General features: G+C 38.5%; 2 protein-coding genes across 2 annotated transcripts; one reads left to right on the forward strand and one right to left on the reverse strand.

The window, feature by feature from the left end:
* Positions 1-10325: 10325 nt before the first annotated feature.
* Positions 10326-33677, reverse strand: cnot6a (CCR4-NOT transcription complex, subunit 6a). Its single transcript, XM_067375756.1, has 12 exons — positions 33593-33677; positions 32053-32174; positions 28342-28528; positions 27612-27697; positions 26415-26516; positions 26066-26134; positions 24117-24274; positions 23721-23875; positions 23361-23515; positions 19532-19765; positions 19247-19449; positions 10326-14269 (listed from the first exon to the last, which is right to left on the reverse strand). The coding sequence occupies exons 2-12, from the start codon at positions 32162-32164 to the stop codon at positions 14057-14059; spliced, it is 1674 nt and encodes a 557-aa protein (XP_067231857.1). The 5' UTR covers positions 32165-32174; positions 33593-33677; the 3' UTR covers positions 10326-14056.
* Positions 33678-56796: 23119 nt separating this feature from the next.
* adra2db (adrenergic, alpha-2D-, receptor b) lies at positions 56797-58044 on the forward strand. The gene has a single exon (XM_067376614.1). The coding sequence runs from the start codon at positions 56797-56799 to the stop codon at positions 58042-58044; it is 1248 nt and encodes a 415-aa protein (XP_067232715.1).
* Positions 58045-72089: the final 14045 nt, after the last annotated feature.

Consider the following 72089-nt stretch of genomic DNA (forward strand, 5'->3'; position numbering starts at 1 on the left):
ATATAAGACTTTCTTTGATCTGTTGAGGTGGAAGAACACCATTTTATGAAGGTTAGGCACCTCTTCTCACTGACCATTACTTAAGTAATTTATAGTATAACATTTCTAAGAGTTTCAGGCCCTATTTTGCACGCTATTCACGGAAAGTACTGATTGCATGGCTCTAATACGTGGCGAGAGTGACTAACAATGTGAATATGAACTGAATAACAGACTGTGCACCAAACAAGATTGTGAGGTTTAATCCCTCTGTTTAACCAGAAGCAGCTTCCATTGCTGGCTCTCTCGACAATGTGCTCCACATCTTCTGCTTCCAATTCCATGATCAAAGGCATTGAAACGTTGGACAGGAAAGAAATGGAATGGAATGGGAGGGAAATCTTCCAAAAAGTGACTTAAAGAATTGAAATCCCCTGGTGTTTCAGGAACAGTTTGTTTTTGACTGCTTGTCTTGTCTGTAAATCTGGTGAGTGTCTCGACAATGCTCAGCGCCACAACATAACTTACTGTCTCATTTTTTGTCCTGTAAAAGAAATCAAAAGACGCATTAAATCACAGGACAACTTACTGAGAGGCCCTTCGAATGCACACAAAGTATACAGAGATCTTCATTTTAATATTTTATTTGATCATTTGTGGTTCACAGCTTTCATCCACACACATTCATACTATTCTCGGCTTCATCAAACTGTCTAAGTGCTTATTCTTAAATTGGAGTTTCCCTCATGGACAACAGCATGTTGCCTGTAAACTCCCTGTAAACTTAAAACGCCCACTCAAAACACGTTTTCTTTCTTCATTACCTTAATTACCACCAAGAGAGGCTCTTTTTATGGTGGAATCGTGACCTATTTCAATGCACCCTGACGCGTGGACAATCTAGGGCCAAACTTTGCGAGACAAAAATGGGAAGTTAAGCAAAACTCCTCACCTTTTATTTCTCCAGATGGTCAAAAGCATTTAAGTTGCTTGAGGATGCGTGCATGGACATCAAAGCTTGTATAAAGACTCTGGACAAACATTTAGCTAGATTTAGAATATTACAATGGTCATCAACATGCAAGTAGTACAAACATAGCTGCTATGCTTTTGCGTTCAAGAGAGTGTAATAAATTGAGGTTATGCACTGATTTTTCCATATTTCAAATTTTGAGCTCAAGCAAAAAGAAAGCTCTTTCAAAACCAAAGCACGTTCCATTTTGAGCAGCTTCTGGTAAACAATAAGAAATTCCCATCTGCTCAGTCATGTTTGCTGTGCCTTCTCACCTCACACTCCTCCCTGCACTTTTGCAAGCTGCCTGTTCTGTTAACTTCACTTCAGACTGCTGAGCTCAGCATTTCCCCACGGATTCAGCCGCGGCAGCTACCTGGAACTGCTGTCACCCTGCATCTTCTCATCCTACCTGTACCTGCACCTCCAGCTGAGCCTCGCTCCCCCGCTAACAAACATCAGTGTCCTTGATGTCCCGCCGACACCGTGGCAGAGACAAACGCTTCTCCCCGGCTCTAGAAGCTGCAGTTTAGCTTCGGTCCTCTAAATCTCTCCACTCAGAGCATGGCTTCATCAACAACTCAATTTGAGGGGGTTCACTTAAATAACTCTTCGACGTAACGTGGGTCCTTGTGAGCCTCAGATGGATGATGGCGAGAATTTGAAGTGACAAAAGTAAGGAAGCAACTCACTGGGTGACAAGTAATCAATCGGGTTTGTTAGGTAAAGAGCGAGGAGGGTTCTCTGTGAAATTAACTTTTCTGCTTTAGCAAAAGGGAAAAAAACAGGTGACATTGTGAGTGGAGCACAACTCAGGGAAGTGTAGAGGATGCATTTGGGAGCTGTCTGCAGAGATTTATGTCAAATCAAACTCACTGAGGTGACTGCAGTCAGGACCCATCTGTAAGTGTTTGCGGGTGTGTGTGGCAGCACTTCTCTCAGAGCACTGATATTTGCACTAACATGGAAAATAACAATGTAATCCGCATCTGGGATGTGAAATGTCGACTTTCTCTGTGTTAGATACACAGAAATTTTGTGGCTTTTAATCCATCTTTGTGAGCTTTAAAGGGTTAGTTCACAAAAATGAAAATTCTGTCATTAATTATTCACCCTCATGTTGTTCCACACCTGTAAGACCTTTGTTCATCTTCGGAAAAAAAAAAAATTACGATATTTTTTATGCAATCCGAAAGGTTTCTGAACCACCCATAGGCAGCAACGTCATTGTAACCTTCAAGGCCCAGAAAGGTAGTAAAGACGTTAAAATAGTCCATGTGACTACAGTAGTTCAATCATAATATTATGAAGTGACAAGAATACTTTTTGTGCACAAAAACAAAATAAATATAACGACTTTATTCAACAATTTCTTCTCTTCTCTGTCAATCTCCTACACTGTCCTACACTGGGTTCTACGTCAGATGCCTGCAGTATCAAGTGAGCAGCACGATGCATGCGTGTGATGCTGACGCAGGAGCTGACCAATAATGAGCCAGCGTTCTGACATAGAAGCCGGAAGCACTGCACTTTGTGTACAATGTCAATAGCGTAGGAGAATGACAGGGAAGAGAAGAAATGTTAAATAAAGTCGTCATTAGGGCCTGAGCACCAGTGGTGCAAGGACTCTATTGTAATTTCTCAGTCAATTATTCTTCTTCTCCAAAATGAATTGCATTTTTGAGGGTCTAAACATACTTGAAAACTCACAAAACTTTGCACACACGTCAGAAGTCTGATATGGGTTTCAGAGTTAGGTGTGGCAAAATGGCTTGGTAGCACCACCTACGAAATTTCAATTAAGCGCCTTTCGCGCTACGTTTCACGTACAAGTAAGAAATTCGGTAGACTTATGTAACAGCCCACTACCTACAAAAAAGCCCTGGGTGTAAAATCTGAAAACCCAACAGGACGTGAGATATTTTGAATTTTCTCTGCAAAAGTTTTGCAGTTTTTGCCATTTCTAGATCATACTCCTCCTAGAGCTTTAATCAGATCAACATCATATTTGGTCAGTTTAATCTAAAGGCCTTTGCAACGCTAAATTGCGAAGATCTAAAGTTTTCCCTGAAGGGCATGTCCGTGGTGGCCTGACAAAATTTGATGTTTCGCCAATTAACAAGAAGTTGTTGTATCTCGTGCATACAATGACCGATCTGCCTCAAACTTCATGTTTTATTAGAGTCCTGAAGACATCTACATGCCAATATTCAGTTACAGTCACAGGAAATTACATGTGTTACACTGTGATTAACTCCTCGTAGAGATTTAATGAGATCAACATCATATTTGGTCAGTCTAATCTTAAGGCCTTTGTGATGTTAAAGATCTAGAGTTTTCGCTGAAAGGCGTGTCCGTGGCAACCTGACACAAGTCTGATGTTTCGCCATGAAACAGCAAGCTGTTGTAACTCAGGCATACAGTGTCCGATCTGCCCCAAATTTCACGTGTAATAAGAGTCCTGGCCTAAAGACATCTATATGCCAGTTTTCAGTTAGTAATAGCGCCACCTGCTGAAATTGCATGCTTTGCACTGTAATTCACTCCTAGAAACACATTTAAATATGCCATGAAGTAGCAAACATGCTAGAAACATGTTAAATCATGAAACACTTGGCTAAGTGCTAATGTGTTCAGTTAATGCCACGAAACAGGAAGTTACATACAATGCCCGATTTGCTCCAAACTTCTCGTTTGATAATAGTCCTGGCCTTAACGCATCTACATGGCAATATTCAGTTCCAGTCAAAGCGCCACCTGTTGGTAGCCGGACGTGTGGCACTTTGAAATGACTTTGCCATATTTTCCCTGTATTTACTCGCTTACATGCATGTCGCCCCCTGTTCACTGTTTTCCTAAGGCCACCGGGTGGCGGTGTGCCCCGGGAGTGAGGGCCCTTTGCAGCTTTCATTTTTGGTTTGTTTTTGCGCACAAAAAGTATTGTCATTGCTTCATAACATTAAGGTTGAAACACTATAGTCACTTGGACTGTTTTAATGATGTATTTACTACCTTTATGGGCCTTGAAAGTTGCAATGACTGCCCATGGGTGGTTCAGAAACCTCTCGGATTTAATCAAAAATACCTTAATTTGTGTTCCGAAGATGAACAAATGTCTTACGGGTTTGGAACGACATGAGAGTGAGTAATTAATAAAAGAAATTAAATCATTGGGTGAACTAACCCTTTATGGTCATCTACTGTATATGTGCTAAAAGTTGACAAAACTAAAAGAAAAAAAATTGATTACTCATTCCACATTTCCTCATTTTGTCCAAGTAATGCTGTCTAGAATGAGAATATCCCTGCCTCAATGATAGTGCCTTCAAGCGCACCTGGAAACTTGTTATTACAAAATGTCAAACATTCAAATCAGAAACATAATATGCCTAAACAAACAAAAGATTTCTATTGTGAACAATGAACCCACATAATCCGAATTCAAAATGATGAAAAATATTCACTTATTTATAAAACTGTTTTATACAAGTGTTTCTGTTGCATTAAGCAAACCGTGAAAGTTGAGTGATTCACTTTACACCACAGATTTGCTTTCAGCTCAATGATCTCTATAGATTATGGATACATTATATGATATTATCTATATTTTAGATCAGTGTTTCCACCCCTGATCACACTGACACAACCCTTTCAATGACACAACTAGTGTGTCATCTAGAAGTTTCCCACTTGTAAATATGACTTCATTTTTTCATTCATGTGCTCAGAACTCGTAATTACGATATTTCCGACCTCACTTAAAGGGCACATAACAGTTGCCTCCGACTAGCATAGGCACATAACAAATCATGTTTATTTCTGTAATGCAACAAAAGCCTAATGGCTATTAAAAAAGTCCCAACCTTCATGTTTTAACATGAAATATGTCAACACATATAAAATAATACACAAGTCAAGCCATTTTTAGGGTGTTTTAGCTTTTTATCCTCTTGCATTCCCCTCAAAGGAACAAAAAGCTTAAAAGAATTATGGATATGGCAAAAATCATTACATAAATGGTACCACATGTATTTGATAAACAGCATGTCTTTGAACGTCAAAGAGCAACATCTGAAATCTCTTGTTTTTTGAATATGAAATCCTAAAATACAAAGATGCACATGTATTACCGGCAACTCAGAAAACAGAACCTCAGGATACTCGATTTATTCATTTTACGAAACCCACTGAACAATTTATGAGCCTAAGAGGACGAAAAGCAGAGGACCATGAGCTTCCATTTTCCATGGAACACAATCTATTTTTGTCTATAAACTTGCTTCAAACTACATTTATAATATTATACAAGTGTTCAACTGTTTTAATTACTTAACCAAGCCCAGGCATCAAATGTCTTTTCGAGAAAACAAAATTGTTAACCTAATGATAAAAATGTAATAGCAAAAAAATTGTGTGACAAAATCCTAATTAAGTGATTTTCCACCCCAAATCCAACTCGGAGAAGTGTTTTTACAGCAAGGACATTTTTCCATCTTCACTCAGGACTTGAGGAGTCCGCGTGCTTCTCATTAGGACTGACATCATGGCTGTTGAGCAGCCTGCAAACTTGACACCAGATGGTACCCTTAGATCAGGATAATGGTCTACAACCTTCCCATGGTCAGATGGTCAAAATATTAACTGTTTGTGTCTCAATGTACAGTTCTGCCAAATACTATTTGCAGAATCTGTTGTTTAGCATTGTTTTTAATTAACAGCAAACAAAGAGTTTTTGTGTACAGTAGTTACTTATTTAACATAACTGACATTTACATCAATTCCACAAGACAATATATTATCTGAATTTACACAAATTACAGTACAAAATACCTTTATCAGTATTTTGCCTTGTTTTCCAGTAATAAAAAACACAATAAAATAGGCATACATGAGATTCTGACAGTTGTTTTGAAAATATATATCTTGAAATATGTGTATTTTCCCTTTAATTGAATATAACTACAAACATATTTGATTTTTGCTACCATTACCAAATCTCTATGAATGTCACACAAGCGAAGTTAACCGTTTTAGAACTTCCCCCAGTACTAAAAACGACCTTTCTACCCTTTGGTGTTTTTACCTGTCAAGCAGAAGCAAAGCGAGCTTGGCATTTGTTTTCATACACTTTGAAACTCTCAGCCCCTTCAATGATGAAATACTTTGCCAGGGTTTACTCTCATTTTGACTCATTTTTTTGTTCCGTCGCATTTTGGTCTCCTTATTTTACCCTTCCTTTTTCTTTTAGGATGTTTGTCTGCGTACGCTGTTGATAGATGTAAAATCGCAAATGCAAACATTCGCAAACATAAGCTCCAAATTCATGTATCACGCTCCGGCTTCCCATATATGAACTTCATATAGGATGAAAACCTCTTCTGATTGGATAATATATCTGACTGCAGCCCGTGTAGACATTTATATCGATTTATACAGTTTACAGAGTCAAGGGCGGTTTCTTTCAGAGAGTAGCCTGCAATTTTTAAACTTAAAGGCCCACTGAAGTGCCTTGGAACTGCAGCATTATTCAATGTGTTAACATATTTTCAACTGAAACAGGAAGAAAGGGCAGGACATATCGAACTGCTCCTCCCCTTTTTTTAAAATAGCCAATAGCGTTTTGTTTATTTCACAGCTCGGCCAGAGCTGTTGAGCTTGGTAAAACCTCAGTTTCCTTCTAATCTCTAACTGTTTTTCCTCCTACCCTCCATATCGCTTTAAAATATAGCATTCTGTGCAGAATTTAAATGGGCCCGATATACGTTTTGTGGTCTGCGCCGACTTGCGAATATGATCCGCTCTGTGGTCTCGTGTCTCTGGCCTGAAGCAGACTGGGTGTGCTGCGGTTCACATAACCAGACTTCATTCGCCTGAATGAAAAGCATATTTACACTGTCTTTATCGTTCCCTATCCCCTATATAGTGCCATTCATCATGTAGAAAATAGTAAATGTGTGTACAAGTGACTGATTTCAGCCGTAGTTTCAGCATCTATTAATAATGTAGATTCTAGAGAGCTTTTGGTTGGACAGAAGATCTGATGAGAAGCTGAAGTGCTCCTAAATGCAAATTTTGTCATTGTTTTGGAACACACCAGCTTATTCATAACCTTAATGCTAACATATTCATACTAAAATCTAAAAAAAAATTAAATTTTGATTTCAGGGGGACTTTAATGAAAAATCAACAGTATGTTGAAAGGGCCAGTCTGTGGCACTGCTCAGGTGTTCTGAGAGCCCAGGTTGCTCTGATAGTGGCCTTCAGCTCTTCTGCATTATCGGGTCTGGCATATCGCATCTTTCTCTTCACAATAGCCCATAGATTTTCTATGGGGTTATGGTCAGGCGAGTTTGCTGGCCAATTAAGAACAGGGATACCATGGTCCTTAAACCAGGTACTGGTAGCTTTGGCACTGTGTGCAGGTGCCAAGTCCTGTTGGAAAATGAAATCTGCATCTCCATAAATTTGGTCAGCAGCAGGAACCATGAAGTGCTCTAAAACTTCCTGGTATACGGCTGCATTGACCTTGGACCTCAGAAAACACAGTGGTACAACACCAGCAGATGACATGGCACCCCAAACCATCACTGACTGTGGAAACTTTACACTGGACCTCAAGCAACGTCGATTGTGTGCCTCTCCGCTCTTCCTCCAGACTCTGGGACCCTGATTTCCAAAAGGAAATGTAAAATTTACTTTTTATCAGAGAACATAACTTTGGACCACTCAGCAGCAGTCCAATCCTTTTTGTCTTTAGCCTAGGTGAGATGCTTCTGACGCTGTCTGTTGTTCAAGAGTGGCTTGACACAAGGAATGCGACAGCTGAAACCCATGTCTTGCATACGTCTGTGTGTAGTGGTTCTTGAAGCACTGACTCCAGCTGCAGTCCACTCTTTGTGAATCTCCCCCACATTTTTGAATGGGTTTTGTTTCACAATGCTCTCCAGGGTGCGGTTATCCCCATCGCTTGTACACTTTTTTTCTACCACATCTTTTCCTTCCCTTCGCCTTTCTATTAATGTGCTTGGACACAGAGCTCTCTGAACAGCCAGCCTCTTTTGCAATGACCTTTTGTGTCTTGCCCTCTTTGTGCAAGGTGTCAATGGTCGTCTTTTGGACAACTGTCAAGTCAGCAGTCTTCCTCATGATTGTGTAGAATACTAGAAATAGACCGAGAGACAATTTAAAGGCCTTTGCAGGTGTTTTGAGTTAATTAGCTGATTAGAGTGTGGCACCAGGTGTCTTCAATATTGAACCTTTTCACAATATTCTAATTTTCTGAGATACTGAATTTGGGATTTCCCTTAGTTGTCAGTTATAATCATCAAAATGAAAAGAAATAAACATTTGAAATATATCAGTCTGTGTGTAATGAATTAATATAATATACAAGTTTCACTTTTTGAATGGAATTAGTGAAATAAATCAACTTTTTGATGATATTCTAATTATATGACCAGCACCTGTATACACTTATACATTGAGCCTTACAGACTGATAGGCCCAATATCAGAATGAATCTTTTTTTATTATTATTATTGCTATAGCTATAGCATAAGGACCAAAGAAGCAGATGGTGCTCACTGTCATTAGAGTCACAAAACCTGAAGAATTATAGTATTATAGACCTCCTTGGGATAGACAGGCCCAGGGACAGGCATGCATTTGGTAAAAATGACTCTGCTGGCAGAGGACCAAATGATTTAAAATGTGGTTTTAGGATCAGCATTAAGGCCCTCAGTGTAAAGCCAAGCGAATTCTAAAGTGATATAACTCAAAAAGTGGCCGTCCCAAGAGATTGTGTCTGAAAACGTTTTTAGCACGGATCATTGCTTTGGGTCTTTATAACCAAACTACAGACTTACAGAGAGAATTTAGAAAGATTCCCTATGGCCCAAACCTTGAAATGAAACTTCAAAACTAATGAAGTCTATCCAAGGATAAACCCAACCTGCAAACAACTTGAGCTTTAAGGCAGCAAAATTACATAGTGATGTTTTAACAGCCTATTGTGGATTTTCTGTGCATAGAAACACAAACACAAAACCATCCATCCATCCATCCATCCATCCATCCATCCATCCATCCATCCATCCATCCATCCACCCATCCATCCATCCATCCATCCATCCATCCATCCACCCATCCATCCACCCATCCATCCATCCACCCATCCATCTCTGTTTGAACGTCTATCTCTTTGTCTCACTGTCTACCTATCAATTTTTTAGGTCTATCTAATGTGTAACATTTTCACCCAAGTAATTGTCTGGTGTTTCTTTTTCTTACTGTCTCAGAGATAGGTCAAGAGTTGATATTGTTTTGATGCTTTGATATTTTCCACATTGTGCATATGGTCCTGATTATGTATCTCAGGTTCTCAGCGATACATAATTTGTAGCACTTGGCTGTCTTATTGACAAAGTTTAAACAAATTATGACTGACATGACTTATTCATCTCGGTGCTGCAGATGTTTGCCGCATTGCTACCCAAGACTGACTGTTTATGCTCCCTGTGATGATCGTTTTGCAGGAGGGTTTGTCTCCATGGTAATTGCATTAAATCACAATGGAACTGCAGGGAAATGTCTGTTTACACATTCATACAGACTGTCAATTTGAGGGTTTTGTAGACAATATAATACATATTCATCTGTGTCTGGTAAAACACACTGTAATCTTACAAAACTTTGTATAGATTCTTTCTACAGGATCCTCTGTAATCTTGTAGGGTCATTTTTGCCTTTTCTTTATAGTGTTATGTGGTTTTATAAGACACCATAGATATATAGGCCTATATATTTATATATACAGAATTATTCCCAATTACAGATGGAAAAAAGGAGATGAGTTCATAACCACTGAAGAAAAAAAAAAAAAAAAAAATGATCAGCCATGTGAAACGTACTCCATCTGCTGGGTGAAGCACATCAGGGCAGACTGGGAGAAAAAACTTGAAGTAGGTTAAACAATTAAAGCTGAAGTGTGTCATTTTACAAAATTAAAGTCTCCTGTGCCAGTTTAATATGTAGAGACAACTGTAAATTGTAGGTTGGTTTCCTTTCAAACTGTATACATTGACTGTGTGTACTATCAAAACATTTCTGTTGGTTTGAGCATCCTGACATAGCAACATACTTCAACCAATGACACGAGTTTGGGGGTGTGACTACTGGTTTATTCAACCAATGGAAGATGTGCTAACCTGTTAAAAAAAAAAAAGTGTTTGCAACTTTTTGTAGCACCTAATGCTACATTTTGTAGCAAACGTTGTAGCATAAATGACATGCTCTATTTACGTCGAATCCAAGAATAAACACAAAACACCAAGACTGAAACAGATATAGAATTTATTTAACCATGAGTAGGAAAAAAATACATAGGTGTAAAGGAAACAAGCTGACCCTGTTATAAACACATCACTACTCAGAGAACCAAGAGAACTGGAGAAACAGTGAAATCCAAAACGCCTTGTTTACCATTAGGTTTTTATCCCCAACACTTAATATTGAATTAAAAACAGCTGCCATTATTTGATTTTTTTTTTCATTAAATATCTATATTCTTTTACCATATATATTTTTATTTATTTATATATATGCAACATTCTTATTTGAAACATTGTGCAAGTGTTATGCTGGTATTCCATAAATGGTAAACAAGAGTTGGTCCAGTGCATTATATAGTGACATTACCTAAATACTTATTGACTCTCAGCTGATTCAACCACAATCCTGACCATTGAACTACTACCCCTACTGACAGAGAAAAGTTGATTATGAAACAGGAAAAGAAAATGAAAAGGATTTCTATGGTAAAGCCAGAAACATCTGCTCAAGTGGATCTGAAAAAAGGGGGTAGAAATGGATGCAAGTAATTATTGCCAAGTTGAGAATGTTGACATGATTAGCATTGTGTAGTTTTTGCTTGCTGTGCACAAGACACCACCTGAAACTATCGTCTTTGACCCAAAGGAGAAAAAAAAAAAAAAAATTATATCTGAACAATATGGTAATTGCAACAATATTTAAACATGCTCAATTTATTAGAAGTGACTTTTTCAGAGGTCAATGACACAGAGTTGTGCACAGAACAAGACTTATTTAAAAAAAAAAAAAAAAAAAAAAAAAAATCAAATTCATCCTACCCTTAAACTTACTTTCTTCTGGAGAGCAATAGCAAGAAAACACCTAAAAAGTAGGGAGGGGAAAAAAACAAAAAACAAAAAACAAAAAAAAAAAAAAAAGAAAGAGAAGTGTCTGCTATGCTTACCACAACCCAAACACACGCAACGCTTTAAACTAACTGGCCCTCAAACCAGGTGAAATACCACATAAAGCTCAGGGTCAAAGTTGAAATTGTTTGGTGACAAAATGACAGTTCTTTATTTCTCTGTGACGATTTAATTAACGTATTTTTTTCTCAAAAGTTTCTTGACGTGAAGGTTAGCAACAATATAAATCTATAATTCAGTGTGCCAACATTTTTACAAAAAATTTGGTTTTGAGTATTACAAAACAAAAGCAAAATGAAAATGACAAAACTATTAGATATAATACACACATCAACACAATTCATGTCAAAGAAAGGAAACGTGATACATTATTTATTCACACTTTACAAAAATCTTTTTACTACAACACCATCAGCAATCCAATATAACCAGACAAGTTGCTTTCAATTAAAAAAAAACAACCAGAAAAAAAAAACAAAAAAACAAAAACTGACAGATAATGCGAGGAATAAAAAGGGACACCAAAAAGGGGAACTATAAGATGGTCCTCCCCAGTTCATCCATTTACTCTTGCTTGATAAAAGTCATTAAAATTGACCTCTGCCCTCATGGCAAAAGTATGTTTTCATTTTTTTTTTTTATTTAAAAAAAGCAATGAGTAGCTGCACCAGTGATCTACAATAAGTGCTTGTCAATCAATTTGATTTTTAAAACATGACAAACTTGAGAGGGAGGGGAAAACGAAAAACAAATTGGCTTTGAGAGCAATAAATGCCACCGTAGACGAAGTTAAAAATCAGACCACGCTACAGGAATAGTACTCTGGCCTTGTGTTTAGAGCAGAAAACAGACAAAAATCACCATGTATGTTTTCATCAGGTCAGAGAACAGGCTTTACAGTAGTAAATCGAGCTTTACACTTGGCCTTGTGGCAGAATGCATTGGATGGCACGACACGAGGAGATAACCGTGGTCTAGCAGGAAGTGAAATACAGAACGAGATCCGAACAAATAGAGAAACGCACAAGCAAAATATACGGTGAAAGTGAATTGCCTGAGTTGAGAGGGAGGAAGTGGCAGTAAATAGAGAATGCAAATGGAAGGAGGAAAAACAAAATTGAGGAATGGTGGAACTACGTGATCATGAGCGCAGATCGGCACAGCAGAAACACTCACTGTACTTGACATTGTAGACACCCAAAAAAGATTAGAGGAATAAGATGTTCGCTTGCGAATACAAAAAAACCCAACAGAAATGAGGATATTGTATAAGTAGATTGAGGCTGTTCAGGTGTTCACTGATAGCACTGGCAGTGCGCTTAGAGAAACGAATCAGTGAGGCACAATGTCATGTGTTCTTGAATAACAAAGCGGGTAAATAGGACCACATCACCAGATATCTGCCTCAGTGGAATTATATATCCAAAATAATAATAATAATAATAAAAAAAAAACTGGTACACTGGGTAAAAACGGGAACCTGGACAAGTGCAACTTTACACAGCAGATACCTGAAAAAAATTATTTTACACACGCTGGTCTTTTGAATGTTCATCAGGATGAACATCTAAAACTGATAGAAATTTCGCTTTCATTTACAATACAATCATTTTTCATCCAAATCTAAGTGTACGTACAAAAAAAAAAAAAAAAAAAGGAAATCAAGAAAAAATAGATGCAGTAGATCAGGACTTTTGTTGCTTGTATACAATCATGTAGAGAAAAGAAAAGAAAAAAAAAACCTTAAAAAGAAGAAAAATTAGGAGTGAACTGGAGTCTTGGCTGGGCGAAGCGTCTACTGGTGAAATTGAGCGTTTAATTTATCCGTCTATGAGTGGGACGTGCTTGTCTTTGCCCATTCTAGCATACTCTCCGCATCTTAACGTGATCTCCTGCCAAACTTCCTCAGGTGCAAAGGCTACGGTCACTGGCATTCGCTAAAACACAGCTGGCCGTTTCCAGATGATTTCCCTTTATTGAAACTCTTGCTCGGCTGTACGCACCAGATCTGCGGGCACCTCTATGGCACATGAAGCTTGAAAACTTCATAATTAGGCCATTTTGGCTCTTGAAATGTTGCTTTCTTAAAGCATGAAGAATAATAAAAAAAAGGTACATCAATTGCACTGGCATCCAATGGACTTAATTATGAGACGGGCGAAGGCCCAGTAGGTGATGGTGGGCCGCGCAAACCCGTCACTGGTGTACAGCTAGAGCGCGAGGCAGAGTGTCCGTGGAGAGGCCTCAGCACCATCGAGTGCAAATATGAGTTCGGCCAGCTCTCTTTACACATTAAAAGCCCTTTTTTTAAAGGGTTGCTCCTGGAGATCGGACTCTCTGACCTAAGCTGGTGAAAGGTTTTTCTGTCATCAAATTCAGCTGCTCGCTCTAAACTGGCCTTATAATAGCATGATCCAAATTATGCATTTCATGATATTTCGCTTGAGCTGGACTCCCTGCACGTGTTTCAAAGATATTGCCATTTAGTTATTTATATAAAAAAGCTTTTTTTCCTGTCTTAAGGTAAAACTTACATGATCACTCGGGGCCCTTGGGGTTTCGAAAAACGTACAGAATATTAACTTGTGCCCAGAAACGGAGGGAGAAAATGAAAAACTAAACAAAATAAGAAAAAGTGGGAGGGAGGTGGTATAGATAAGACTGACAAAAGCGTCTGATTCAGTTAAAATCCGTGGGAATAAAAGTTTGCCATACCCCATCTCCTCATAAGAGATTCAGATTTATACACAACAGCCCTTGCCTCATTCCCTCTCCTCCATGAGAGCAAAAGGAGGTAGGGGCCCGGAGCTCCCCCTGCTGGCTCGGAGAACTACCTGCGACCAGGCAGATGAATGCCGTTGACAGCAGGCGGGTAGGGCAGGAGCAGCTCCAGTTGTGCAAACAGGGAGAAGTGATCAGAGGGGATGTGGGGATGGGGGCAGCCAGTGATATTGTTCTCGTGGAGCCAGTGGGGGTCCAGGGGACCCAGTACACCCAGCACGTTGAGCAAAGGTTGAGAGTAGAAGATGTAGTCAATGATGCCCTGAAGAAAAAGAAAAAGAACATTACAAATGTAGCATTGATGGATTTTATTATTCTTCAAGATAAAAGTTAAACATGGATTAATCCTTATTAAAGCTACAAAAGTTATTCAGTCAAGAGCAGTGAGTAGTATGTGGCTGAAGCCGAATACCTTATTCGAAAAGGCATGGATCATGAACAACGCATTCTACGGAGCCCCATACGGACATTGTGACGGGAAAAATATGAGATGGGAGGAAGCATATATTTTTCATAGCTTTTACATTCTGTTGCAATTATATAGTAGGTTAATTATATTGTACGCAATTAGCGGACTTCAGGGAGTCACTATCAATATGTGGGGTTTTGAAATTGCTTCTAAATGCGTTCTCACATTTCACTTTCCCTTTCGAATTCGCAATAAGGTGTTCTCTCTGTATAGGGATCGGTGGTATTGACCACACATTTACAAGTTAAGACATTAGTCAATGATCCTCAGGATCTGTTGCGCACCAAATCCTCCGACATCATCCTGTCAGTCATCCGTCCTTACTCAGGCATGCGATCAGCTAAAGACGTGGCTTTTATCCCTATAAAAAGTAAAACGACAGTGGCGGCAGTGCCGTGGTGGGTGAATAATGTAATTGGTGTATGGCCGAACACATTAAGACAAACTTTTGCAGCAAAAGGCTAACCATGTCCCTTTAGGGGCTCCGTAGAATGAGTTATTCATTTTCCGTGCCTTTCCGAACAAGGCATTTGGGCTACACGACGCATTACCAAAAAAAATATTCAAATCAAAGAAATTCTGAAAAAATCATTTTATTTCAACGAATTCAGTCATTGAAAAAGCATTAATTTAATTTACAGATAAAGCAATCACATTAGTAACCTTCCACTCACAACAACATGCCAAATGGGCAGCCGCCCACCCTTTTTCCCCACCCCCTAGGGGTCAGCCAGCTGTTTTTTCGTTGTTTTTGTTTTCCATATATATATATATATATATATTATATGAAGAGTTTCAGTATTGTATCTGGTTGGTATTGAAAAGTCATTTATCAATTTTGCGCAAAATGTGATATCCGTCATGTTATTCTGTCGTGTTTTCTCCCTTTCTTTCCAAAACGCAACAAACGCCAGTCTTCTTTTTTTGCAGAACGTGATATATCCGCTCAACCAATCACAGCGCACCATTCCACCCACTGTAAACATTGGTATTAAAACGGCTTTTTAAAAAAGCCTTCAATGTACTCGGCAAATGTGTTTATTTAACTGTGCGGTGGCGCCAGATACTCGTTAATCGGTGATGACAAATAATTTATAACATTAACAAGATGATCCGTTGAATTCATTTTGGGAGCAACGGCTGAATGCATTTTTAGTAAAATGCCTGTATATAAAATAAATATTGGCAAAGTTTAGACTCAGTCATATATGTGAACTAACTTGCTTTGTTGTGTATTTTCAATTTGAAAAATAACTTATATTGATGGATTTATTGCATTTTGGGGAAAAAAAATAATAAGTTTTTATAATAAACTTTTTAAAATCAAAATGTAGATTTGAATTTTTAATGTTTTTATAACCAAAAGATGCTATGTGAAAGTTTGAAACAGAAAATAGTGGTTTTCATCTTGCCACTTTCTTGGTAAAGAAAACATTTTTTACTCAAATTAATCAAAATGGAGTTACTGCGTTTTGGAACCAAACTCTTCATATATATTATATATTATATATATATATATATATTATATATATATTATATATATATTATATATATATATATATATATTATATATATATTATATATTATATATATATATATATATATATATTATATATATATATATATTATATATATATATATATATATATATATATATAGAATCTGAATTAAAATGTGTTTGATTTAAGCCTACATTTCAAAATTGTGTGTCATAAAATTATATCGCGCATACAGCTCAACTAACGTGATCGTTATAAAGGTGTTTAAACAACAATACACTTCCACTTGCATGTATTTGACAATCGGAATATCAGATATTTCATGCCATAGCTAACACGTTTGTGAATATTCTGAATAAAAAAGGAAAAATGACATAAAAGCAGTTCATCATTCATTCAGCGCTGTTGCTGCTGCGGTGAGTCACGTGACAAGCAATAATGGTTGCCTATAGGCCTACACTACACACCGCTTGTAACCAACAGCAGAAATCGCTGTGATCTAGCCATGTCTCGTTGAAAGTACACTTTCCCATTTTCCACACGTAGCCGAACTTTAACAAGCTCTGAGACGACGCAGACGTATCTCGCGGGCAGGTAAGTTATTGCATTTATCACGGGATTTGTAGTTTTATCAACGCGTATACCAACACCAATATACCCCAGAAAGAACTACGACTCGCTACTTTTTTGCTACTTTGTAATAACTTTCAGCAGGTAGCGTTTCTGGAAATAGGTTGAAAAATTTAGACCTGACAAAATGAAATTTAAGACCTCGGATGAAAATCTGGCCGTTTCTAAGACTTTTTAAGGCCTTAAATTTAAAGTTCAGAATTTTAGACTTTTTAAGACCCCGCGGGAACCCTGCATTTAAGAGTCAACTTATTTAAGACTGTGCTTACGAGGATAATTGGCAAAAATGGGCATTTTGATGCAAAAGAGAACTTAAATCAGTACTGGTGTGCTGTCTGAAGCGGCTTTCTGTGTGTGCGTTTCAGGTATGTGAACACAGAGCCACTTATTGTGCTTGAATGGTTTACAAAGTTCCTACATATTTTCCATTTCAAAATTCCACACATTTTCTGGCTCAATTCTACAAAACCTCTGTAGAGTTTGACAAAATTTAACAAATGGTTCATACAGCATTGTTCTCAGCATTATATTTGATATTTAATAGTCATCTCTAAATATTTTTTATTTTCAGTTTTTTTCATGGGTTTTCTCAAAGTAGTAACATGCACTTAAATGAGAAGAAACCTTAAATGCTTTAAAACCTGTGCATATTCACCTCTGACACAATGGTTTGATGCTGCATGATCACCAAACAGCAAAGTACAGTCTGATTTAGAGGATCACTTGCTCCTTTATCTGTTGCGTGTTTGAGTGGCACACACATATTTCAAAAGAGACTTACTTATGGAAAAGACAGTTTTACGTAATGAAATTATGCACCTTGAATTCATTCAGTTGTGTTTGACAATCACTAAACTTTTGTCATGAAAACACACTGCTTGTAGAAACTCTAATGCCCCTATTCAGTTTTCTTAAATATAAAATTTAGACTGGAAGCATTTTTTCCCCATTGTCTTCCATTTTTTCCATAATTATCTGTGTAGGAAGCCTGATGGTTTAAAAGCATTTGAATAAATTAGATCATATACTAAAGTCAAAGGATGTCAGGGTAAAAAAAAAAACAAACAAAACAGATGCAGCATTAATTATTTTACACGTTAAACAAAAAAAAATGGCAAAAATCAACATTCATTTTGACAGCCCTTGCATAATTTATGCATACTCACATACGTTTGTGATTTTGCAGATGTATAAAGAAAAGGAATACGGTGAACGATTTGCATTATTTTTAGTGTTAATTTTTAAGGGTTAGTTCACCCAAAAGAGAAAATTCTGTCAGTAATTTCTCACCCTCATGTTGTTCTACACCAATAAGCTTTTAGTTCATCTTCGGAACACAAATTAAGATATGCCTAATAAAATCTGACGGCTCAGTGAGGCCTCTATTGACAGCAAGTTAATTTACAATTTCAAATGCCCAGAAAGCTACTAAAGACATATTTAAAACAGTTCATGTGACTACAGTGGTTCAACCTTAATGTAATGAAGTGACGAGAATACTTTGTGTGTGCCAAAAAAACAAAATAACTTCACCCATCACTAGATATTGTTTTAGTTTTATTGATTTCAAAACACTGCTTCATGAAGCTTCTAAGCTTTATGAATCTTTTGTTTCGAATCAGTGGTTCAGAGTGTGTATATGCCAAAGTCACATGAACCATTGAAATTTTGAAACTTATAACATAACAAAGTCTTGTTTACTGAAATCACGTGACTTTTTCAGTTTGATACACTCAGAACCACTGATTCGAAACAAAAGATTTGTAAAGCTTCGAAGCTTCATGAAGCACTGGATAGTGTTGAATAAAGTCATTATTTTGGCGCACAAAAAGTATTCTCATCACTTCATACCATTAAGGTTGAACTACTGTAGTCACCTGAACGGTTTTAAATATGTCTTTAGTACCTTTCTGGGCATTTGAAAGTGTAAATTAACTTGCTGTCAATGGAGGCCTCACTATGCCAACGAAATTTATCAAAAATATCTTAATTTGTGTTTCGAAGATGAGCAATGGTCTTAAGGTGCGGTCACACTGCACTTTTCGTTCCATTGACTTCCATTCAAACGCATGCGAATGTGTCAGACCGGAAACATAAGCTTGTGCGGAAATTTTTTTTTGCATTTCTCTGCGTTTCAAAGTTCAAGTTTGGTGAACTCTGACCTGCGAATTTGCATCATGTGAAGACGTGCGACCAGTAGAAGATCGATTCGTCAAGGCATGACCTCTTGGCTGAATTAAAAGATATTTTTGCAGTAAAGTCGAGTAGGTTCTATATTTTTACATTTTGAATGTGTTACTTTAAGTTATATGTTTATAAAAAAAAAAAAAAAAAAAAATACTGTAGACTGTGACATATCCCGGCTGTTACAATTTTGCATGTTTAAAGTCTAGTGTGACCGCAGCTTTACAGGTTTGGAACGACATGATGGTGAGAAATTAATGACACAAATTTCATATTCGGGTGAACTATCCTTTTAATTTATCGTAGATATCTGATATTATTGTGAACTCTTTTGGCCACAATAATTGTGCAAGAAAAATCTGATATAGTGAAAGCCCTACATTAGCCTTTTGATGTTTTAGAAAACAAATGAAAAACAGATAAAACAAAAGAGAAGCATTTTATGAAAATTTCAAACCTTAAAGTCAAAGGTGTAGTTGGTGAAAGGCATCAGGCCATTCTCATAGGCACTCTTTAGCTTGAAGCCGTGCGTGATCCTGGTGCTGGAGGTGCCGTTCTTGCCATTGCAGTTGAAGTTGGTCAAACTGTCAATGTATCGCAGCTCTTTAAAGTCCTTGTGGGTGCTGTCCACACCACCTGTGCTCAGGTACTCCACCACACCTGTGAGTGCATGAAAATCACCATCAGAAATCAAGCAAGAAGGTAAATAAGTCTCTAAACACTTTGGTACTGGCACACATACCCGAGTCAGGCAGAGAGTTGAGGTCAGCGCACAGGACGAGAGGGATGGCATTGGTTTCCCCAGAAACTGAGGAGAGCTTCAGACTGCGAGTGGCCTTATCCACAATATTCTTCACTTCAGACAGGAACATCATGGTCTGGACAAGCTTCACATCCGAGTACTCGGGGTCCCAGTGCATATGAGCATTGGCCACCAGAAGGAGCTGTTTCTCCATGCCATGCAGAGGCTTTCCAGCTATGGAGCAAAAACAGAGCCACTGCTTTAGATATTGTTCAGGGACGTAAGAGTCTCTGCACTGCAAGTGTTATGTTAGCATCATTGAGACAATTATAGCTCTTAATATTTTGAATTAGTTTGTAATTTCTTATTTTCTTTTTTTAAATGCTAGTTTTTGTTTTATTGTTCTTTAAAAACATCCGTCTATAAAGTTATGAATTTTTATATCAGTCTTAATATTAGTATATCAAAAAAACGAGCAACTAGGCAAAATAAAATATTTTATTTCAATCAATTTATTTTAAGTAACAAATGTTATGGTTTTAGCCAACAATGCCCACAAACAATATTAAAATTCTATAGAATTTAATAGATTTAAATGAAAAAATAAAATCTACAAGAAATTCAATTTGAGATTTGCTACAGAAAGTCTTATTAAATTAGCATTTTTAAAGATGAACTAAATGAGCATTAGATGACAGCAAAGATAAATGTAAAAACGTAAATTTAAGACGCGAGAATGTACAATTAATTAGAGCTGCACGATTCTGGATAACTTGAGAATCACAATTATGTTTTTTGTTTCAAATAGAGATCACGACTCTCCCACATTTCTGAACAGACAGCTAAACGATAAATAATTTACTAGAGGTTCTGACAAAATGTCAACTGCTGCAGTCCATTTAAAAATGTTTAATTTGAATGAATTATTTAAGATAAAAATCAGGTTGAAAGAATTATTCAATAACAACTCGTTTCATTACTGGATGAACGATGGTCTTGAATGAATGATTCAATTACAAACATTTTTTAACAGCAACTTGTCTCCACCTGGAGGCGTAAAGACATAATCAATACTTTCGTTATTTGAAGCGCCAAATTACTTTCAAAAGGTGATTTACTCGATTTTGATCTCTACCGTAGACATCAGTGTTTATATTCAAACTACAGACTTTTATCCCAGCACTTCTGGGATCATTTGAATATTTGTAACAGAAATAACGATACTGTGTGGTTGTTTGTGAAGCTGTTTCATACCTAAATAATGACAACTGCTCTTTCTTGTTCAGTGGCAGCACCAACACAGTAAGGCTGCTCCGATCAGGATTTTTCGGGCCGATCACAGGAAGCAGTAACGGCTGATACCAATCATCGATACAGATCATGAGGTCTATTTGAAGCCTTCTTTTTTTATCATGTAGCATTATTTACAGGGAAGATCTAATCAGGATTTTACAGACATTCATTCAGGGCTTGAATTTCATTTTGGAAAATGGGGGGGGGGACTTCTCCCCTTAAGTTTTTTTTTTTTTTTTTTGAGAGGGAAGTTGGGGGAAGGAGGCTTTTTTTTTTAAATTACAATTCTCACCTACATTTTTGATCAAACATTTGGTCAAAAGTTTGATTTAACAAAGGGGCAATTTTGTTGTACAACAGCTTACATTATAGCATATTAACATTTACAAAAGACAACAGTCAGTAATAAAAGAAGAACAATAAACAAATTACAAGCAGTAGCACAAATGCAATAAAGATACAAACGAAATAAACAGTGCTTTAAGTTTAAGCAATAATTAAATAAGGAATCAAAATGTAAAACAATATAGTACAGATTAATTCTTACATTTAAAGTTACAAAAGTTATTCAGTCAAAGCAGCGAGTGTTTTTCTGTATCTTTTGTTGTTTGAGTAACATTAATGACAGACAGCAAGAGGTATTTATAGGCTGCTGCCACTTTAAGATCTGATGCATGGATCCAATATACTTTTACACATGCATTTCTCTCAACTGTTTATGTTCACTTAAGGCATAACCAAATATGTTTACATGAAGACTCAAGGCGGTAATTTTGTACAAGTGTGTATATTTGAACATTTAAATGCAATTAACCACAAAAAGAACCGCGAGCCATTTAAGAGACAGCTTTATGTGTGCCTTTTAATTGCGCAGAGAGAGCGCGTGTGTGGTTTAAAATCGTTTGAATGTTTACACTGGCAAGACAAATGATAAACTTTAGTGATGATGCAACACTGCCCAACAGGTGACAATTCCATCAACTGTGCGGCACGCATCTTTCTTATAGTGTAGACGCGATGGTGATGTAAAGCCATTTGTGCATTTTGAGAGAGAGTGAGTGCTGATTCACTCATGCCGTTTGTGAAATCACTTCTTAAAGCTTTCAAATTACTGATGTCAAAAGTTATTTAATAAAGATGAAATGAATTTTTTTTTTTACCCGTGCCAGACAAAAATTTGGGGCGGCAATGCTGCAAGTATGTCACACCCAGAGGTCACGTTAACCGAAAATTTTCCGTCATTGACAGAATTTTTTTTTTGCAATGACGGAAAAATCTGACCGTCATTTTGACAGACTACACTGAGGCTGATGTAACTTGTAACTGTAATTCCCACTCCTGTCCAGTTGGTGGTGAGTGCGCTCCAATGTGGCAGCATAGCGATGCGTTTGATTATACACAGACAAGCACCCAATTTAAATCCATTTTATAATAATAAAGTTGTAATACTTATACTTACATAATTAAGTTTCTAATCCAGTTTGTTTTGTTTTAAATGGTTTGTTTTGTGGCAGACTATCAAGTTTATGGTCAACGAATGGCTTTTCTGGGGTACAATGTTATGTGACATTGTTTCCAACACTGATTGAACTGAATAGGACGTGATACAGATTTCAGTAAGCTACTGTATCTTGCAACATTTTCTGATGTTCATATTTATTTCATTCTGTAATGTAGTAAAGCGGAAGAGATGATTGCTTTCACTCATGATCCACGACAATTGTTCAAGATGAAAACTGAGAAGTGACGCAGTCTTTGTTCAACTTTCTTTTCATAATATAAATAAATGTATAGCCTATAGGCCCATTTGCTTATCCTGTAAGCTCTTGAATAAAAGTGAAAATGTGGATGAAAAAATTAAACGTCTTATTAAAACCTAAAAATTAAAATGACAGGGAATAATTGTTTGTGACAGACTTTCGCACTGTCCATCATTTTGATGGACAGGATAGTAAAAATTTTGTGAAAGGTTTAATAGACATAGCTGAACCGTTGTCATTAAGGAATTAGATTGCGTGGGCATCTGAATCGAGATGGCGATCTTAACGATTAATCATGCAGCTCTACAATTAATTGTAATAAAACAGATTGTTTCTGTCCTTGATTATGATTGGCTAAGCCATAAAGCTGTTGTAAAATACTCTATAAACCCACACCTGTGACTTCATCACATTATTCCTCTTGTGGTAACCATTCTGCTAAATTTAGCTGAAAACGGCATGCTTGGAAGAATTATTATTTATCAAAATAAATGTTGTTGCTGTGCTAAAATTATTATTAGACCTGACATGTTTCAAACCACAATGTATGATTGTGGTTCAGACTATAAAGTACATGGATCACGGAAACCGAAATATCACACTGCAATGATTTGTATTTGAACACAAAGTGGCAATTATGTACTGGTGTGAAAAGTTTAAGTTAAAAACTATTTTTATATATTCTGTGAACATTTTATATTTTCGTGTCAGAAAACCATACAAATTTAGAGTGCAACTATAATGTAGAGAAAAGAACAGGGGAAAAGAAAACAGACCAGATTGCTCCATCATCTCTTTCCGCAGCTCTAGTAGTACAGCCACTCCGATGTTGTCCTTGGTCATCACCCTGTTCAACATGGCCTCTGAGCCCTCTGAGTTTGCCATAGCCAGCTGGTTGAACTCCACTGTATGTTTCTGTACCAGACTGAACCTGCTCAACACAGAAACAGCAAGGTCAGGATGACACATGCATACATAATATGCTAGAACAACAACTGTTGTTCCAAGTCACCTTGCAGGTTTTCTGCACCATAAAGCAGTGGTTCTTAATACTGGGGTACCTACAGAACTCCAGGACCAGGACTGAGAACCAATAAACTAAAGTCTTGCAGTCTGAATACTTATGTCAGACTCACTTGTCTGTTTTGTAGAAAACGGCACAGCCGTCCACATGTTTGCGGTCAGATTCAGACATAGTCCTTGCTCGGGACTTAGGGCTGAAGAATCCTTCGTAACCATGTTCCTTGAGCTCTACCAAGAAATAGTTGTAGTACTGCTCTGTCTCCACTTCCTAATAAGCACAAATGAAAAATATTTAAGAAAATATGTGATTTTGGACACAGCCAATGTTTTTCCACACAATCTCAACTGCATCCACAATCAAACACAAACTTGTGCCAGATAACTTGTGACTGGGACCAATTAAACAATTTGTGTCAATGGAACAAAGTGCTTTTAAGCAAAGATAGCTACAAAATTAGCCAAACTTAAAAAAAATAAATAAATAAAAAAAGCAGACTTGGCTCACAAACCTGTAGGCTGATGATGTCTGCACTGCAGCTGAGGATCTCCTGCATGATGGACTTCTTCCTGTAGTCCCAGTTGAGGGCCCAGGACGGACAGTAGCCATAGAGCTGACGTGTGGCGTACTTATCACAAAGCACGTTGTAGCACATCACAGAGAAAAGTGCTAAAGAGGAAGCAAGAATTCAGTGAGGTCGTCAAAAAAGTCAAAGTGCCTGTATTGGCAAGTATCCTTGTAAACATAGGATATGTAATGGAAGGATAATCACTGAAGCAAATGGTTTGTCAGATCCAGATCTGCGTGCTAGTGCAGGTTAAAATCTCACAATTTAATAGTATTTATAGTACCTTAATACAGGCTGTGTGACCATGAGGAATGATTACCTCAAAATGTATGTCCATATACAAGTTTGAGGGAATTTATTTAAATTAAATACATACTTTTACATGCAAATGAACATCCCTTTTAATGTCACAGGTTGCCGACCCCTGATTTATGCAGCAAAGACTATGCAGTGTTATTTTACCTTTAATTACTTTAGCTTCTGTATCAGAAAACTACTGTTAGAACTTCCTGAAAACCCTCAAAAGTGCTGTTCATTTGTATGTTTGTTCTATTGAATTTATTTGTGCTATTGCTTGTAATTTGATTATTTGTTCTTATTGTATTATTTTATACTGACCGTCTACTTATCAGTAACAATATTTGAAATTTATACAAGTTAGTCTAGTAACTTTTGGTGTTATAACATTATTTTATTATTTTATGTCTTACTTTTTTGAGGTGGGGCAAGTAAACATTTGAACTACTGGCCAAACCAGGTTCGTAGAAAAATCCTTAGTGTTGAGCCCTGATATTCAAAGTGATTTCTTCACTTTCACATGACATTAAGGCATTGTTGAACTTGTCACCAAATTTGGCAAATTCTGAATTCATAAAAAGCAGGTCTGTACAATTAAATTCAAAATCACAATATGGACTAATTTCCTTGATAATTGAACCACAAAGAGATGACCATTTAAATATTAAGTCTGCATGTTCTGCCTTTATTCAGAGTGAATAAGCGGCAGAGTTTGATCTATTGCACACTCAAGCATGTGTGCTGCTGGTGTTTTCTGCATTTGCCCTATCACTATGGGAGGGCACTCTAGAATTTACTTTACAAGCATTTCACCATTTCATTTTGGTCCCCCAAATAGGGTGAAAAAGGACTTAATTTCAAGTTTAACCAAACTTTTAATTTGGTGGATTGAAGTAGACTTGTATTAAAATTCTCAATGTAATAATAATGATACAATTTATTATAAAACAATTTTTATAAAACTCAATAAATGTTCTTTATTTTCATTTATATGGCAAATCTCTGCTGTGAAACACTTTATATCACAAAACTAACTAAGACTTTAGTTACATTGTATGAAATTATTTGATTACATTGATAAATTTGTATCAATTGAAAAAAAAAAAATAATAATTTCAGAGGGCCTTATTCATTTTAATAAATGAAGTTATTAATTTATTGATTCAATTATGCTTATGCTAGATATTATTTTGATTATTAAAAATGTAAATCAAACCATTAAAACAGAGAACACCGAATTTTGTGGAAAAAAATAAAAGCAAACCAAATGGCTGATGGCTAAAACAGCATATCGAGAACTTCATGTGCTTGAAAAGTATATTACAGAAACAGTGCCTGCAGACTATGTCTAATCAAATCTCATTATTTCATGACCTAATAATCGCAAAACACCTTATTACAAATTCAGAATTATTTTATAAATAGTGCAGCCCTAGGTCTCATGAAGTAAACCGGTCTCCAGGCTGTCCTCAGAGAATCTTTCTAGTCTTTTTATTATTAGAAAATAATTTGTCTAAATTGATGCACCCGGTGACAACAAATGGTGCACTTCAAGTCTGTGCAGAACAATCTGAACTGAAGTGAAAGTGTCTCACCTGCTGGCCGTGTTCTGTCTGGCTCCTGCAGTGGTATCCATGAGCGAGGTGGTGGCTGTTCTATAGATACTATGGCCAAAAAAAGAAAAAAAGTCAGTGAGTGAACCTCTCAATAAAAACTGAGCAATGACTCAGTGGAAATAGTCCGACCGCTGAAATAACATGCAAGAACATAGTAATTACCCCCTCAGTAATTCAGAGCAAATCAAAAGAAAGTGTTCAATAAGACAACAATGCCATGACTCATTTCATTGCATGAAATTAATCTGCTCTAAAAGAGCATGTACAAGAATAGAAGCTTTTCAATGCTGGCTTCACAAGCGGTGCAGTGGTACAAAAATTGACTCACCACGTTTGGTGCCTGCGAGATTGTCCAGCAGGTAGTTGAGGAGCCGACGTGTCCCATCAGGCTCTTGGTAGAGGTTCAAGATTTCTTGTGCAAGAGGGTTTCCTACAGAACACGAGCAAACATGAAACATGACAGGAACATGTATAATTACAGAACCAGTACATGGGTCAAACCAGAATTGCATTTCCATCTGAATTTCACTTAAATGCCATCATTATTGTCAATCTAAGAGGCCGTACTCATGGAGACACGTTTAGCTGTATACGTAAAAAATGTGTATCATGTCGGCGTTTCATCCAGACGGATCCGGCGTTTTGGGAGCCTGAAACCGTTATTTTTTTAAACCAGGTCCCAGAGTGGATAAATCTGAAAAGCGACACCCTTGCATTTTTGTGTGTAAAGCCAATCTGTATATTTTGTGAAACGACCCCACGTTTCGACCCTAGTCAGACACAGCTACGTCATGTAACAGCAACAGTTGTACACAGCACGCAAGGTTTATATGCATGCTCCAAGTCTTTGGTTTTTAGTGTATCTCTGTGGCAGAATTACAGTACCACATACTGGTCTGGCATGTATACTACATCGTTTTGAGTCGGTTTCTGTGATTTCGTGTCAAGCAGATATTTCTTGAGACGACTGGCTTTGTGTGGATGTGGCCTAAGTTAAAAGAACATATCTATAATAAATCGCATAACTGGGAAACTATTTAAAATGGTGTTAACATTTTGTCAGACCAAAAAACAAAAACACACTTTTATAATTAAATGCTGAATATTTTAAGAAATGAAATAATTGTATAAATTACATCACTTTATAGAATAGTGTGTTTTTAAAAAGCATGCTTTACAGATCCTATTGAAAAGTAACAGTTTATCACTGCAATTGTAGAATGACATGGATAAGTGTAAAATAACAGATTGGTGTTAAAAGCATTTAAAAAAATAGTTACTGTAGAGCAACAAAACATCAACAATTAACTAGGCCTACATGGAATCACATTCTCACATTGGCCCTTAAGTGTTTATTACGCATTTTGTCTATTTGATTATGCATTTCAGCAACCAATAAGCTCAGTACACTCAGGTTAGTCTACATCCATTCTGTAGATTTCCCTAGAACTAGCACAGAAAATGCAAAAACGACCATCTGGTCCTGCACAACTTAAGTTTTATGGGTTATAAAAGGAAGTAGTACCTTTCAAACCCAGCGTTTGTAACTGAAAGAGTTTTCCAAGCTCAAAAGGCAGAACTCGTAACTGGTTGTTATTTAAAAGCAGTTCCCTGCGAAACAAACAAAAAAAAAAGACAGATTTGCATGCCATAAAAACAGTGATAATCATACAGCAATAAGCATCTGAAGCATACAGGGGTTTTTAAGGGATTAAATATTGCATGAAAAGCCAAATGCTACATAAAATCAAACGTCAACAGGTCTTTTTGGCATATGAATCCCCATACTGCACAAAACCTATTGCAGCCCAGTGCATTTCAGCTGTTGGATGAAATCCCAACCACTTAATAGGTACCTAATACAGTAGCATTTCAGCTCCTCTCAGAACATGATTTATAACCATCCACAGTAGCAGTAATCACACTAGCAGAGAGGTGGCAACATATTTCAACCTGTGACAAATGAAATTGATTTAGAGCAAACCACTGTGTCACCCACATATGAGAACAGTGGGGTTATCAGAGCTCAGGTCCTTGATGCAAACTAACATCACCTCTGAAGATAAAGGACCCAATTAACAATTCCCAAAGGCTAAACGACTCGCAAGAGTAAGTATGGAGTTAAAAGGTCTCTGCACACTCCCACAATAGCCTTATCCATCTGCCTAACATCAAACCACAATCTTTATAGCGGTTCCATTGTATTAAGCCATGCAATCTACAGTGTGCAAATAAACAGTCAATTAGCCACCCACCTGAGAGATACCATGTTGCCTAGCTCGGCAGGCAGGCTCCTGATCTTATTGGACGAGAGGTCCAGGTACACCAAGTTGTGTAGTTTGGCAATGTCGGGCGGGATTCGCGAAAGTGAGTTATCACTGATATGAAGAGCAGTGAGGTGTGTAAGGGACCATAATGATGAACTCAAACTCCTCACTTTTCCTGCAAAGACAACAGAACAAACATTAAATTGTGTGCTTAAGCAACACAAAAACTTAAAAAAAAAACAAAAAAAAAACACAAAAAGCTTTTGCAAACCATTTAACTTCTGTAAAGGTTACTACAAATTCTCTAATTTGACGTATTTATTTCCTAGTAAAACAAAATAAAAGGGCAGGACTTGATTGGATCGTGTCAAGCTCAGACTCATGTATGTATGCATGCACTAAAAAATAAGTTTTATACATTTCTATAGCCTTCCTGCCTAGTATTGTCCTTAGTATTTTACAAAGGCTATGAAAAAAATTGAATTTATCTATGAGGGACTATGTTATAGGCCTACATTATATGCAAAAAAGGAAACGTTACATACTAAAACAAAAACCAACTGAAGTTGAAAAATGAAAGTTTAAAAATAAAACGCAGACCAAATGTTAACTTGTAAGAGCCACATTCACTCATCTGAACAATGATTATATTTATACCCATTAATGTAGTACAGTTAGTGCTCTCATAAAAATATAATTGCTTGTTACTCATCTCCAAATACATTTAAAAGCATAATATAAAAGGAATGTGATGTTTCTGATTAGGTGGTTTGGGCACTTTTCCCACAGCAGATCAGTCTGTGTGCTGTATTTTAGATGTGTTTTGTACATAGAAATTTGTTATCCACTACTGTAAAGTGACAGGACTGGTACACGTTTTCATGCCCTTTCACACTGTAAACGACATGAAAAAGCAATGTGAATCGCGGAAGAACGGACCTTTCACACCAAACGCGAAACGACTAAATGCTAATTCACTCCTGCACGCTAAGTGGCACCGACCAACAATGCATTTGTCCTCATGTATGTCTCGTATATGGCTTTAACATCATCTGCTGCATAATATAAAGCGTTAAATTAAGATAAATAAAGTTTGGTACTACATTAGAGAAAAAAAAACTCTTAAAATATAATTAGGAGGTACAATTAGCATCAAGCTACATTTAAAAATGTATATGATTATTAATGTTTTTGCTCAAATCGCACTTCAAACCATCATCGAGTAATTTCTGATAATGATCTAAAGTGGGTTTTGATTCGATAATGGGCAGACATCTCCTTGTATGTTTTATAATGGATTGAACGCTAAATTGTTATTTAAATAACATCAGCTGCATAAAAAACAGAAAACATCACAATAATCATATTTGCCTTCATATTTCATCTGTAGAAAAATGTTTCTCAATTTTTATATAGGCTACAGAAGAACAGGAGATATGAGTACATGACTGACAGATCTAAGACACACTCTCATAATCATAACACTCGCACACATGGAAGAAATCAAACAGTGATCAGATAATTCCGTGGAAAATGAACAGATGATATTCTGTATAAAGAACAAATGAGAATAAATCTGTTCTCAGATACTAATAATCATCTCCTCCTGGTTACTCTTCTTCCCTGTTTGTTTAAACTAGATTTTGAAACAGTGCCATCACTTTCGCCCTTCTGTGCAACAGCAGCTGTTCCGGGCACGTGATCTAAAGCTCAAATCTAACCGAACGGCTCATTTCATCGTGGAACGATGAGGGGAAAAAATTGACAGGTCGAAAAAAAAAAAAAAAAACTCACTTTTTTGTGCAGCACATGTTCACGCCCAGGGTGAAAGGCTCCACAGAGAACAATTGTTTTGATTTAAGAGCGTCATCACGTGAACATTCGCACCAATTTTTGGCGTGTGAGAAAGGGCCTTAAAATGCACGTTTCAGCGGTTTGAACTGAAAGCAACTTGCACTGATATATTTTAAAATAGTCTCAAGATGCATACCAGCAAAGTTTTTTCTAAGGCATGTTTATAAAAGCTATATAAATGTCCTATAACGATAAAGACACAGAAAATATATCATTGGAATCACTTTGAGCGATTTTTTTTCAGCTGATGAATAATAAAACATCAACAGCCAGTCAGAATGCATTCTGCTTTAAAAAGCTCGAGCATTTGAAGCAGCAGACAACAAAACTGCAACGCACACTAAGAATAAACAGCGGCCTGTCGTACAAAGCCGGTTTCAGTTTCTACCCAGGTAAATTCAAGATTAGTTTGAGCAAACTCTGGTTTTTCGGGCTCATGAAGGTGGACTGGTATGGTAACTGAGTTTTATTCTGAGTTACAGATCACAAACCCATCAGCTGTGAGTAAAGTGACATGTATCTGATGCAATAAAGCCACTCCCCCTGTATCTCTCGCTCCAAATTAAATCAGTTTATAGTGAAGCCATTTTAGAGACAAAATTGCTCATCTTTTTTGCTAATTATTCATTATATTTATATTAAATAAATTAAAACTATGTATAATTCATATGACATTCGTATAATTAGGCCTATTACATTAATTGACAATATTAAACTTTGCTTTTTAATTAAAATAAGTATAATACATGCATAATATATAAAGCTTTTAAACAGATTAAGCTTACATGTATTCTTTTGAGCTCCTTGTGAAACTATATTAATTATTCGGACTATTTATTTGATTCACATGCATTGATAGTCATTTTCTTTCAGCTGCCTTCTCAAAATTTCACTGCAGAATTGTTTATTCCTGCTTTGTAAATGTTTAATTTCATATTTTTCATAACGAACTCTTAATCTTCGGAAGAGACATGAATTGCGAGGCTCTCTTGCGAGAAGTGAATAAAACTGATGTTCTCCTTGTTCCGTGTGATTGGCCGTTTGCCGTACGCATCATACTTTCAGGTGCACGCGCTTTGCAAACTCTGGATTAAACCGGAGTTGACAGAAAGTTTATACCAAGTGTTGTGAAACAGTTGATCCTGATCTAAACCAGGTTGGATTTATTTGGATTTGTCAACTCCAAATCTACTCTGAATCTCAGAGTTTTTTCAACTAGCTTCATGCAACAGGCCACAGAACAATATCATCCGCTGGTGTGAACGCAAATATAGTTATCGTTCTTGACGGGCTATAAACAAGTGTAAATAGCTTTTTGGCCAAAGCTTAAAGTCCTCATGAAATGGATGTTGCGATAGCCTTTTCTACCCTACTGTGACATATTTGAGTGAAAAAAATAAATAAATAAAAAAGCAGGGCAGGACTTTGTAGAGATTTTGTCATTGTTCTGTGATCTCATGTGAGTGACAGGTTGTCCCGTCCTCACAAAAGAGGAAGGAAGTCATTTTGATTAAAGATTATGAGTGCACTCGAATTAAAAAAATAAATGATTGCCACAGAAATCATTTGTAGTACATACTGCAATATTCCATAAATAATAAGAACAGTTCGTTTTGATTTCATGCCGACTTTTACATTAATTCCAGCCTGTGACACCTCAGAGCAAATTATTACATTGAGGAATTAGTACAAACATTTTCCTTTGGAATAACGAGCACAAAGACCATGAATGCATAAAATAACAATGAACCAGAAGTAGCATTTAGTAAAGTCATACTAAGTAAACTGGGTCTATTTTGAATTTGTCTTTAACATGTTGGCCCCCACTGAGAACCCCAACATTACCAACAATCTCCAGCTCTGCCCAATATGACTTCTTCCCATTGGCCGCCTCCTCACTGGACATAATTGTGTACATCCGCCTTGGGTCAGGCGGATCATATTTTTCCTTGGGCATCCCTGTAACACTGAAACACAAACACAGTCACTTTACACAAATGAAGATGCTTGTATCCTGACAGGAAACAGAGTGGGTGCAACTATGCAAAGAACAGGTGAGATGCCTAGTAAAAATGACACTGAAAACCCTCTCAGAGTGAGGAGTGAGAACACAAAAGCAATTCCAAAAATCAAACGCTGAGGGGATTTTCCATTACGCGTATGACAAATAGAGATACTCGCGCGCCGTACGACGTCACCACGTTTCTCACATGTACATAAAGCAGCTTTCAAAAGGTGGTGATTAAGACGAACCATGTGTACGACTTTTAATACGGTCTATGACACAAATTAGCTCTCAAATAAAAACTTTGTACAAAGTTTTATGAACTTAACGCTTAGTAAATTCGCGTTCTTGCGCGTGCAGCTGGCACTGTAGGCAAATGGCTATTGTATCGAAACAAATTTCATATAGAACCCCGTCAAGAGTACAATTTTAGTCTGACATGTCACAGAAAGAAAAAAAGGCGGCTCATATTACAAATCCCATGAAACAACGGTGCAACTGAAGTCCCTGCAACCCTCAACAACTTCTCTCCATTTAAACACGGTGCCGGTATATTTCCATTATATAACTGCAGCGTTAATCGCCAACTAATCACTTAACCAACAGGCCAGATGCGCGTCATTTTAGGTCTTTCATCATCGCTGTGCAACGCAACCCAAACAAAAACACCACCACCTCGTGCTTACTTCCCAGAGCCACGTTACAGAGCTAGGACTGCTAGCTGAGCGAGCCTGAATTATGGGGAGAACTGCAACCTGCAGGGCGTCTCAATGAGTCGATTAAAAGCAAGCAATTAGAAAATGAACTGGCTTTAGATGATAACGTGTGCTTGAGACAGATTTGCTGTCTAACTGCTGAAGTGAATTAGTTTAATCGGACCCCCTACTAAAGCGATACCCGTTTACAGTAGGGGGCCTCTCTAAACAAACATCGACTTAACTTCGCAAATGCATTTGTGCGATATTAATCGCCTGGAAGCCACAGAAGTAAACTATGAAGAGGTTGTATGGTGTTAATTAATGTAGGGGAATAATGTGTTAGCTTATGTAGCTTCCCTACGGACACAGCAGGTTGCTTACATAACCAACAACATAGATCAACACTTAGAATCGCTTCATTGATAATTTCATCAATCAGTCATAGTTTTTAAAGCGCCCACACACGCAAAGTGGAGATTAGAGGATCACAATCTTATCGATTCATCATTTCCTCTCTGTTCAGATTGAGCAAATTAGCTCATACGCTAACTGGCTAACAAGCGATTATACATTTACAAAACTGGGCCGACACTAATCGCAAAGCAATAAAAAAAGAAACAAAATCCCTTGCTTATATATCACTAGAAACAACTGGAACGCCTCAAACTGGTATTCGTTTTACCTGTAAGCTCATACCAGTTCACAAAGACGAGTGCGCGTTTCCTTTGTTTCTGATCCGCTGCTCTTTCTCACTGAAGGCAAACAAGCATCATGGCGGCCGTGAGAGTTTCAGGGCGCGATAAGAAGCGCCCCGCTCATTGGCTGCTCCTGAAACGAGCGATATGATTGGTCCGCTTGTCCGCTCGACGCCTCCACACTGTTTACGCCAGCGAGGCAGGCCAAACATGGGAGTCACAAAAATAGGTCAATTTTGCGGATGTTGACAAGTAGAGTACAACAAAGATGCAGTTTGTTATGAACGCGCTATAGATCATTATGTAATGGTAATAGTAAAGCTAATTGACATTTAAGAAACATATTTAAGAGATTGGCTTGCACTTATTTTAATTTCACCGACGTATCTGTTAACTTGAATATCAGACCACTGGTGCAAAATATGCGAATCATTTACTCTCCAAATTTGATGTGAGGTACATCACTTCCCATGAGAGTATGACATCCTCATAGAATAATATGTGAAGAAAAAGAAAATATAATCCGCTATAATTAAAAATCCATTTATGGCTGCAGTGCATTTGATAAACACTGGATGGCATCATTGAGCTTTACACTCACACATCAGGGCTTTGAATAGGCCTAGTTTACTATACACTATAATACCTGTTTTGTATATATATAGTAGCTGAAACAATAGGCATTATACGACTAGAATACTGTATTGTTGTTATATTGATTCATGTTGTGTTGAAACCTTAATTCAATGAGTGCACCCCATCTTGTAAATAGAAAAAAAAGGTTTATTTAGCATTTTTAATTCAGTTATTTTACAGTGCCGTAGTTACATTGTAATTACTTAAATAAGTACTGAGTTCTGTTAATTAACTACATGTACTTACTATAGAGTTACAGTTAGGGTAAGGGTTTAAGGTTAGTTACTTGTAATTAAGTACATATAGTAACGTGCAACTACGCCACTGTAAAATAAAGTGTTACCCAATTTTGTGTACAGATCTTTTAACATTTTGCATTAGCCATGTTTCCATTCAAAGTTGAGAATTTTATGTGCAAAACTGCAATGTTGCATAAAACATTTGCGAATAAGGCAGCGTTTCCATCCCATGTGTTCAGGAAAACAAAATCGACATTTCCAGGGAAACTGGTGCAAAATATCTATTATAAAAAATTGAAGTTGCTGCAATCTGGGAAGCCGCTGTGGCTTTTTCCTTTGGGGACAGTTGTGGCCTAATGGTTAGAGAGTCAGACTTGTAATCCGAAGGTTACAGAGTTAGAGTCTCAATACCGGCAGGAATGAACAGCGCTCTCTTCCACTCTCATTATCCAAAATTGAGGTGCTTTTGAGAAAGGACTTAACCCCTAGTTGCTCTCTGGGTGCCGCAGCAAAAATGGCTGCCCACTGCTCTGGGGGTGTGTGTTCAATACTCACTGCTGTGTGCACTTGGATGGGTGAAATGCAGAGACACTATACTTGGCTACACTTCAGTTTCACTCTTTTCCCCTACATAAATGACTTGCGTCTAAGAACAAGCAGACAAAACACTTCTGTGAGGTAATTATACCAAATAATTCTGATGACAGACTTTGGCTCAGGCATTTCAGAATGCTTAAAACCAACATTTGAAATGCTGTGCGATAAAGCCCAGTTATCCAGTCACATCCACTGTTGAGGCAAAGTCACAGTTTTTGTTGCACATCGACGGATTTAGTAGTTTATGTGAATGTCTGTCACGATCACGTCTGTTCCTGTCACATCCCGGACTACATTTCCCATGATCCTCCATTGCTCATCACCTGCACTCACTTCACAATCACTCCACACTAATCACCACACCCAGCTGCCACTCATTACCAGGACTATAAAGGACTGTCACACACACCACCTCACCGCGAAGTCTTGATTACCTTGTGTGTCATTTCCGAGCGTTTATATCCTGTTCCTGTTCCTGTTCCTGTTCCTGTTCCTGTTCCTGTTCCTGTTCCTGTTGCTCCCTGTTGCTGTTGCTCCCTGTTGCTGTTGCTCCCTGTTGCTGTTGCTCCCTGTTGCTGTTGCTCGGTGTTGCTGTTGCTCCCTGTTGCTGTTGCTGTTGCTCCCTGTTGCTGTTGCTCCCTGTTGCTGTTGCTGTTGCTCCCTGTTGCTGTTGCTCCCTGTTGCTGTTGCTCCCTGTTGCTGTTGCTCGCTGTTGCTGTTGCTCCCTGTTGCTGTTGCTGTTGCTCCCTGTTGCTGTTGCTGTTGCTCCCTGTTGCTGTTGCTGTTGCTCCCTGTTGCTGTTGCTGTTGCTCCCTGTTGCTGTTGCTGTTGCTCCCTGTTGCTGTTGCTGTTCCTGTTGCTCCCTGTTGCTCCCTGTTGCTCCCTGTTGCTCCCTGTTACCCGTTCTTGACCCGTTGCTGCCTGTCCTGACCCTTGTCTGTTATACTGTTCTGTGAATGATATCCGCCTGTGCCCTGACTACGATTCTGCCTGTTCCTTACTGTTCCTGTTTGTTCCTGTTTTGACCCTGCCTGTACGACTCTACTTTAATAAAATGCTGCATTTGGATCTCTGCCTCAGTCCCGCTTCGTTACAGAAGACTTCGCCACACCGAAATCCAGCAGCTTTCGTGAGTGTTCCTGTCTCAGCTAATATGAGTCATTCTGTCCAGTTAATGTGTCTCCGTCAAGGAGACAGAACGATTGAGGATTATCTAGAGGATTTTATTGGACTGGCACATTTAACAACCTTTGACACAGTATGTCTCATGATATTCTTTCGTGGGGGACTTTCTGATCCGCTCAGTTCCCTCATGCCACTGCATGATCCTGATGGGACTCTAGAACAATATATAGATCTGGCATTACAACTGAGTGGCTCTAGCTTTACTGTGGGTGTCGCGGAGGAACGCGACACCTCGTCTCTTCATGTAATGGCTGCCACGCCAGACAACACCCACAAGATGGCTGTTACCACAACAACACCAAGTCAAGTCTCCGCTGATCTTCCAGAGCCAAGTCACCTCTCCGTTGATCTTCCAGAGCCACGTCACGCCTCCGCTGATCGCCCAGAGCAACGTCACGCCTCCGCTGATCGCCCAGAGCAACGTCCAGTGTGGCTGATCCTCCACTGTCTACGGTCCGAGCAGCTGGCATCCCCAAGTCCTCGCCGGCCGCTTCGCTCTCAAGCCCGGTGCCCGCTTCGCTCTCAAGCCCGGTGGCCGCTTCGCTCTCAAGCCCACTGGCCGCTTCGCTCTCAAGCCCGGCGGTCGCTTCGCACTCAAGCCAACCGGTTGCAACGCTCTCAAGTACTCCGGTTGCAATGCTCTCAAGTTCGCCTGTGTCTACGGACAAGAGGGCCGCATCGCCTGTGTCTACGGACAAGAGGGCCGCATCGCCTGTGTCTACGGACAAGATGGCCGCATCGCCTGTGTCTACGGACAAGATGGCCGCATCGCCTGTGTCTACGGACAAGATGGCCGCATCGCCTGTGTCTACGGACAAGATGGCCGCATCGTCTGTGTCTACGGACAAGATGGCCGCATCGCCTGTGTCTACGGACAAGATGGCCGCATCGCCTCATCCTCGGAAGAGAAGGAGGAGGAAGGCTTCTTCCGTTCTTCCCCCTCTTACGCCCAAGCTGCTTGCTCGGCCGGCGCCACCTGCGCTTCTTGCCCTGCCGGCGCCACCTGCGCTCCTTGCCCTGTTGGCGCCGCCTGCGCTCCTTGCCCTGTTGGCGCCGCCTGCGCTCCTTGCCCTGTTGGCGCCGCCTGCGCTCCTTGCCCTGTTGGCGCCGCCTGCGCTCCTTGCCCTGTTGGCGCCGCCTGCGCTCCTTGCCCTGCCGGCGCCGCCCGAGCTCCTTGCCCTGCCGGCGCCGCCCGAGCTCCTTGCCCATGAACCCGCCAGGGCCTCTGTGGATTTCCCCAAGAACTTTTTGGGGGGGGGGCAGTATACCTAGGGGTGGGAAGCTTGTGGGTGGGGACCCTGCTCGGCCACTGCCGTCATTGGCCTTTGAACTATTTTGGCCGTTAATGCACTCTGACCCACCGTGGTCAATCACGGACTCTGTCTCGCTGTGGCTGCCTGAACCCCCTGACCTGCCGTGGCTGCCTGAACCACCTGACCTGCCGTGGCTACCCAAACCACCTGACCTACCGTGGTTCCCCAGACCACCTGACCTGCCGAGGTTACCCAAGCCACCTGATCCCCCATGGCCTTCTGACACTCCGGACTCACCATGGCTGCCCGTGGCACCTGACCCGCCATGGCGGCCCGGGAACCTGCATTGGAGACTCCGTTCCTGTCCGCCACTAGAGCTCCAATGCACCCCCCCCCCTCCCTATTGGTGTCATCTACGCCGCGAGGACGCGCCTTCCGGGAGGGGGGCGTTATGTCACGATCACGTCTGTTCCTGTCACATCCCGGACTACATTTCCCATGATCCTCCATTGCTCATCACCTGCACTCACTTCACAATCACTCCACACTAATCACCACACCGCGAAGTCTTGATTACCTTGTGTGTCATTTCCGAGCGTTTATATCCTGTTTACCTGTTGTTGCTGTTCCTGTCTGTTACCCGTTCTTGACCCGTTGCTGCCTGTCCTGACCCTTGCCTGTTATACTGTTCTGTGAATGATATCCGCCTGCCTCGATCTACTGCCTGTGCCCTAACTACGATTCTGCCTGTTCCTTACTGTTCCTGTTTTGACCCTGCCTGTACGACCACTCTACTTTAATAAAATGCTGCATTTGGATCTCTGCCTCAGTCCCGCTTCGTTACAATGTCTTCTTATAGGATAAAAATGTAACTGCCTCATTTGAGCGCAAACGTTTGTTTTTTTTGTTTGTTTGTTTTTTTGCACATTTTTGGAATTTATGCGCATCTTGGTGTTTCCATCTAGCGTTTTTCATGCAATATCCCAAAATTTGCATAAAAATAGGTGGTTGAAAACTATCTATTATGGGATTCAATATTCCACACATTAAAACTGGCATGAAATGGAAATGTGATAGTCTTTTCTTCCCTCTTGTGATGTATATCCGAGTGAAATGACTACTCAAGCATGAAAAAAATGTAAGTTGGGACCACTGATCTATATAAATGATCAGTGGTCAGAACATGATTTTGTCTGCCAGGAAGTGATTGAATGGTTGTGGTTTGCTGTGATCTCATGTGAGTGACAGGTTGTCCCGCCCTCACACCAGTAAACACGTCATCAAAGAAAGAAGAGATGCCACTGCAAGTGCAAGTTGTTCCAGCAAGTCTGCTTAATCAATTACTAAAGAAGCATGTCAAAATTATTCAGGAAAATAAAATTTTCTTATCAAGGTGATAAAATGTTGTGTAGCAAAAATGAGTACACCCTCCTAAAGGTTACTTACACCAGAAATTTTTAATTTAATTTTATTAAGTTTAAGACAATAACTGATCAACAGTTAAGTATGTTGAACCAAAACATTTAAAGAGAAGTAATTTCTTGACAATTAAAAGTGTTATATAGTCCACTGAATCATTCTAAGAATTAATGCTGACAACAATGAAAGCACTCGGGAGAGAACTGTCAGGAGACTTATTTCTTAGCACAAAAGAGGACAGTGGAACAAGAGAATTACCAAATCATTGCTTTAAGTGTAAAAATTTTGCAAAAGTAACACAGAAATTCAAAAACAATGGACGTGTGACAAGGCCCCAGAAATAATCAGGCCTTCATTTTAAGCTTTCATTTAGTGATGAGGGATTTTTTTTCTAGACAAAGAGCAGGAGAAATACCAAGCGAGTGTCTCAGAGCCAGCAAAAGCTATGAAAAGAGTAACTGATTATCTCACAGAGTAAGATGCAGCCTGCAGAAATTACATGCATGGTTGTTGTTCTCACTGGAACTACCTACTATAGCCAAAGCACAATAAAGTCAGACATTTCCAAAGCCCATATTTACAAAATATAGATTCTGGGAATCAATAATCTGGTCTCATGAGACCAAATCAATCATTTTGGATCTAACAGCATCCAAAACGTTATGGTGTTGCTAGAGGAAAAGTACAGTGAGAAGTGCCTGGTTCCCACAGTAAAGTTCAGTGGTAGTAAAGCTCTTATATAGGGATGAATGAGTGCTGAAGGTGTGAGGGAGTTGTGCTTTATCAATGCTGTCATGAATTCCCACACCACTGTGTAAATTAATGCACAAACTTGAAACAGAAGATGTTACCCTTTTCTCATTTCCTACATTGTTGGGCATTTTTCAACATGACAATGAAGATATGCATTCTCCCAAGGTGAAAAACCTTGTGTGGACATGTATTGCACTCAATCTTCACACTCTTGAGCGCCTGTGGGGGATTCTGTAGAGACGAGTTGAGCAACACTCCCCATTAAAGCGCAGGGCATTTAAGGAGCTCATCATCCAGGAGTTAAACAGGACAGATGTGACAATTTGTCATGAACTTGTGCACTCCGTGCCAAGAAGGGTCCGAGCAGTATATTCAAAATTATCAAGGGCATACTAAGTGTTAGAATATAATACATTTGTTGAATTAAATCTAGGGTGTACTCATTTCTCCAATCCTTAATTTAAACAAAATTGGCTAATTTACTAATTTAATTATTTTATGGCTATTAATGATCTGCTATTGTGCGAGGTTAAAGCGCGCAAGCAGACCATCTACGGGACAAGCTGGATTCCACCAAAGCACACAATAATAATCTTTTACATTGTAATTTTTTTTTTTTACATTTTTAATATTTGGCATGTTTGTGTGCTGCTACATGTTCCTGTGTCTGTCATAAGCAGAATGTATGCGTGTTGTGAACCCGCCTAGAGGCGCATATTAATAACGCGCTCTTTAAATAACAAAATAAATACTGCGCCGTTGACTTAAGACCAGGTTTCAGTTGGTCAATGCCGCAGTCTATTTCAGTTGCCTCAAAATAGCAACATGCCAACAAAGCACCTGAACACACCTCGTTTTCAGACCAGCATGCCATTGGGCGCACAAACGGGCGCAAATGCATTTGTTATTTAAACAACGTGGCACTGGACGTGAAAATTATAACTGCGTTGGGCTGAAACTAGCAAAATACATTGCGCCGCATTGCGCCAGTGTATGATAGGGCCCGAGGAATTATTCCAAAGTCTTTTTGAGCATTAATGACTATCAAACACAGGCCTAACTAACAGAAATCTTGTGATGGATATGTGCTGATGAATTCACATCATATCAGACCTAATTCACCACTGACATATTAAAAGAGTGCAGGCTTTTCAATAAACTGTGCTTGAAATGTGGGATGTAAAGATTCGGTGACAACACTGAAACTGTCAAGAGATAATCCTGCCATAAGCACAAACACACTCCCACCCGCTGAGGGCTAAATATAGTTTCATCCCTGACATATTCCACTTCATGATACATGCAACCAGGTTAAATCTTTCATGATAGAACATCAATAGGCCTGAGATCTCGAGGTCAGACTGAGGCCTTGATGATACCTTGATGTTAAATGTGCCTTTTGTTTAATAAAATGAGATTCAGGATGTTAAAGATAACAAAGCACATCTGAAACAAAATGAATATGCAAGGTAAAACCAAAGCATATGTAAACCAAACGTTTAAGTTATATTCTGAGATCAAAGTCTTTTCTGAGTCATTCATATACATAACAAAAAAATTCTGTCATTGTTGTCTGAAAGTTTCATTTCCATCGCATTTCAAATGTATTCTGCTTAATAGCATTCTGTGAAGGAAATTAAATTAAATAAATACTTGAGAAGGGACAAAAGTGATCAGTGTGATGGAAATTATAAAATTATGAAACAATAAAAACGTACTCTTAATACTTAGGGGTTCTGACACATTACTTCCCTTCTGACTACCTTTCGCAACTGCCTTGATAACGTTGGGTATGTAAAATCTTTGAATAGACTGATGTTGATGTTGATCTCGAGTGACGTATAAATCAAATTCCGATTTGACTGTTCACACTGCGGTCGCATTACAAAACATCTGACCTGTATCAGATTTAGTACCACATATGAAAGAGGCACAAATCAGAAGTGAATAGATCAGATTCCATGTGGTTTGTACTGTTCACACTGTCAGATATGAGTCACATGTGGGCAAAAAAAATCAGATTTGGGCCACATTTACCTTCTAGATCCACTTCCACTCTGCATGCACTTCCAAAGGATGTGAATAATTAGCGCTTAGACCAATCACAACAGACTGGGCCATCTGGCTAGTGTTTTTGACTGTGGATGCATGTAAACCTATTCAGTCCCTCCAGGATTTTGCGATTCTGCGATTGCTGAATTTAACGCAAAATCAAGCAAACTCTGCAATATTTGGAGAAGCTTGCATTTTTTCTTAACTGCCGCAGATTTTCCACAGATTTTTTGGGCTTATGCTGCCTTCACGCACTCTCGAAATTTTTGTAAATAGTTTCCTAGGTAAAAATTGCACATGAACGCCCTCCCATTTTTTAAACTTGAATGCGATGAACTCATACTCATGACTTTGGAAGTGGGAATTATCAAATTTCCTATAGCATGTGAAGGCAGCATTAGACACGTCCCGTGACGTCATCACAACATGCATTTATGCTGCCTTCACTCTCGGAATTATTGTAAAAACGAGTTTCCTAGGTAAAAATTACACATGAATGCCCTCCTATTTCAAAATTTGAACACAATGAGCTCGTAATTATGACTTCAGAAGTGTGAATTATCAAATTTCCAATAGCAAGTGAAGGCAGCATAATAGGCCCTGTCCCAAATGGCACTCTAAACCCTCACGGTCTCAGTCTGCACTTTCACGACATAATGTCGCTTTGACTGCTGGGTAAAGTCCTCTGCGTTTCACACAGTCTTGCGGGCTCAGCAGAAGTGCGCATCGAGGGCGTGTAGCAGCTGCAAAGGGGGGGCTCGAGCACCCTTCTTTAAGCTTAAATGACGAATGGGACACCATGCGGTCTTGTGGACTTAACGGACACGCACACACAGCGGCCATTGTAAGTCCACAAGACCAAAAGTGCACATGAAGTGTGCCATTTGGGACAGGGCCATAGACCCTTTTCACATTTCCGGGTTTCTCAGAAGCGGAAGTTGTCATAGTTGGGTAAAATTTTATTGCGGTGAATGAGAGAATACATTAAATATATATTTTTTTGTGTTTCCATTTTCTCAAATAGCAAAAGAAAAACTCTGCAATAGTTTTTTCACAACTTTCATAGGAGAAAAATAGAGAGTGATTGATAACGGCAGTCAGAAAAGAGAAAGATGTAATTTTTACTGCCACTCCCATAGCTGCTGTATAAGAAACACCCTCACAGCAGCGTTAACTTGATTTTTGTAAAAATCAAGTTAACGCGTAATTTAAAGTTAATATAGTTAACGCGTAATATAAAGGTAATATAATACTAAGTACATAAATGTACATACATTTAAAAAAAAAAATGAAAATATAAAAAACGTTGCAGGGTTTAAGATATTGATGACCGATAAAAAACGTCATCACAGTCTGTGAAAAGGGTCTCTATAGTCAACTCTGCAAACCTCTGACCAATAATCACACAGCACTGGGAAGAAAGCACTTGAAATGATGTTTTATTAACAAAATTCGGGAGGAGCAGGTGCAGATTATTAGACTAATTATCACAGGTGGAAAGCATTCAGCTAATCAACCAATGGAGGTATATATACGGCACACTTACCTCCGTTCGTTTGACAGTTTATCAGCATCCCTCCACCACCCCATCTCCTCACTTCTAAATTCCATCTCTCATAACCACATCCGGGGGGAGTACTCTGGGTTCGGGCCAAAATTCCGAGCTCGGAGCCCTCCCCCTGGACAGCACGCCAAATACGCATTACTATCTCTATCTAATCATATGTATATGTGAACTCGTGAATTCACAGCAGAATTCAATGGTTTTCAAGGTCAGAAAAGTAATAACGATGTTAAAAGAATGTTGTCTGTTGTATATTTTTACTGCAAAACAACAAAAAATGCTGCAAATATTGACGCAAATCAGAAAAGTCCTGCAAAATCCTGGAAGAACTGCCTATTGTGGGAGATCTTCAAAACAAAATTAGGAACCTTTAAAATACAATAATAAGAACATTTTAAAATTAAAATTCTGGGACTGGGACAATAAAAATCTACAAAAAAGAAAAAAATCCATTGCTAATATAAATGTTAAATACATTTAAAAAAAAGTTTTAGTGTGATCTTAATATAGCAAAAAGTGTTCAAGTTCAATAAACACCCTGTTACAAGAGATAGGCTAATGATGTGATTTAAAAGAATATACTGAAAGTCCAAGCAATATCTGATCTAATATTATATCTAGATATATTTTATATATTTAACCAAGCCCTAACTGTTACAGCTCTATAATTCAAAACAAACCAGAGATGGAAACATTTTATTATCTACATGTGCCCAACTGAATCCACATCATCCAATTAGCACCTACAGACATCCAAAAGTAGCAGTTTAAATGGCATCCTCATTTAGCAGTCGCCCATTGAAATCTGACAGATGCTTTTTCCGCATTCACTTATCTGAGCATTGCAAGGGTTGCGCTTGTCAAATGTTCTATCATCTTGTGTTTCTCTATCATCTAGCACCCACTTCCGCTTACTGTGCAGATGTGAGCCAGAAATCTCTCAAATGCAGTGACTTAACACTTTGAACTGTAGGATTCATTTAAATGACTATGATTGAGACATCCCTGCCAAAAGCTATTGAAATTGCTTTCAATAGCATGTAAGTGTCAGCGTTATTAGCTCTTTCAAAAAATCGAACGCCTCGGGTTATATAAATCAAAGACTTGATAATTATCTCAGTGCGGTAGGAAAGGAGTCTGGTAATGTCATAATTTCCCATCTCTAATGAATAAGGACTGAAGGTCAAGAGAAAAAGTAAAGGTTGTAATAGAAAGAAGAAGGAAATCTTTCATCATATGCATGCAGTACTGCGCATGGTTTGAGACACTGTGCATAGCTGCCATCTCACTTTACTTACCAATTCTTTCAGTCACATCATATTTCGTATTCACTTTGGATTCATATTCATTGGTGGATGGAGTTGTACAGTGTAACTGAGTGATATAGAGGGCTTGAATAGATAAGCAAACTTACCAAGCCTATTGGATATGCCAAGATCAACAAACTGTGTCATACAAAGAGTACAATAAACAGACTAAAGCAAATAAACTGATTAATTATTGTTTATTGCAACTCTCCGTGTTTGAATTAAAGAGGATTAAGCATCTTTTGTTTGTAATTGGCTTATTGGAGTCTGAAGACACATTCTCTCATATAGAAATCTCTAATACCCTTGTTTTGATAGAATTATACATGTGTTGAATATCACTAGTCAATAAGTCAATAAATAAGTCAATAAAACTATGTCAGTTTTTATTCATTAGTGACTCTCTGGAATACTTAAAAGGGTTGGACAATGAAACTGAAACACTTGGTTTTAGACCACAATAATGTATTGGTATGGTGTAGGGCCTCATTTTGTGGCAAAAACAGCATCAATCCATCTTGAAATTGACAGATACAAGTCCTGTACAGCAGCCAGAGGGATTTTTAGACATTCCTCTTTCAGAACAGTGGCCAGATCGTGATGTGATGCAGGTGGAGAAAAAATGTTTTCTGACTTGCTCCTCCAAAATACCCCAAAGTGGCTCAAAAAAGTTTAGATCTGGTGACTGTGCAGGCCATGAACAACTTCACTTTCATGTTCATCAAACCATTCTGTCACAAGTCTTGCTGTGTGTACTGGTGCATTATCATGCTGATACACGGCAACCCCTTCAGGGTACAGTGTTTGAACCATTAGGCGCACATTGTCCTTCAGAACGGTTCGGTAGTTCTTGGCAGTGGCGCCTATTAAGCACAGTAGGAAATGCCATGATATTGCAGCCCAAACCATCATAACATTTGTTCCACATTGGCCACAATGAAACTGAGACACTGGCCAATGTAGTGTTGGATGCTTCATGCCTATATATGCGCGGCATATATGAAACCTCCAACAATACATTGGCCAATGGACAAAGGTATTGGGTCACACCTCTTAATTATGAAATTCAGTTGCACCAAGCCATGCAGTCTGCATTTACAAACAGTTGTTGGAGAAAAATTGGTCATTCTGAAGAGCTCAGTGAATTCAAGCATACTGTGATGGGATGCCATCTTTGCAATAAGTTGGTTTGTGAAATTTCATCCCTGCTAGATATTCCACAGTCAACTGGGTTAGTTCACCCAAAAATGAAATTTCTGTCATTAATTACCCACTCTCATGTCGTTTCACACTCATAAGTTAATTTACAATTTGAAAGTGTAAATTAACTTGCATTGAAAGCAAGTTAATTTACACTTTCAAACACCCAGAAAGCTACTAAAGACATATTTAAAACAGTTCATGTGACTACAGTGGTTCAACCTTAATGTTATGAAGCAGCGAGAATACTTTTTGTGCACCAAAAAAAAAAATTAAATAATGACTTTATTCAACAATATCTGGCGAATTCAAAACACTGCTTCATGAAGCTTTGAAGCTTCACAAATCTTTTGTTTCGAATCAGTTGTTCGGAGCGCCAAAGTCATGTGATTTCAGTAAATTAGGCTTCATTGCATCGTAAGTGTTTCGAAATTTCAATGTTTCATGTGACTTTGGCAGTTTGATACGTGCTCCGAACTACTGATTCGAAACAAAATATTCATAAAGCTTCAGAGCTTCATGAAGCAGTGTTTTGAAATCGCCAGATATTGTTGAATAAAGTCATTATTTTGTTTTTTTTTTGGCACACAAAAAGGATTCTTGCCACTTCATAAAATTAAGGTTGAACCACTGTAGTCACATGAACTGTTTTAAATATGTCTTTAGTAGCTTTCTGGGTGTTTGAAAGTGTAAATTAACTTGCTTTCAATGCAGGCCTCACTGAGCCATCGGATTTTATCAAAAACATCTTAATTTGAGTTCTGAAGATGAACGAAGGTCTTACGGATGTGGAATGACATGGGTGAGTAATTAACGAGTTTGTTTGCCCATATAATCTTTAGGGTATTAGGTTAGCTAATTTCTCTTGCTGTCCACTGAGGAGGGGCTTGATGAAGCATCTTCAGCTCGAGCTCTGATACACCCCCCAGTTAATAAATATAGGATATGATTACATAGGGCAAGGTACCTGAGATAAAGGTGGAGTTTGAGGAGGTGGAGGGATGCTGGAACAGCTGAGACTGAAGAGAGGTAAGCAGCTGCTTATACTCTGGCTGTTGATTGGAAGATTAGATGGGCTCGCTCCTCCCTAAATTACATTTAAGAACTTCACTTAATGACAGAATTTTAATTTTAATTGAACTAACACTTAAAGTGGAATTATTGGAAAGTTTAAACATTTAGGAACAGTAGAAACTCAGCCACAGAGCAGAAGACCACGTAAAGTCACAGAGCAGGGTCACCGAGAGCTAAAAGTGACCAAAGTTCTGCTGAATGCATAGCTGAAGAGTTCCAAACTTTCACTTGCATTATTATCAGCACACAAACTATGCAGTTGGAGCTTTATGGATTGGGTTTCCATGGTCGAGCAGCTGCATGCAAATCTCACATCACAAAGTACAATGCCAAGCAAGCAGCCACTGGACTCTAGAGCAGTGGAAACATGTTCAGTGGAACGATGAATCATCACGCTTCTCTGTTTGGCAGCCTGATGGACAAGTCTGGGTTTGGCAAATGCCAGGAGAATGTTACCTGCCTGATTGCATTGTGCCATTTGTAAAGTTTGGTGGAGGAGGGGTGTTTTTCAGGGGTTGGGTTAGGCCACTTACTTCTAGTGAAGGGAAATCTTAATGCTTCAGCATACCGAGACATTTTGGACAATGCTATGCTTCCAACTTTGTGGGAACAGTTTAAGGAAGGTCCTTTTCTATTGCAGCATAACCATGCCCAAGTGCACAGATCAAGGTCCATAAAGACATGGTTGGATGAGAACTTGACTGGCTTGCACAGAGCCCTGACCTCAACCCCAGTAAACACCTTTGGGATGAACTAGAATGGAAATTGTGAGCCGCAATAGAGCCCGACCTCACAAATGCTCTACTGGATGAATGGGCAAAAATTCTGACTGAATCACACCAAAATCTTGTGGAAAGCTGTCCCAGAAGAGTGGAAGCTGTTATAGCTGCAAAGGGGGGACCAACTCCATATTAATATCTATGTATTTAGAATGCAATGGCATTACTATTCCTGTTGGTGTAATGGTCAGGTGTCCCAATACTTTTAGTGAATTTCAATGCTTTTGCAAAAAGCATTTTCGTTCCCCTGAGAGACTTTGCGTTCCACCGATAAACTTTGCATTCTCTTGCAAAACTTTTGAATGAAAGAATGAAAATGTTTTGCAAGAAAATGCTATGTTTCTCGGGGGAACACAATACTTTTGCAAACAAACATAAATGTTTTGCAAGAAAATGCTAAGTTTCTCAGGGGAACGCAAAGGTGAAATTAAAAGCAATTAAATATCATTTTCCTTCCCATCTAAATTTTAAGTGCTGTATATGATTGAAAAATTAGAATCACATATTCTGCTAATGAAGAGTCTCAAATGAATAAAAATTGACATGGGGATTTATTGGAAGATAATATTACAACAATGAAACTGAGAATGTTGTTTGCTCAAGCATAGGTGAGAGATTAGCTTTTGGTTTTCTTTCCCCCCATCTCAGTTTCTCTTTTAAAACAAAGAAGCTGGGTGTGCAAGTCAAACGCGAACAAAGAAACTGCCTGTGGATCTGAATCACGAACAGAGAGGGCCCTGGGGTTTTTCCTTCAAGCTGCTGCAGCCTGGGAATTTGTCACAGGGGCCACATTTTGACCTTTGACACAGAGCTGTGACAGTCCTGGACTCCTACAGATTTTCTTTCTGCATTTCATTTAATAATTCAAGGTAAACAAGCTTGTTTTTTCCTTTGTTGTATCTCCCTGTTTAATTCTCACACTCACACCCCCATTTTTCTCACCTCCAGTGAGTTCATCTCTAGCAATAAGAGCAATGTTTCTCTTTGCATAACAACCTGAATGGCCAAGTACATCTACAAGCTATATTGACGAACGCAGGCGCCATTGCAGAGGGATGTTAAACACAAAAAATAATGACTGCTGCATTTAGCCTTTTGCAGCTTTTTCTTGACTGTATGGTCTCTCATGTTACCAACATTGTCCAGCCAAGTTGCAGTTAATTTACTGTCTGCCAATGTGTCCAGTTTCCACATCATGAGAAGACACATATACCATGACACTTCAGCCCAGCTACCTATGATAGATGTTCCCCTAAAGCTCCACACCTTGAAAAATCACAACCAACATGCCCCATTAATCATCTTCTGGACCTTGTGGGCCAAAACTGAGTGACGGACTGTCACAAACAAGATGCCACATAGATGCATAGTTTATTAAACACAGGCTAACGGAGCATTTAATGCATTTGGGGGCATGCCATGGGTTTACATCATCTTGTACCATCACATGGCCAAGACCTCAAATCATTGAGTTTGAAAGAACATGTTCTGCTACATAGCCATTACTCAGACTTTCACATACAGCTCACCTTTGGAAATTAATCTGGTTTCCTCATGAATTGAATTTTTAAAGGCATAAACTTTTGGTTTATTGTTCATACACCAACTTGGCTTCATTTCCAACATCTATTGATTGACACTCTTCTTACAATTCAATACAGATAGGCGCTCTCTCACAGAATGTTCATAGAAGTTATTCAGCTATTCGCTGTAGCAGCAGCTGAATAAAATTCAGAAACGTATTGCCTGATGAAACATGAAGACAATGCGACAAGATATGGTTTGTGTGTGTTTTTAAAGCCATCTCAAGGTATTTATCTGCAGCAAAGTATATGAATAATGCAGTGCTAATTAACAACCTTTTTTATTTTTTTATTTTTTTTTTAAGTCTCTTATGCTCGCCAAGGCTGCAATTATTTAATAAAAAATACAGTAAAAACAGTCATTTTTCGAAGTATTATTACAAATTAAAATAGCTGCTTTCCATATGAACATATAGTAAACTGTAATATATTTCTGTGATCAAAGCTGAATTTTCAGCATCATTGCTCAGTCTTCACAGTGTCACATGATCATTCAGACATCATTCTAATATGTTGATTTGCTGCATGCGAAACATTTCTGATTGAAAACAGTTACTTAAAATTGTTGTGGAAACTATGATACATTTTTTTTTTCTGGATTATTTGTTGAATAGAAAGTTCAACGAACAGCATTTATTTGCATTTATTATCACTGTCACTTTTGATATATTTAATGCATAATGCATTCTTGATGAATAAAAGTATTAATTTCTTTTCTTTTTTTAATCTTAGCACAAATGTTTTAATGGTATCATGGTTTCCACAAAAATATGAAGCAGCACAACTATTTTCAACATTGATAATAATCATAATGTTTCTTGAGCAGCAAATCAGCATATTAGAATGATTTCTGAAGAATCTTGTGACACTGAAAATGCAGCTTTGACCAAATATATTTTACATTTTACAATATCTTCACATAGTAAAGTTATTTTAAATTGTAATACTATTTCACAATATTACTGTTTTTACTGCATTTTTTTATTAAATAAATCCAGCCTTGGCAAACAGAAGAGACATATTTCAACTGTACAATTGCAATTGTAATGTTTCCAAACTTTTGAAAGGTACTGTATTTTCTGCTTTATTCTTTTTTTATCCATGAGGACTTAATGCACAAGTGTTTGTAGTACATAAACCATTCATAAAATTGTCATAAAATATTGGGGGAAAATATTAGATATTGGTTATTGTTCAGCAGTGTATTTGATTTCTTATTAAAGCAAATTGATTTCAAATTAAAATATGAAATAAAAAATAAAATAAAATCTATCAATTAGACCAAGGTCAGGTTTTACACCCAACATTTCTGTCCCCCTTACTTCTGAAATGACGGCTACGCCCCTGCATCACATACAAACCTTCAGTGAATGTCATCCCACATCCATTTAGTACTTCTATGCAATGCATTTGTCTTAATCAGAAGTTTTATTAAACATCCTAACAGGGACGTGCACAGGAATTTTGAGGGGCAGTTGCTCTGACCTAAAAAAAGGGCACCCCCCCCCCCAAAAAAAAAAAAAAAAAAAAAAAACACGGTCTATATGGTATAAGCGGAATAATTGACTCCGCTTCGAGTCGTGACCGAATCACCACCTCAGGTGTGCATTATTTTTCTAATAATTCAACGGCCCCTTACTTGAATCACATCTTAAATAGTGTTTTGACATCGCCAACCCAAGTGCATTTTACCTCAAACTTGCGTCTAGTTAACTAGCAATCGCTTCTCGGGTCGACATTAACACACTGACAAAATTATATTCAGAATTAAAAATATTTTTATACCACTTTTTAATGTGTGATCGTGTAAAGGTTTTCACGAGATACCAACCTTTCGCGAACTTGCTTCCAACATGGAGGCGCGGTGTGCACGGAGGGGTGGGGCTGTGCGCGCGCGAGTATGTGAGAGAGACGCGTGAGTGAGAGACGCAGGGAAATGAAATGCAGCTGAACGTTTGCTCTATGAAAGACATTGACAAAGATGAAAACTAAGCACATTTAATCTATAATTTTATTTTATTTTAGTTAGTTTTGCCAAACACACATTACAGTTTTGGTTAGTTATCGTTTTTTGTAATGCCTCGTTTTTATTTTTATTTCAGTTAACGACGATGTTTTTTCCCACCTAGTTTTCGTTCGTTTTCGTTAACGATTATAACCTTACTCACCTTTCCGACAATGTTAAGTCGTCTCACCCGACAACCGCGACAATCTCCTTCTAGTGCCGCTCATGCAGGCTCAGCACGGTCGCGTGCAGCGCTGCAGCCAAGTAAACAGAGTTTGCCCTTCCCCTACTGACTTTCACTTTCGGACGGGTGCCCGAATATGGAAGTGAATGAGGCTTTGCGATTTTTTATTTTTTATCTAGGCCTACGTGAAATTCTGCATCCATTGTACGATTTTTTTTTATTTTTTTCCACCTCGGAAGGGCAACGTAAGCCGAGAAGGGCATATGGGCAGTTGCCCGGGCAACCTGAGCAACCCCCCTGTGCACGTCCCTGCATCCTAATCATTTACTTTTTCAGTCCTGTTTTTCAGTAAAATATACAACTGTACTTACACAATCATATAACGATCTTCAAAATATTTTAAGTACTGAAAAAATTTTAATCCTAAAATTATACTTTATGTGGTGGTAACATCTGAATTAATTGACTTTTATCAAAGTCAAATGGAATTAACCCAAGTGATGTTATACAAACAAATATTTTACTGGAAAATGAAGTGCAACCAACAATATAAAACATTGATTCTATACACATAAACCAAGCTTCTGTTTCCAGAAAAAAAAAGCTAATTTCTATACCTATTTTACATTTTCTTTTTTTCAGCACAATATTTAAGATGATTTACAAACTGTCACTTTAAACTGAATACATCAATGAAGACAGTGATCAACCCCAAAAGCACTTTAAGGGATGACAATTAACACAAATGAACAACGAAATCATGGTTTGATGAGACTGCTCTATAATTGACTTTTTTCTCCCCTTTGAAGCTTTAAATAAGGAGGCTCATTAGCTAAGAGAACAAACCAAAATAGGCTGGAGCGAAAACCATTTCAAGGATGTTTTGTAGAATATCTTATAACCTTGTGTTGGATCTGTATTCCTTCAGCCACGTGTGGCAATGGCGTCATAGAAAGCTACATTACACACACTGAGGGAGTTCAGCATCCCTGAGTCCATAAACCCTCAGAACCCGCTGACCGTGGGGATATTCCACAGAAAGTGTGTGTTAGCCTGTGTGATTACATTCATGATATGTGAGCCAATATGCAGATAAAGAGTAAGAAATGTGCACAGTTGCCACACACATCTGTGCTCATCAAGAAGCAGCAGCAATGACATCTTTAGACCGAGATACAACTCCTGTGAACAAAGCAACCAAATGAAAGCAACACTCCACTCATTAAACTGTGAACCTTCAGTATTCATTACTCAGTACTCACTTTTCAAGCTCATAGTATATATGCATCTATCATTTACTTTTTTCATTCTCTGGCTCTGATATTATTGTGCAATTACGACCTTAATTACAATTAAGAGGGCTCAACTGAATTTGTAATTGCATCAATCAGCACTTCCGAAGCCAGAACATTTGCCCATCAAGGGCCATAAAGAGAGAACGGTTGATTACCCAGCAAACAGCGAGTCCACTGCTGACATTAGCAATGCAGCATTTAGAAAAAACACAGCAGTGTCTTTCTCATGTGCTCTAGTGATCTGCCTACAGAGGCAATATTTTAAGGCATCATAGATGTTACAAAACTGCATCTTAATTATTGACTAATTCACCCAAATATGAAAATTCTGTCATCATTTACTCACCCTCATATCATTTCAAACCTGTACAAAAAAATAATTGTTGGTTTAACTTAAAAAAAGTTACCTGGTTGCCTTAAAATTTTGAGTTCTTTGAAATTAAAAATTTGAGTTAAAGGGTTAGTTCACCCAAAAATGAAAATTCTGTCATTTATTACTCACCCTCATGCCGTTCCACACCCGTAAGACCTTCGTTCAACTTCGGAACTCAAATTAAGATATTTTTGTTGACGTCCGATGGCTCAGTGAGGCCTATAGCCAGCAATAACATTTCCTCTCTCAAGATCCATAAAGGTACTAAAACATATTTAAATCAGTTCATGTGAGTACAGTAGTTCAATATTAATATTATAAAGCGACAAGAACATTTTTGGTGCGCCAAAAAAACAAAATAACGGCTTATATAGTGATGGCCGATTTCAAAACACTGCTTCAGGAAGCTTCGGAGCATAATGAGTCAGTGTGTCGAATCAACGTGTCGAATCAGCGTTTCGGAGCGCCAAAGGCACGTGATTTCAGCAGTTTAGCGGTTTGACACACAATCCGAATCATGATTCAACACAAAAAATTCATAACACTCCGAAGCTTCCTGAAGCAGTGTCATATAGGTTTGGACCAGCATGAGAGTGATAATAGAATTTGTATTTGTAACTTTCCCTTTAAATTTATAAAGCCTACTGTATCATATTTAATATGTACATTAAGGCCTCTAATTTACCAACATGATCAAAACTTGGCTAAAAAACTGTTGCAGAATTTCATCTTACTTTGTTCCTCCTTGACTATTAGCTCCATAATCTTCAATATGAGCCATAAAAGCCTGATGTATCAAATATGTTATTTAACAAATACACATATGCACACTTTTTTTTTTACATTGTCAAAATTTTCTGTTCAATTTAAAATATATATTTTTCTGACTGTTATTTCTTACGGCATGTCAGCCGTTTTAGGGTTAAGATACCTTATTGTAGTCAAATTCATATGCAAAATTATATATTTTTCACAGAGAAGGTCTACGCAGAATGCATCATGCGTTCAGTAAAAATTTCGACTATAACATGCATAATATTAATTTACTAATCTTTGTATTTTAAGAGCTGTTTATTTATATGCTTACTATTGTGCAGTTGAGCTTGTGGACATGTTAACATTAAACTCTACTGAAATCAGTTTTGAGTGGAGTGATATCAAAGTCCCTTTAAGACAAGTCACTTCACTCGGCGGCCATCTTAGAAACGCCTCTCAGGCATCCATGCAGCTCCTATCTCTCTGAATGGGAAAACATCAAATTCTCCAAAGCTGTTTGCCAAGCTTCCGATTAAATTTCATATTTGAAATCGCCAATGAAATCTGACAACAATTGTCTCAAAATTTTTTCCAAACGCTGGAATCATGACAAAAAAAGAAAAAAAAAAAGAAAAAAAAAAAAGTATTTTTTAGGCTGGATGAAGCTAATGCGCCTGCGCAGACCTAAATGCGCGTCTCTCGTGCCTCATTTCTGAGGCGCGCGTCTGGGTTTCTATAGAAACCAGTGCTTCTAACGGCCGCTGCAGTGACGCGATGACTTTACCAGTCGGCGATTGGCTCTTATTTTGAAGGCGGGACTTATTCCGCCATTTTGCACGTTACACTTTATCCCATTCAAAACAATACGAGTGACATGTCTTGTGTTATTCTATAGTCTTTGGTGATATTTGTGTGGCCTAGAGCTCTCCACATCAGAGCAGTAGGCAGTGGGGCGGTGCTCTTTAGAAACAGAGATTTGGTGTCATTTTTAATAACATGCACATAAATTAAAACTATTTTCCCCAGACTGTTTTCTTTCTCTAATCAAGTTGAAAGTGAAGTCAAACTTTCAGTTTTCGTTATGTACATTTTGCATTTATGCATACAATTACAGCACCTCCTTCAGGGAAGAAAACATTCTACCATCGTCAGCTCCTCAATGCAATACATCGAAAGCATTTTATCCTTCTATTTTCCTGACCTGAAAATAAAGTTGGGCCCAAAACTCTGAGACTACATTGAAAATCTGGGATTCAAAAAGGAATTGAAATCAGGAAATACACAAAACGTTTTGGGATGTTGACAGATGTAGATATATTTAAGGCTTAAGTAAATGCAAACTACTGTTAAACAGCCTTTCGATTTTCATCCACACACTTTATTAATTCAGCACCATGCTCTACAAACACTCTCATTTTGATACTATACCAAAAAGTCATTATGCCTCGGTACTGAATGGATTTCAGTGTTCAACATTAAGGGTCATTAAGGGTCATCATCTTTGTTGAATAACTGTGACTTGGTGGTAGGTCAGCAATGCTAGATAACTCATGAATTCTGCTTTTACACCAAAAAAAAAAAAAATAATAATAATAATAAAAAAAATGTAAAAAACATATTTCATTTTAGTTTGATTAGTAATAGCAAAAGCCTAGGGGTATTATTAGTTGGATAGGCTACTGACATCTTAAATTCTACTTAATTTGCCCAAGCAGTCAATGAATCTCTATAGACCACTTTCGATTACTATACTCACTAGTAGAATTACAGGCCTAATAATTGCATGGAAAGTTAACAATCAGGTCTCTAAAAATAAATGGGGATATTTGTTCCTAAAGCTGTGGGGCAAAATGAAGCATCAAAATTACCCCAAAGCACAGGCATGTGGCATAATATATGTATCGGTTCACACTGGGAATTACATTGGTGGGTAACTGACTTCAGCACAAGATTATGTATTGTAAAAATTGCTAATTGTAACAGAAAATTAAGGCATGCTAAAATAAAAACCTGATAATTGGTTATGGTAATATATTGAATATATAAAGACAGTGTGTAATATATTGTAAAATATTGTAAAAATATTTATGAATTAACTTTATTATTATTATTATTATTATTACTTTTATTATTATTAAATTATTTTTTATTAAATTATTTATTTATTATTAAATATATTATTGGTTGAACCAAGATCTTTGTTTGGATTTGATTTAAAATATTACTTGACATTTTTTGCTCATGCTGCATTTTATTAATGTAACAACACATTGCCATCCTATAATGTTTGTAACATTTTTAATAAAGTTCTGACAATCACAGCTGCCAGTTCTCTCCACCATCTACTGTATTAAATAAATATCACTATATAATTATATATAATTCATTATTGGGTAATGGAATAGAACTTTGATTGATATATATTCCATGTACATTCATGACTTATTAACGAAAGTTACAATACTTGATTGCTAATTAATCACACGCCGAAACAAAAGCTTGTTTGACGCCCCATGGAGGGAGGGAGGGAGAGAGAGAGAGAGAGAGAGAGAGAGAGAGAGAGAGAGAGAGAGAGAGAGAGAGAGAGAGAGAAGGGCACAAACACTCCCATATTTATTCGGCGCGACACACTGGAGCGCACCGAAGACTCAACCCTCTTGTCTCCGCGCGCGCGCGCTTCTTTAGGAAACAAAGCATGTCTTGGCTCATTGTGGTTCTCCACTGCCCCACCAAAAAGGCAGTTGAAACAGATAAAATATATCCAAATTATCGGGGGGTTTTAAAAGTTAGCACATCATCTTTGTTATGATACGCTTGGCGTGGAGTGTTTGGCGGATTGCGCAGCGCTTCAGATTGGAGTCTACAAGTTTGAAGTCGAAGCGCGCCTTGGATGAGAATACGCTTGGAAATGGGGGATCAGCACCAAGGGTCCTCAGAATGGAATTAACTACCATCACCTTCACTTCGCCGAACTCATCAGCGGATACTAATGCCACGAGCGCGCCGAGACCCCCGCCGCATTCACAGTGCGCGGCGGTGCTCATCATTCTCGTGGTTACCGTGATCATCGTGGTGACCATTGTGGGGAACGTATTAGTCGTGGTGGCCGTTTTCACCAGCCGCGCGCTGCGTGCGCCACAGAACCTCTTTCTGGTCTCTTTGGCGTCTGCTGATATTTTGGTGGCCACTTTGGTCATTCCATTCTCCCTAGCCAATGAAGTGATGGGCTACTGGTACTTTGGAAGCACCTGGTGTGCCTTCTACCTGGCTCTGGACGTGCTCTTCTGCACGTCGTCTATTGTCCACCTCTGCGCCATAAGTTTGGACCGGTACTGGTCGGTCACCAAAGCGGTCAGCTACAATCTAAAGAGAACCCCGCGGAGAATAAAGTTCATGATCACGGTGGTGTGGATCATTTCGGCGGTGATTTCCTTCCCGCCGCTTCTCATGACCAAACACGACGAGCTGGAGTGTTTGCTGAACAACGAGACCTGGTACATCCTCTCCTCCTGCATGGTGTCGTTTTTTGCCCCTGGTCTCATCATGATTTTGGTGTACTGCAAGATCTACAGGGTGGCCAAACAGCGCGCGTCCACCGTGTTCGTGGCCAAGAACGGGATGGAGCGACAACCGTCGCAGTCCGAGACCTGCTTCGTGCGTAAAGGCAAGTCTGAGATGGAGAGCCCCAGCAGCCACAGCTCAGGCAGTCGAGAGCGCAAAGGCGAGCTCGACGACATCGATCTGGAGGAGAGCAGCGTTTCCAACAGACACAGGAATTCGCGCTTCGCCAAGAGCAGGAAGGTGGAAGGTGCACACGCGTGCCCAAAGCAAAATGGACGGCTGTCATGGGCATGTAGCCGCGCGTCGGAGCTCGAGCAGGAGCCGAAGGCGCGTCAGCTGTCTTTGTCCAAGTCAAAACTGGCACAGATGCGAGAGAAGCGCTTTACCTTCGTTCTGGCAGTGGTTATGGGGGTGTTCGTGCTCTGCTGGTTTCCATTCTTCTTCACGTACAGCCTTCATGCAATATGTCGAGAAAGTTGCACGATACCGGATTCTCTGTTTAATCTCTTTTTCTGGATTGGTTACTGCAACAGCTCTGTGAACCCCATCATTTATACCATTTTCAACAGAGATTTTAGGAAAGCGTTCAAGAAGATCATGTGTCAGCATTCTACACGCACGTAAATGCACATGTATATGTGAATCAATGACAAATAAGAGGCAGAGGGGCAATCTTTTGTAAATATAAAACATATAATATAATATAATATAATATAATATAATATAATATAATATAATATAATATAATATAATATAATATAACTTATCTGCCTTAAAATGTCTGACATTCTTTCCTTGCACTTTAAATATCTGTAGTTTTTTTAAGTTTTCAAACTAATATTTTATCATATCATGAACAGTCATTCAGGAATATAAGAAGTTTTCTTAGCCTGAACAAAACATTCCCTTTTTATAACAAGTGTTTTTTAAAAAAAAAAAAAAAAAAAAAAAATCTTGACACACATTAATATGGTTTTATGGTATTCTTGTCACATGAAAACAAAATGTCTTTCTTCTTGTTGGTCACACCACAATGACTCAGTGATTTGGCAGACTTTCTTCTTCAAATATTAATAATATTTGAAACCAAACTGCTTTGTTTGAAAGATAAAACAAATACCAACTTTTCTTTTATCAAGAATTTAATCCTCTTTTTTTTTTACAATCTCCAGCCATTTACACTAAAATTATTTTTTTTTATTTCTTTAAGCCTCACAAATGTGAATTTTTTTTTTCAGAAATTAAAAACATTTCATCATAAGGTGTATTTAAATTACTATAACTGGCATTTTTGTTGTATTTTTGAATAATTTTTTACATCCGGACACAAAAATGAGCATCGTGTCATTGACCCAGGCCTATATAACGTACGTGTCGCCGTGTGTTTGTTTGAGTTAGTCTGTGTGCTTTGTAAATAGTCTTACAGGATTTTACAGCATTTTTTGGAATGTAATGTATTCATATTTGAGATTTTAACTTAAAGTATACAATATGTTTATTTCCTCAGATAAACACTGGCAGGTGACCTGGCCAAATGTGAAAACTCCTTTAAAGACCACACATAATGTGGCAGTCCACTTTAAATGTGTATTATTTATAGGAGTACATGTTCAAAATACTGCAAAACTGGATCGAAAAAACTTAGATATGACACAGACACTTTCATGAAATTGTTTCAATGTACAAAGACATTAATGTGAGACATTTTAATAAAGTTTTTGAACCAGTGTTTATGAAATGAACTCACAAAAACATTAAACTGTTAAAATCTCTGAATATTTAATTGCCAATTACCTGAAGGAAGATGCAACTTTTTGTTCATTAGAAGCACGTTTTGTCTTGTACAATATTCATTTCTTCTTTCCCCCCAATCTGATTATGTAAAATTAACTACATCAGTCAAAGGCTGCATAAGATGACATGAATTGCTGGGGTTTTAAACTCTAAATTTGATTATCCTCATTTAAAGGTAATTTATATGTTAATGCCACCCTAGTTATACAATGAAATGTCCATAGCATTTACATCTCAGTTGAACTGAACAGTAAGACAGAGTGGTTTATTCATATCATCTTTAAAATCAAAGATTGGGCTACATGCCAGAGCTGAAAAGGCTGGGCCTAATATGAATGATTCATTTATTTAGTTGTTTGTTTCTCCTTATTTGGCAAATAATCATATCCTTATTGTTCCAAATCTTAATAGTGTTGTGATGTTAACTCACCATTATGTTAATAAAATAAGTACAGTATTCTATTCATAGTGCACTCATGTAAAATCTCAGTTGAGGGATGGATCAAAGGACAAAAGCCAGGGTATATTAGGGATATTTTCAGGGTTATTATCATAAAACTAAAAGTAAGACAAAACTATTGATATGACAAATATGTAATAATTCATAATGCACAAAAATGAATAATCTTCTTATCACAGCATGAGAGCAGGTTAAGGCTAATGTTAGAAACAAAGGAAGTTAATAGACCCCCATGTTGAAGGATGTGTGAAAATTATGCAAATGATGTAAGAACCCTGTTGTGTTTTTGTTTAAGTTGTTTGATGCATACTGTGTGTGATTATGAACAATTGGTCAAGTTAAGGGGCCCCTGTTTACACACTTGGCTCCAGGATACATTACAGTAACATGGCAGAAGGGAATTTAACCCCTTCGGGCCCCTGGGAGCCCATTTGGTTCTTTTCTGGCACCAACTGAAATCAAGTGCCCTAATAAGAGCGCTGACAGAACCGGTATAGCTAAGACAATCCCGCTCTCCTACTTGAAAGCTATTGTAAAACTTCCATCTCTGCAATCGTATTCTGAGAGCAGTGACCAGAGACACACTTCAAAGAGAATAAAACAGAATAGCAGGAACAGATTCCCTCTGAGGAAAATCTTGCCCATCATGTGCACCATGCACCGCTCTTGACACACCTAACACAGAGGATGCAGCTGTTTCAAGTGTGATGTTGTGGTGGACACACTACAAACCTCTTTACAAGCCTGCAATATGAGATGTTCTTGTCACTTTGGGATGGTTAAACCATCAAAAAATATATTCAAACATGTACAAATCTTGCTTCAGACTAATGCTTAGAAACTGCATTTGGCAGAGATCCCCATTAGGACTCTAGCGAGAAGCTTAATACATTTTTCAGAGAACCGTTATTGCAGTCGGTTGTCGTCCAGGCCGAACCCTCCCAAATTATCAGAGCTCATGGTGAAGTGACTAAAAGCAGGGAGGTGTTCACTTTGCATGCACATTGATGACTGTTAGGAAAATGAGAGAAAAGAATCACATGAGAGTCCTGCTTTCCCTTTGAGAGATGGAACGAGGTCAGATCGGGGGAAACTGGGGGCGGGCGGCAGCTCCAGCACACACTAAACTGATGAGGGGCAGCATTGTGTACTATGGCACAGAGGGAAACGATATGAAGATGAAGTGTTCAGGAATGTGTGCAACCTCAGAGCAAAACAGCTCACATTATTGCAATTAGGTTATGGATGAAAAATTACACAGGACAGATGCTTTAATAGTTTCATCACATGACAACAAAGCGTTTGACTTGATTGCATTATGTATGGTAGAGTCTAAAGTCTGAGATTACATTAAATGATTTTGAAATCTTATTTAAGAAGGTTTCAGGACTCTGAAAATAAGTAAACTATGAACTCCTTTGATTGAATAACTCACTGCCTCGCTTGTGCTTTTACACAACAGTTCAATAAAAAAGAACGTAATATTGGGTAACTTACATTTTAGATACAATATTGCTACTAACTTTCACATTGACAGTGAAAATAGTTCCAAATGGGCTAAAAAAGAATCAACTGTTCGTATTTTTTATTTATCAGTTTACAATATAACAACATTAAGCAGTATCGGAGTATAAAAAATGTAACATATACATCAACAGGTCTGTATGCTAAATATTCCATGTGTAGCGTGTTGTTTATAATGTGTTTAAATAATTCGAATATTGGTGGTTGTTCTTTTTTCCAATTCATTAGATACATAAAAAGTCAGACCTACCCTTTTTGTAAATACAGAGTCTGATGTTTCATTTAAGTCCACCCCGAAAAGATATATTAAAGGAGTCTTGTGATATGTTTTCCCCAGGGCCATCACAGAGAACTCATGTACAGAATCCCAAAACTCATTTTTCATAGTTCCAAAAAATATGTGTCTTACATCTGTTACACAAAGGGGATGCGGCAGAATATATCTTACTAAGGAGAACTGGGGTCAAATATATTCTTTGTATATATATATTTTTAAATTTTGTTCAATTATTTTGTTACTAGAGAATGAAAAAAAAAAAAAAACACTTTTATATATAATATCCCACTGATCATCATCAAAATTACAACCCAGATGTTTTTTAATGAAGTTAATGATGATTCAGCTTGATCTCTTAAAATTGCATATATCTCAGACATTTTTCCCTTCAGTATTGACGTGTTCTCTAGAATATTATCTAATTAAGATAATATTTCCACTGAGACATGACCCTTTACAAGAATATCATTTATCAAATGTTAAGTTGTAAGTACTTGTAAAAAATCTTTATTGTCTATATCAAATTCACTTTTTAATAAAGAAAAAAGATTTAAGGGTTCCCTTTTTAAAAACTTGCTTAAAAGAGACAATACCTTGATCTTTCCACTTTATAAATAATGATTTCCCCATTGAGAATGGTAGATCTGGGTTATAAGACAAAGGTGCCAAAATATTTGAGTGCAAACTGCAAAATCTTTTGATTTCCTGCCAGGCTTTCATTATATTATAAATCACAAATGTCTTTACGCAGCCAATTATCTGTTTTATATTATTAATATAGGGTAATGATGTTAGTGACACTGGGTAAATGGCTTGTTTCTCGATATCCATCCATTGTGCATTTTCTCGAGAACTTATGAATCATTGTGTTTGAATGAATCTTTTGAGTGAATGATTCACTGACTTACTTATAAAGACAGTCCAAAATACCAAAAAAAAAGGCAGCAGTGCCATAAAAGAAATGAAAGCTCTAGCGTAAGTTCTGCCAGGAAGACTCTAATGTTACGTCATTCATTAGATCAGGGGTGCGTTTCCCGAAAGCATCGTTGGTGAACCATGGTCGTAAGTCCCATTGAACTCTATTGGTAACGACGGAACTTGCGACCATAGTTCGCTTTGGGAAACGCACCCCTGATCTAACCAATCATTATCGAACACTCAGGTATAAAGCATCGGTACTTACACTAATCTGAGTTTGCAGATGCTGACGCCAATCTCCACCTCCATCCTCCCCACCACCAGCAGGATGGTCCCTGTCCATAACCCTATGAGGGGTAGGCTACACCTCTGCCTTTATTTCGGGCAGGATATGCTGAGCCTACAACCCTTCGGATGTGTTCTACGGATGGGGTCTATGCCAAAGAACTTTATCTTTTTGTATTCTGGTTGTTAATAATTTTCATCGTTATTATTTTGCCTCCTGAGTCTTTCTGGTAGAGCTAATTTTATTTTGTGTGAAGAACATTAAAAAAAAAAAAAAAAAAAAAAAGTCACTATAAAGAACCTAATATGGAATAGAATAGTTTCATTGTTAAGGTTCTTCATGGAACCACAGATGCCAAAAAGAGTGTGCTTACCTACTAAATAGTATAGATAGTATTTCTATATAATTCACAGTATTCATAAAACAGTATGCAAAATGTACTCAGAGGACCTATTATTTCTGGCAAGTTTCTGAAGTGCACACTGCTTTTTAATAAGGTCAGAGGGGATGCATTGTGAATTCCAGTGAAGCAGCACAACTGACATTGTAGGTCATGTGACAATGTCATGACAAATGTAGCATGTCTGGTACTACATACTTACTTTGCAACCAAAAAAAAAAAAAAAAAAAAAAAGAGACTATTGAGACTATCTAAGGAAATACTTAAAGCTAAATTGGCAGTTTCCTTCAGGTTTCTCTATAGGGCAATCACCAGTGCCGGTTGGTGTTTGAATTTCTCAGGGGTGAAATCAAGAAAACACTTTATGTAGTTGCATATTCATTCAGAGCATGATTGTCTTGCTCGCCCATCACAGGTGTCAGCTGTTTGAGAGAGAGGTAAACACCAATAGCTTTGAGAGCTACTTAAGACATCATAAAAAGCCCACAGAAACAACATCTCTCGTCAGCTTTTTTGCCTCAAAAAAATAACAAGAGTGTTGTGCTGCAGTTTAATTCGCTCAAATCTCATAGATTTTTTTTATTAATACTCGTAACTCTTGAAAATACAGTTACTTAACAAAATGATCTTGAGAACCTAAGCCAGAGACTACAGCATCCTTAGTTTCAAATATTTTCCACCAGCTTATATTTCATATTCTACTATGGAAATAAGGTATTCTGAGAAGCTTCTAAAGTCTCTGAGCTCTTCTCAGCCTCAGATTCATCAATAGAGAATGACTTAGGTAAAAAAAAAAAAAAATCCTCAAGCTTTGAAACACAGATGTAAGGTATGAATGAGACGACTGGTGTGTGATGCAAGGTGACGTAATGTATGCACAGGAAGTGACTGGCTTAATAGCACTGCTTGACAACATGTGATGCTTACTAGTCTTAATTTTAGAACATTTAAGTTCATTTCCTCTTTTAAAGCTTCGAAAAAGAGCCTCTGGGGGGGGGGGGGGGTGGTTTGTGAAGGAATTAAACAAACAACAAATCAGACATCAAAATGACTAAAATGAAATACAAGCCCTTAAGAAATTTCTGAAACGATAAAATTAAATTCATGCTTGCAGTAATAGTTGCAAGGAAAATAACACATACAACATTATGTACACATTGAGAACTGACAAAGGAATAAACAAAACAGGGAGTATTTATGCACAGAACTAAACTAAATACAGGTGGGACTAATTAGTAAGCAAGGTAAGAAGGGGAATAGAAACAAGAAACAAAAACAGTAACTATAGAAACAGGAACTAAACTGCAAGGAAACACAGGAACATGAACAAAACATAATGGAACATAACATAATCCTGACATTAGTCCTCCTCCTAACAGAAGGCGCATCCTTGTGGCATAACAGACAGTACAACAATGGAGGGAGGGAGGGTCAATGTTTGTCTTCATTTTCTTCATTCAACCCAGAAAATATTGAATACAAATTCCACAGCAGTGGACCGAACCATCAAGCATTTTTCTTGAGCCTGCAGATCTGGACAGCTAAGGCATTTGCAAGTATCGTTTGAACACTAAATGGCAATTTAGTGTTAAGATTGTGAACCCCTTTTAACAAAAGAGCTTTATAGTATTGAAACTGATGGTTTGTCCAGCAATTGTTATTTTACCCTTTAAATTGTTTCATTACCCTGTTATGATACGGTTCAAATTCATTTTCCACCCTCTCACTGTGTGAATGGTATGTTTGTGTTTGTTAGTTTAGATCTGCTTATCAAACCAATGTGTTACATACAGAGGAGGTCGGAGACACAGGTAAGGTTTACAATGTTTATTGAGACAACCAGAGCAGTGAGCAGGTGAGTGAAGCCAGATAAAGTTAGTGATGATCGATAACAGAGATACTGATACTTGGTTTCTTCTAGGAGTTGTGGATGGCAGATGGTCCTTGTAATCCACTGCCGGGACATCTGATGGTTCCCCATCCCAGGGGAACAGTGGGGGCTGATAGCAGAGTACTCACTGGAAAGGGGTGAGACCAGTGGTGGACTGACGGAGGGAATTCTGGACGTACTTGGCCCAGCCCAGGAACTGGCTCATTCCCTGCACCCCTTTACGTACCTCCTGACACCCGTTGCCATGTTGGGCCACCAGAAGCGTTGTTTTAACAACAAGAGGGTTTCATTGACCCCTGGGTGGCCAGTGCCCAGCGACGAATGAGAGGAGTGAATGATGGGAATTCGTCGTGTCCGTGGGATGTATAGCAAAACTGGGGGGCAACCCGGCGGGGTGTTGGTGGAGGCATTGGACTCGGGCAGTGTCTCCTCTGACCAGGTTATGAGGCTGACAATGAGATTCTCTGGGAGAATGGATTCTGGATCTTCAGAACGTTCCTCGGGACTGTAGATACATGACAACGTATCCTTGTATGCAGTGAGATGCAACCGCACATGTGGATCCAAACCTTGACGATATCTGGAGATGAGGGCTTGTTTGTTCCAACTACTCGCTGCCACTAGGGTTCTGAACTGCAAAGCATAATCAGAGACAGATAATGAACCTTGTTTTAAATTACATAGTCTCTCACCAATGGACGAGTCCCATGCTGGCTTTCCAAAGACTTCCTTGAAGTGACTTATAAAACTTGATTGAACGACGGGATTATTTTGAGTCCAAAGTGTTTCTGCCCAGCGGAGTGCTTTGCCATCTAGTTGCTGAATTATGAAAGTGACTTTCGCTTTATTGTATATGTGCGGCTGCATCTCCAAAACCAGCGAACATTGCAGGATGAATCCGTTGCAATCCTCCGCCGAGCCAGAGAAGGGCGCCGGTTTGGCCGTGGGACTGGCAATCACAGATGACGAAGAAGCTGCAGCACGGAATGCAGAAGTGCTCGCTGGTGGTGCGGCGAAGTGCTGTTACCAGGTCTTGAACTGGATTGGAAGTGCACATTGTGGTTGCTCAGTGGTGGGGTCCGGTCTTCTGTTACATACAGAGGAGGTGGGAGACACAGGTGAGGTTTACAATGTTTATTGAGACAACCAGAGCAGTGAGCAGGTGAGTGAAGCCAGATAAAGTTAGTGATGATCGATGACAGAGATACTGATACTTGGTTTCTTCTAGGACTTGTGGATGGCGGATGGTCCTTGGAGCTGAAGACACACAGAGACACTCATGGGAGACAGGAGAACACGGAGGATCTAGGAAACACACTGGAGACAGGTAAGTAGTCCATAATGTAGGCATTCGGGTAAGTATGCGTTAACAAGACCGGACAATAGGCTTGTTTGAGATGCGCCTGGCCTCGCCTGAAGTTCAGCCGAGAGTAGGCGGCTGCAGTGAGGGGAGGAGTGAAAAAAGTGCAGGCAAGACGGACAATTCTCCTTTCTCGTAGTGCATCAGACACCTGCGAGATTAAGGCGGATATCGCGGGATTCACACTTGTGCGCTGTGTTGCTGATAAACTGGATGTAATTTACATTCTGTTGCTTTTATATGAAAATAAAGATAATGAACAAGACACCCAAATTACTTGATATTTATTTCCATTCGAAGGATGTGTGTATCAATCATTTTTATTTTAATTACAGACATGTTTTTATATATTTTTATAAATATGATAACAATCACATAACCCCCAGAGAGATCGCACTGTCAGAGACTTTTGGAATATTCACACATAATGTATACGCATAAAATCATGGTATTAGTGTTTCAAAATCAAACATTTTAAAAGAGATCAATACATCACGGTTGTTTAAACCAATAAGCTTTAAGCTGTGTCGTCATCAAGTTGTTTCCCATCGTGCTTTTGGTCAGCGCAGTCGGTGGAGAGCAACTGCGCTCGACTGCAGAATCCGACACGTCCGCCTCGCCCTCGCGAGAGGTTTTTGACACACGTCAGCATGACATCAGAGCAAGGCGGACCACCCTCGGACACATTTCTAACCGGCATGCATCTCGCGGTGATCACCGGTGATCGGTTCTGCGCAGAATTTGCTCATCTCAAACAAGCCTAATGACTGTGTGGCTGTGAGTGTCTCTTATAATGCTGCTGATTGGGATGGTGATGAGTGTCAGGTGTGCGTGATCAGAACTCTGGTGAGGGAGTGCATCGTGACTGGGTGAGTGAAGAGCCTGGCGTGTCTGTGACACAATGTCCCTGATAACGATTCGATCATAGCTACGTGCTAAGAAAGCAATGTTTTTCTGTGGCCACAGAAAATAACCTTTCTATAAGAGTTGATAGACGATCAATACTGAGTTTTCGCTGGCTGAACAGATTCATTGATTGTAATATTAATTCAGCTACATTAAGTTAATTTGATTAACTGATTCAAATATTTATAATTAATCATAGCGAGTTATAACTAATTATTAATATTTCCCCTTTTGAGCTAATAAATATCGTTACAGATATGAGGTGGCGGACTTAGGCAAGGGCTACATTGGTAACGGCCCAGGGCGGGATCTTGCTGGGGTGGCATGGGGTGCCCACGCAAGAAAAAAAACTAATGCGAGACTGTTCAATGATATGTCATTATGTGGGTCGATTAACATGGTTGGGAGGGACTTGAAGTGTGCGCCCTGAGAAGAATTGTCACTCAAAATTATATGAGAAGAAGGGATGAGGTGAAGTCTGTAGTGGGAGGGGAGCAGGAGAAGTTCTCAATCAACACTAAATTATGGTAAGAAAAAAGGTCTAAGCCACTGGAGGCCATAAAAATAAATAAAAAGGAAGAGGGGAAACATGCAAAAGATAAAGGCATGTATGCATCTATTACACATATCATAATAATATAAGACAAATAATAAAATAGGCTAATATAGGGACTTTCACTTATGCTATGTTGCTTGCTATGCTATTACACATTGGGCAACAATATTCATTTTTCTGTCCAACTAGCTTATGTAACCACACAGTAAAATGTGATTTTGTAACATAATGTAACATTTTTTTAAACAAACGTAATATTGCCCACTTTAATATTTTTATTGTAAGTTATGCAGTTTTGTTTATACATTTCTCAGTTTCATTCATGGTGACAGACATGAAAAATGTGCCTTATTTGTTCAGTGGACGATTGCTGTCATCTACTGGAAAGCAAACACTTTTAAAATTAAAATCACATGAATTTTTAACTATAGTCACTAGATGGCTACAGATGAATAATCAATGGTTCACATTATAAAATCATTATTATAACAATAAAAATTACTCTATATCAAAGTTTAGCATTTTTTGTACTAAAGTATAATCTTTAGTGTCAGGGGTGAGGGCAGTTGGCTCTGTGGTGAAAGTGCCAACACAGCACAGTGTCCGTCAGCAGATGTCGCTGCTTTAATGGCATAATTCTTTTTTTATTTTTAGCCTAACTGTTGCAAATAAAAACAAAAGTTTTTAATGGGGGGGTATAATGCTATTTCATGTAATGCTCACACATTACATTGATGCGCTCTCAATATTTGTTATTAAAATAACCATAGAAACTGATAGTTGCAATCACTTTTTTATCGATTAAAATGAATGGAGAATATCTATCCGTGGCTGCTCGAGCCCTCAGGATCGGCGTAAGGGTTTCATAAACAAGGCCCAGTTCTACGCTGGATTTACAGATCGTTTGAAACTGAAAGATGGAGCGGTCACAGCAATGATCAATAATGATCCTGGTCATAAGTCGGAACCGCAGGTGGTGAGTAAAACTGCTTCAAATGTCTGTTTTGTTGGCAATAAGTGCCTAAGTGCATATAATGTAAACAACACAAATGTAGTGAATTCATAAATTCATTATTCATCATTCATACGCTATATTCATTATAGTGATTCAAAAGTTATCCATGGATAATGCGATCGTGTATTGTGTGTTTAAATACAGTTGTTTAGGTGACCATTGATAGCTTGTAGACGATCTCTACACAAAAGCTGTGCATATTCATGACTCTAGCTCCGCTCAAAGGACACACCTTGGCTGTTGTCGGAAATACTCGGTACAGCATATGTATCTTTAATAAATATGATTAAACTAAAGACTTTTTGGAGATATGAAGGATGCACTACTACTCTATTAACAGTACTCAAGATTAACAGAAACTGTGTGTGATACCTCCCCTTTAAAATATGCTATATAATACTGTATATAAAAAGTAATATATATATATATATATATATATATATATATATATATATATATAAAAATATAAATTGTATATTATTTATACCGGTGCTGCGTTGTCATGGGAACATCCCAGCTGAAGATAATGAAGAAATTACGCCCCTTCCTTTTGCCAATTGCATATGGCATGTGCATGCCCCGCTCACATAGGGATGATCACATAGGGCATAGGGATGATCACTTCCATTTGGAACTGTTCGGTACGCATACGCGTACTATTACAGGACAATGATCCTTCCCCAACAGCAGCATCTGGCTGAGGATATTCTTCATCCAGCTCCAATGTTTCAAAGTTTCATCGTCCCAGTAGGCCTTGTGGTAATGCTCCAGAAACTCCTTCACGCACTCCTCCAGTGACTAGCTGTTCTTTGCGCTTCATCATCTCTCGTGGCACAAAAATTGCCTGGAAATTATGGCTGTTTTTCTGCCTCTGAGACATTTCCTTCCAGACCTCAGGGGCCATTGTGTGCTTGTCTGGACAGACAACCAATGGTGGTTGCCTACATAAATCCTCAGGGGGGTCTGCGGTCATGCTCAATTTACAAATTGGCACACCAGATCCTCCTGTGGACCCTGGGCAAGCTGCTCTCACTAAGAGCACTGTACATCCCTGGGTACCTGAATCAGGGAGCAGATTTCCTGTTGAGGCACGGGCCGAGATAATTTGGAGGGAGACTGGCCATGCGGAAGTGGACCCATTTACGTCTCAAGACACGACCCACAGTCTGCTCTGGTTGTCCCTCACACTTCCAGCCCCACTAGCATTGGATGCCATGGTGCAGGCGTGGCCAAGAATCTGATCAGTTGTTTGTGTGCTTTGGGTCACCTAGGTGAGGGTCCCCAGCAACCAAGTAAAGGATGAGCAAGTGGATAGTTAATTGATCACACACATTGTTCAAGACACAATAATGCAAAGGCGTTCCCTTAGCAACCAAGTAAAGGATGAGCAAGTGGATAGTTCACTGATCACACACGTGCTTCCAACTTCAATCGCAGTGTCTCATTTAATAATAATTCTCCTGCATCTTTTTTCTCCAAATACTGAAGCCTGGTTGGTTCACGTCTGTGCACCTGAACATACAAATGATATTTAAGCTCGCTGAAACAGCCAGGACTAACTGCCTATTTAAGTCACGCTAATTGCAATTTTCATCAGAATTATTATCTTTCAAGTCCAAAGATCATCTCCTTACTGACTCTGAAGAAGAAGAAGATAGATAGACTCTTCAGTCTTGGACATCGGTGCACACATCTTCTGGGCTGAGCAAAAGGGTGATGTGGGGAAATTCTCACAGCCCACAGAGAAGTGTCTGAACCTTGCTCCGATAAGATGTCCATTCAGAATGTTAACTTTGAAACAAATCCTTAAATTTGCCCATTGGATTGGTTTTTATCAGTGGATACTTACTTTCATATCCAGATAGCCCATCGTCACAGACCGTTCTTGAGATTCGCATTCGAAAAGGGGTGGCTTACCAACCTACAGTCCTACCATTTGGACTGTCCCTAGCTCCAGGCATTTTTATTGAATATTTGGGTGCGGCTCCTTCTCCCTGAGACAGTACGCATCCTGAACTGCCTCAATGATTGATTGCTTTTAGCTCAATTGAAGAAGGAACTATACAAGAAGAATTCTTTGTTCCTCAGCCACTTGGAAAGTCTGGGGTCCAGGATAAATCTAAGGAAAAGCTCACTGTTCCCCAGCAACTGAATTTCTTTCCTGGGGACAGTCTTCAACTCGACCTAAATGCAGACCTGGATTTTGCCGGAGTGCTCTCTGAAAATTCAGAGGTTAGCGAAGTGGCACATCAACTGCCTGGAAATGATGGCACTGCTTCTGGCTTTCAAGGAGTTTCAGTCAGAACTCAGGGGGCTCCATGTCCTGGTCCGATCGGACAACATGACAGTGGTAGCCTCCTAAGGGGGACTCAGGTCTCAACCACTTGATTGGAGATTTCACCCCCAGATGGTTTGCATGAGCTGGAGCATCTTTGGAGCCTGATGTTCTTCTCAAAGGAAAAAGATACATTAGCCCACAGGTGGCCCCCTCTGTGCCTTTTTGCTTTACCAATGTCATAACTTTAGAGACGGTCCCTAAATTTGCGAATATCAAACATTCAGGGTCAAACTAACTTTATGCGAGTATCTGCTTTCTTGGAGCCTATATAGTATAACCTACATCACCAATGAGGTACGAGTTTGGTCTTTTATATCACTGTACGAGTCCATTAAGCTGTGTTAAGCATTTTATATGTCCTGATGACAACACATTGATGTCCTAAGACACAAAACAATCGGTTTGTGCGATAAACTGAACAGTATTTATATCATTTTTTAACTCTAATACACCACTATGTCCAACCGCGTGCAGCACTCGTTAGTAATGTCTGATCGCGCTCTGACAACGGCAGTGATGTCTCGCTCTCATTTAAGTATATGAGCGAGACATCACTGCCGCTGTCAGAGGGCGATCAGACCAAACAAATCGAGTGCTGAACTCAGTGGTGTATTAGAGGTAAAAAATGATATAAATACTGTTAGGTTTCTCACACAAACCGATCGTTTCGTGTCCTAGGACATCAATGTTTCGTCACGAGCCGCAGGGTTTAATTTGGACTTATCTATACAAGTTTTATTTTCTCTTATAGTAGAAGTTCCCATCCATTAGCATTATTTGACTGACAGATGGCAAAATAAAGTGGACTGAAAATTGCTATTTTAGATTTTTATAGGTTGTATTTTTAAACAGAATAAATATGTTGGAAGTGAAATCTGAAAAGTGAATATAAATGATTGAATTTTTAATAATGAAAATGTGTGTGAAATATTTTTAATTGAAAT

This window comes from Chanodichthys erythropterus, chromosome 22 (assembly GCF_024489055.1).
Source record: "Chanodichthys erythropterus isolate Z2021 chromosome 22, ASM2448905v1, whole genome shotgun sequence".
NCBI lineage: Eukaryota > Metazoa > Chordata > Actinopteri > Cypriniformes > Xenocyprididae > Chanodichthys > Chanodichthys erythropterus.

What these genes read in the sequence shown, in the direction of transcription:
- cnot6a (XM_067375756.1), bottom strand. Translation starts at nt 32,164, where the DNA reads ATGCCCAAGGAAAAATATGATCCGCCTGACCCAAGGCGGATGTACACA. An exon ending in CAGACATCATCAGCCTACAG is followed by an intron (nt 23,876 to 24,116) that starts GTTTGTGAGCCA and finishes TGTGCTTATTAG; the next exon opens with GAAGTGGAGACAGAGCAGTA. An exon ending in AGAGATGATGGAGCAATCTG is followed by an intron (nt 19,766 to 23,360) that starts GTCTGTTTTCTT and finishes TTTGCTCCATAG; the next exon opens with CTGGAAAGCCTCTGCATGGC.
- adra2db (XM_067376614.1), top strand. Translation starts at nt 56,797, where the DNA reads ATGGAATTAACTACCATCACCTTCACTTCGCCGAACTCATCAGCGGAT.